The following is a 72,089-nucleotide window of genomic DNA, read 5'->3' on the forward strand; positions in this document are numbered from 1 at the left end:
TATTAACTCATTAAATCCAAGATTACATCTGAAGAAAATATATATGTATATATATTCATAAAGATTGTAATTAAAAATTCTTTTGTACAAACTGTTAATGGTGAAAATATTTTAACGGGTAGGTAATACCCGAGGAATATTTAGTTTTCACATTAGTAAGTTACACTGTACATTCTTCGAATCTGATTCAACAGTCATTTACTATCCTACTTACATCCACAAGATATACGTATCCGTTCACCACAGAATAACCATTTTCATTCAATTTCATATTGGGATTTTGACTTACCAGAATCTAACAAGTGGCATAATGAAGAAAACATTTGACAAAATAAAAATTGTTAGAAACAGACAAATTAACTATGAGAAATTTTATTAAGAATCCACGCTAACAAGATCCTAGCTAACTGTTCCTAGCTAACTGTTAATTCCTTATTACATTTTATTTATCGCAGTTTATTTATCGCAATTTAATTATCGCAATTTTATTTATCGTCATTAAATTTCTGTTATTAATTTTACGCATTTTAAATATCGGGACACGTATACAAGGTTTTGACATATCATATCGATGCATATATATATATATATATATATATATATATATATATATATATATATATATATATATATATATATATATATATATTATTTGGAATAACCATAGACACTCTATATGCAGTAATGATCGAGTTTTCTATACAGGGTTGAGGTTGATTCTATAATAATATATATACTTTGAGTTGTGATCGAGTCTGAGACATGTACACGGGTCACGATACGTATTAATTAATTCGAATATTATATATTAAACTATATATGAATTATTGGACTTTCAATTGTGGACTATCGACTGTGGATTAATAACATTGGACAATTAAAATGAATTAAAATATTGATTATAACATATGAAACTAAAAAATTCTTCAAGTTTGCCACTTGATTTCATCTTAAACCTCATTTGTATCTTGACGATTATAATCTGCGTTCAAACCTTTCGTAATTCTTGAAAACACCTCAATCGAGAGGATGAACCAACCGCATTTCATTTACGTAAGAAGAGATTGATGCATATAGCTATGCACTTGAAAACTCTTGGAACCTGAGTAAACGATAAACACGTATCTGTGTTAACTCTTTTGGAATTGTTATTACCGAAAATAACTTTGCTATTCCTATCCAAAATTAGTCAATTTTGTCACAGCCCCAGCAAATCAACTTCGACTTTTCGTTCGAAACAACCTTATTATAATTTTGATATATATGCGTGCTCTTTTGTTGTTACCGGGGAATCTTTTATATTCCATCATATTACCAGCAGACGTACCAGCAACCTCGTTGCTCCTTGGTTTAAATCCCTCGACAAATCACTATATTTATCTATTAAAGTCTCATCATGTACTCATCCGCATCTTATAACAAGAATTGCCATACCAATTACCGGGAATCAGCAAATCTGTATTGTAAGTCTCGCAACGTTTCCACATCAACAGTTATATGTATCCATATAACCTTTAACTCTTAGAACTATGATCTTTCATTCTGAAATTTTGAAAAGCACCAAGTCTGCAAATCAATACTCTGAATGTTGTAAAAAACTGAATGAAGCAGCAGAAACCGTAGACAACTGTAATGACCTTAATCATCAAAAGTTGGATGATAAAAAAAATAGTATGTTGGAAAAGCTCAGAAAAGTTGGAACTGGATAACGGATTGAGCTAACCACGAAGGAGACCAAGGACTAATACAAGGATCATACCCTATATTCAAAGGATTCAGGAAATTCTGGATCCGTTGAAATCTTTAGAGAATATCTTGCTCCGAAGTCATGTTAAAATTTTGCGGAAAATATTTCTCCATCCACCATCGAACTTAGAAATTCCAAAATATCATCATCAATATCTTCGATATTTCTGAGGATATTTTCATAAATATTTTCGTTCGAAATTATATACCTCTTCGCGCTTCCTGTGTATCATTATATTGGAAACATTCAATAGAAAATTTAGTACCGAAAAGCAGATTATGCGAAACTATGAAGAAAGCCGTGGACAAATCACAAAGAATAAGTTTGACTTCAAAGAATCCAAATGATTCAATGTCTACTAAAGTCTTCAGTGAATATCTTGCTCCTTACTCTAAACCCTTACAGATAATAGTTTATATCATCCTCTGATCTTAGATATTCCGAGATATTATTGTATCTTTCATTATAAATACCCTCCATATTTCTGGAGATATTTTTATAACTATTCTTATCTGAAATCATTAATCTCTTCGTGCTATCAATATTACATCATATAGAAACTGTTAGTTTCTATATTCTGTAAACTTTCGAGCTTAAAATATGAATGTTATTGAAGTAATGTTGAGAACTGATGCATGAGTTAGTATAATATAATGACACTTGATCAACGTGATTATTTTACAGTAAGTCATGCCGAGTTTCTAATGAAACGTGATGATTCACAGACCATAACGTCATCATGTGCCAGGTTACACGACACTTACATTCTATCTAATCTCCAAATATATCGAGAACATATCTTCTTGATAAATCTATTTTTCCAGGATATTCTGGAAATTTGACAAATCAAGATTATGCCCTTACAATCTCCTTCTTAGAATATTAACTATGCTCATTCCGAAATTAATATTTACGAATTCTGCTGGAAAATTATTCGCTTGATTTAAAGTCGGGAAGATAAAACAAAAGCATGAAGCCTCAAAATATCAATGGGGGTATAACTCACAGTAAATTGGAGAGTGTATTAACTGTGGATGTCAATGATTATGGAAAAACAGAAGCAGAGACTTCGAAGTATAAGGGAAAATATAAAACCCAATAACAACGCAGAAATTTCAAACCGTGGATATTAATACGAATACCAATATAAAGACACGATAGAATTAAGAATAGTATCACCCTAAGGTAATAGTAGAAGTAAACAGATTTTCCTGATGGAGGATTGTAAAGAAGGATGACAGAAATGATAATTAAAAAAATATCAGGGATTAGAACGGGATTAAGCATTTTCACGATCTTTTGGATGTATGAACTAAGAAAGAAAGTATAGGAATGGTGAGAATAATGGAATGGAAAAAGTTTAATTTATAATGAAAATATCAGACAGGGTAATCGAGGCAAATCACCGTATTTAATTATAGAGATCTTAATTTCCTTATTCGTCGAATAATCAAAACTTTTAGATTTCGAAGATTTTCTTTATATCCATTGAATTCCGGAATTCAACCAAGACGACATCAAAAGTTAAAGACGAACCTTATTTTCTAAATTCAACCATGACTAGTGTAAAGTTATGATGAAACTTGTCTATCTCATTTTACTATTTAGTGATAACTTCATTCATCCAGTTCGAGTGATTAAATCGTTTTATCTATATTATTCAATAATGATAAAACTCTATTTATCAATTAATATTCGTCATGAAAACATTCTTATTGTTAGTTATGATGACCCCACTCAAATTTCGGGACGAAATTTCTTTAACGGGTAGGTACTGTGATGACCCGAGAATTTCCGACCAAATTTAAACTTAATCTTTAAATAGTTTTGACACGATAAGCAAAGTCTGTAATGTTGATGTTTTCAAAAACTTTGAATTGTGTTCATGTAATCAATTACCCTTCGACTATTCCCGACGATTCACGAACAACTATATAAATAGATGCATATAGATATTATTGAAATAATATATGATTAAGCTGTTAGAATTAAATATGTAAAATAGTATGCGATGTAATGGAAACTATATTTATACATATATAGATATATATAATTATGTATATAAATATCACTTGTAAATATATAAAGTTATATTAAATCCATTTGTTTAAAAATATATAATATATTTGTTTTAGTAATTAAACTTGCTATTTTTAAAACTGTTTATATATAGAATTTGAATATATTAAAAATAAATGATTTCGAGTTTAATTAGAAAGCGTTAGTAACACTCGGTTAACATTTTATTAGTTTTAATATAGATATAGTACTTGTTCATGAAGGATTGAAATAAAAGTTGAACTGTAAATTTATTGCGAAGATCTTAGATTTGTTAAATATATTTTTACCTTTTTAAATTTGAATATTAGTACTCCGTACATATAAATTGGAACAGAAAATAAATATTTTTTGAACCTTTTTGATCAGGTTTCAAACAGTTAATGAGTGAAATAATTAAATACATTTAACCTAAAAATTTGGGATTTTTAGAAACACTTTTATATTTTAAATGTTTAGCATTGGACACGAAATAATATCCGAAGTCATTAATAACTCCGATGGCTTTCCTGTTCTTTCACATGTGTTTGATTTTTTTATTATATTATTATTATTATTATTATAATTATTATTTGATTATTATTCAATCTGTGTTTTCAATTGATAATTGTTACGAGTTGTTATCCGTCCCATCGATCCTTTTCTATCTTTAATCTTATATATTACTATCTATCTATCTTCTCTAATATATATTTACATATACATAGGAGATATACACAGATAAAATCCATCACCATAACCATAACAACAAACACACATCCTATCACCACCCTACAACCGTCACTATCATCTTTCATCATCCCTCTCGTTCCCTCTCTTATTTGTAACCAAGAACCACCATGGTTCTACACCATCTTCAAGACTCGACACCACCATAATCGTTTCCTTGTTTCATTGTGAACCACCACCACTATCACCCTAAATCATCACGATCGCCATCTTCTTTTTCTCTTTTATTTCTTCTAACCATAAATCACCATAGCATTTATTCACCATCGACATCTCACCACTGCAATTATTATTGGGCTACTGCTGTACCGTAACTGCTACATCCAAAAACCAATTAAAAACCATCACCCAACGCCACGACCACTCTATCTTCACCGTTTATGTTTCACTTGCACGACCACACACCACCACCGTGAGCCACCATTAATCTCCACCGGTAACCACCACCCTCATCACTACACACCACCGTCACTCTCCTCTCTCTCACTATCTCTCTCTCCTCTTCATAGACATAAAACACTCAAACCAAAATCACCACTATATACTTGTTGTTTCTGTTTTGATGTTTAAAACGAAACTACTTCACCACAAACAGTCACCTACGACTACCATTTTCCTCCATCACTGCCACCCTACAATCACTTATAAACAAACATCATCACCTCAATCCACCATCGTTCATCCCTCTATCTCTTTCCCCCTCTCTCTCTCTCTATATTTTTGTGAAACATCAAACCAATGTGACTGCTTTTATTAATACTTCTATCAAGAACAACATATAATCTCCACCATCGTAAACCAACCCAACACCAAAGGCCTCCTATCGTCTTTTTCTTTGTCTCTTTCTTTCTGTCACGTTTACTGCTGCAACTGTTTGCTGTTACCATATTTATTCAGCGAAAACAAGGAAAATGATGAAGAAGATGATACAAGAAGAAAACGACAATGAACGGTGTACGTTGCTGTTACGATTTTAATAATGACGATTGTTGTTATAATTCGAAGATGAAGACTCTCTGTCACGATGATGGAGACGATAGTATACAATGGAAGATTAACACACGAATAAGAATAATGATGATGATTGTAGAAGATGATGAACAGTAGTGGGTGTTGTCGATAATACACTTTTGATGATGACAGCGTGACCATTCTTCTTGTTTTGTGTTCCTGATCGAAGGATAGATAAAGATGATGATCGATATGATGTCTGAGACGATGATGATGACAGTGTCATTTCCGTGTGTTGAAATTGTTACCCAATTATGTTTTAAAACCTAATATCGGCCCACTGGATCACTGTAATGGACTGCTATTATTTGATTTTTACTTGGACTTGTGGAGTGTATACAATTGGGCCAGAAGGTGGAGATGGTGGCAAGGTAGATTGATGATGAAAACGGGTTAACAAGAGTTAGTACGCAAAATAGGACAGAATGTAAGAGATAGAGGAACGGTTTGGGTGAGTGGCGAGTTAGCGGGAGGTCATGGGTTCGAGCCCGGTCCATGGCAAATCTTTTTAGAAAAAGCTTATAAGGGTATATACAATTATTTTTATTTCTATTATTATTATTATGATCCTTAATACTATTGTTATGATTATTATTATTAATTGTTAATGTTATTATTACAATTATTATTATTATTATTATTATTATTATTATTATTATTATTATTATTATTATTATTATTATTATTATTATTATTATTATTATTATTATTGTTAGAACGATTAAAAAGATTATTGTTATTATTATTATTAACATTTTATTACTAGTAACATTATCATTATTAATACTACTATTATTATTATTATAATTAACATTATTATCAGTATTATTATTATTGATATTATCATTATAATTAAATACAACTTTTTATATACCATTATTAACATTATTTTACTAAATAAATATTATGTATATAAAATTATATTTATAAGTAATATTACATAAGTATGTACTAATCAAATTAATGAATTTTATACGAATATTTATATATAGCAAATTAAGTATTTTTAATATAGTATTAACTAAATATATATTAATATAACTATATAAATAGTAAATTACTTTAAATATATATACACAAATCAAATATATATAGTATGTAAAATAAGCTTTAATATATGAATTTGTTCAATTACAATTATGTGTGTTAATATAAATATAAATGATATAGGTTCGTGAATTCGAGGTCAACCCTACATTTGTTAAATGACGTCATATGTATTTTTACTACAAAATATAGTATGGTGAGTTCATTTGCTCCCTTTTACTCATTACATTTTTGGGCTGAGAATACATGCAAAATGCTTTATTAACTGTTTTACAATATTTATATGCGTGAGTTCATTTGATTCTCTTTTACTCTTTAAATTTTTGGGACTGAGAATACATGCGCTGTTTTTATAAGTGCTTTATTAAATGCTTTTGAAATATATTTTGAACTGCGAATACATGAAATGCTTTTATAAATGTTTGACGAGATAGACACAAGCAAAACATTCCTCGAATGAATTATTATGTAGACAGAAGTTCTGCGGATTATTATTGAATTATGTGGACATGATAATTGCCACCATTGAATTATGTGGACATGATAATTGCCACAATTGAATTATGTGGACATGATAATTGCCACCATTAAATTATGTGGACATGATGATTGCCACCAGTTGATGTAAATGTTATGTATCGAGAGAATGATTTTATACACAGGTTATGTGTATGTTATTTTTGTGCACAAGGTATGTGTACGGTTACTATGATTTATGAAAATGGTTCATACATGAGAAAGATGTACTGTATTTAAAAGATATAGCATGTACATTATAGGTGGGTATAGGATTCGGGCCCATTTGTACCATGCCTCAATTAAATCTTGTGGACTATCAAAAGTACTGAATTTTATTGTCTACGATAAACCTATGAACTCACCAACCTTTTGGTTGACACTTTTCAAACATGTTTATTCTCAGGTCTGAAAGAAATCTTCCGCTGTGCATTTGCTCATATTATATGGAGTCGTTCATAGCATATAGAAGTCAGAACCTCGCAATGGGACCAACTGTTGAAGACTTCGTCCAGATGGATTAGGTTGGGTCCTTTCAACAATCATAGTCTTTTACCACATCCATCCACCTACGTTGACGATAATTTAAATCTCGTTGATTAAAGAGATGTTTCAAACTCTTATGATCTGAATAAATCGTACTTTTGACGCCATACAAGTAATGGCGCCAAATTTTCAACGCATGTACAACCGCCGCCAACTCAAGATCATGAGTCGGATATCTCGTCTCGTGTTCCTTTAATTGTCGAGAGGCATAAGCGATGACTTTACCCCTTTGCATAAGAACACACCCGAGCCCGTTTAGAGAAGCATCACAATAAACCGTCATATCTTCCACACCTTCCGGCAATACTAACACCGGAGGTTGGCACAACTTCTATTTTAACAATTGAAAAGCAATTTCTTGCTCGTTTTCCCAATTAAATTTAGAATTCTTCCTCGTCAATTTCGTCAATGGAGAAGCAATCTTAGAAAAGTCTTGGATAAACCGACGATAATAACCGGCCAATCCAAGAAAACTTCGGATTTCCGTAGGCGTAGTCTGTCGTCCCCAACTCTTCACCGTCTCGATCTTCCCCGGATCTACTTGAATGCCGTCTTTGTTCACGATATGACCAAGGAATTGGACTTCCCTTAGCCAAAATTCACATTTGGAGAACTTTGCATACAACTTCTCCTTTCGTAACGTCTTCAATACTTCACACAAATGACGTTCATGTTCGTTCATACTTTTCGAGTAGACTAGTATGTCGTCAATGAACACTATTACCGACTTGTCCAACATAGATTGGCGCACTCGGTTCATAAGATCCATGAATGCCGCCGGTGCATTCGTAAGACCAAAAGGCATAACTACGAATTCAAAATGCCCATAACGCGTTCGAAAAGCCGTTTTCTCGATATCTTCCTCACGGACCCGCATTTGGTGATAGCCGGTCCGTATGTCAATCTTTGAGAAATAAGTCGCACCTTGGAGTTGGTCAAACAAATCGTCAATCCGAGACAATGGATAACGATTCTTGATCGTCACCTTATTCAACTCCCGATAATCGATGCACATCCGCATACTTCCATCTTTCTTTTTCACGAATAATACCGGAGCGCCCCATGGCGAAGCACTCGGTCGAATAAAACCCTTCTCAAGTAACTCTTGGGTTTGATTTAACAACTCTTGCATTTCCGTTGGCGCTAAACGATAAGGAGTTTTAGCAATGGGGGTAGCCCCCGGAACCAACTCAATGAGAAATTCAACTTGTCTTTCCGCCGGAACACCCGGTAACTCGTTCGAAAAAACGTCTTCGAATTAACTAACAACCAGAATTTCACAAATGGGTGGTGGCTCATCACGAGTATCAATAACATGGGCAAGGAAAGCCATGCCACCAGTAACAACGAAACGACGTGCCCGTGCAAAAGTGCATATCGGCACCGGTCTCATTCGCTTATCGCCATGAATAATTAACTCTCCCCCACTTGGGGTCTTTACACGAATAAACTTATCATGGCATGCAATATTGGCTCTATAATGATCGAGCCAATCCATACCAACGACAACATCAAAATCGCCCAAGGTCATCGGGATGAGATCAATTTCAAAACTTTCGGCACCAAACACAACATTACAATTTCTACACACATCAACCACTAGCGCCGTCTTGCCATCCACTATTTCAACTCCTACCGGACGGCTTAACTTTACTAGCGGTTTATTTAACTTAGGCACAAATCTTGGAGACACGAAAGACAAATTAGCACCACTATCAAAATGTATCCGCGCCGGATTAGAATTAACCATGAATGTACCTGAAACGACTTCATTGGATTGTTTGGCTTCTTCGTTCATCATCAAGTAATTACGACCCCTAGCCGTACCCTCCGCCTTCTCTAGCCGCTTGACATTATCATTGCGCAACTCAGGACACTCGGGCCTCTTGTGCCCTTCTTTACCACAATTGAAACAAGTAAATTTGGTTGTAGAAGGTGGGTTGGTGCAATCACGGGCCATGTGCCCCCTTCGCCCACAATTATGACAAGAATAACGAAACTCCCCCTGAGCACTCTTCTTCACACTACCGACGCTCTCAGTTGCACCTTTACTCTTCTTGTTCAAATGACTAGTAGCTTCGAACTTCCTCTTACCAAAAGTAAAACTACTCTTTCTCAACACAAGTGCTTCAAAACCTTTAGCCATATTAAACAACTCATCGAAGCTTTTCACCACGTTCACACTAATCTTTTCTTGATAACTATCGTTCAAGGTTCGATAGAAATCTTCTTTCAACATCTTGTCATTCCCAACATACTCCGGGCAAAATTGGGTTTTGGACAAAAACACGGATTTGAGAGTGTTCAAATCCATCGACCCTTGCCTCAAGGAACGTAACTCGTCCTTAAGCCTTGTAAGATCGGCCGGAGTTAGGTATTCGTCGAAAAACTCCGTCTTGAATTCATCCCAAGTGAAGTCCATGCATTGCACTTCACCATAGAGATGGATTTTGGCGTCCCACCATAACTTATCATCGCCCCTTAACATGCTAGACCCGTACCTTGTCTTCTTATCGAGAGGACATTCGCAAGTATGGAAAGCCCCCTCCATATCGGAGATCCAACGGGCACTTTTAAGAGGATCTCTTTCGCCCTCAAAAGTGGGAGGTTGAGAATCCTTGAAGTTCTTGTAGAAAAAGTCACGTCTTCCCACATTATTATCATGAAGAACGGCCTTGACTTGCTCTTTGACTATATTAACTAATTGCTCGTCAATCGAGTCTAGAAACAGCTTCTTAATCTCCTCGAGATATTCCGCCTTTTGACGTTTAAAGATGGCCTCAACCTTGACCGTGAACTCGGGGTCCTCACTCGTGCCCCCATTATCGGTGTCGTGTCCGTTTCTCATCTTCATTCTATAAAATGAAATAGGTTAAATGGCGAAACAAAAGGATATAACACGTATGTATATACGTATACACCACACTACTCCATCTTGCTCAACAATCGTCGTACATTGCTTGTTCGACACGATTTGCGCCCGTAACAATGGTAGCTAATCATTATTAAGCGAGCACGTCGCATTAACTTGCTAGTACAACGTCTATCTCGTTTGATGATTATAAAACATACCACAAAACAATTAGCACGAGGTTAGTTAACATAAACCAGAGTACTAACAATTCCCTATCCGGCCCAAAGTCCTACAAGTCCCGCATAAAGCGTACACACAATAAAGTCTAAGTCTAGGCACCTATCTCAAGTCGCCTAAATCCCTTAGACCATGCTCTGATACCACTTGTAACAACCCAAACCAAACCACGAACAACCCGCATTAAAATACGAAATAATGTTTTTTTTGCTGGAACAGCATATGGCGCGGCGCGCCAGAAGGCTGCGCGGTGCGCCATTCTGGTCTGTCCAAAAAGTCTTGAAACGCTAAAAAGATTGGCCACTTCCCAACATAATTAGGCAAAACGCTTTTAACAACATATTCAAATATGTAAAACTAACACATTCCATTAATAAAAATGAGTTTTACGAAGCGGGGCCCACATCAGCTGTTTTACGAGTTTAATTCAAAATATGAGTTTCGACCGCCAAAAAGTTTAAGTACCAAACTACACTACGAGCATGGCGTTTGGGATTAAACTACCCAAGTCTCGGTCAAACTCCAAGAAATAACACTTCCAAAAAGCGTCCCCTAATCAACAAAGCGGTATCTCTATTCCATGATAATGCCCTTACCCTTGTCCACAACCGAACCTATAAAAATAGTAAATAACGAGAGGGTAAGCAAAGCTTAGTGAATGCAATAATTATACACATACATATATAATCTACTTACTTGCATCACTTACAACTTATCGTACACGAGCTAGCAATTCGACAACCATGCAAAACATTAAGCATATACCAATAACCGCAATTTCATAAGGAGCTAGCAATACCAATAGCATATAGTTCATAATTAAATATGCTAACACAACATTCTTACAACCATGGTTAACCAATTCGAACAAGGGAACGGTACCTAAAAGGCCGTTGGAGTTCATAACATCCGTTAGTGTTACTTAAACAATGCATAATCACTAATCCCCCAGGTGATGTCCTAAACAACGCGACTCACTCACCCCCCCCCCCCATGACAATGTTTCATCTTGAACAACGCGACGAATACACATGCCAATCAAAACGATGAGTGGTGTCTTATACAACGCGACATCCACTCCCAGGACAATGTGGTGCCTTAGACAACGCGACAATACCACATGTCAATCAAACAATGTGTAGTGTCTTAAACAACGCGACAATACTACTCGTTACATAGAATGTGGTGTCATAACAATGCGACAATGCCACATCCATTCTACACAAATAAATACTTATATACATACACGTATAATTATTCCACTCACCTTACGCCTTCGGTGAATCGATAAAATTCAAGCTTGGAACTTCAAGGTAACGCACCTATTACAAAGTACATATAGTTAATCAACTATTCAAGTTGGTAAAACTCACAACTCTCACCACTACTAGGTCATTTTGACCCATTTGGACACTTAACCCCATAATTGGGTCATCTTTTGCCAAAACCCTAACATTAGCCAAGTTAGGTCTTAAAACACCTTTTAACACTAAGTTTATGCATTAATCACAAACATTTACCCACTTAGGTCCATTTTGACCCATTTGACCCATTTAAGGCCAACACGCCCATTTCGGGTCATCCACTAACCCACGCAACACCCATTTACATAAATATTGGTGTTCTAGCAATTTACTAACTAATTAAGGTTTATTAACAACAATTAATACTTGAAAAACCCTAGTTAGTCATCTTTGAGTCAACATAACCCTAATTCACCCAAAACACCCAATTTACTAACAAATGGGTCTTAGTGTTCATCACATACACAAACCCTAACTCTTAAATAATTAAAACTAGGAAGTTAGGTTTAGGGCTTACCAAAACTATCAAAACATAGTAATTGAGGAGATGAATAACTTTAGTGCTTGCACTTTGACCCGATTCGAGCTTCTTCTTCCTTAATTTGAGCTCTCTCACTCTATAATCTAACTCTCTCTCTAGAATTGATTGGAAGATGATAAGGTGGGTGATATGGAGTAAATGACACTCCAAACAACTGATCCAAGCCTTAAAGTCAGACCTTAAGTGGTTTTACCAAAATGCCCTCAAAATATCTTGATTAAAAACAAAATGAGCTGTCAGCCCGAAATGGCGCGGCGCGCCATAAGGCCGTGCGGCGCGCCAAATGCCCAGTTCAGCTTCTTTTGCCTTTTAATTAAATACCACCTAAACCCCACAACTTGAATAACTTATACACACATATGTACAATGAAATATTTGGGTCTTACAATATTAACACAAATCAAGATAATAATCATAGACAAACTATTAACCCTAAACAGGTTAAGACAAGTGTCGCATATCATTCAATAGGCAGAACTCAAAGCATATGCTAGATATGTGATGTACATAACTAACATCTCAATGTTTCATATTCAATTCAATTACATGATACATATTAACCTTATGATACGGATCAACATGCAAATAGACTGACAAATTATATAAGCTATTAAACACCAAGTAGATCAATTCAAGTTACTAGCTAAAAGTCAATTACTACTAAGTTTTCATACAATCATTAATTAAACATATCCAAACAAAGGATCTTCAATTAAGTCTAACAATATCAAACTCTATTATATAAGCGTAATTCAAATTAAACAGATTTATCACTATTATGTTGTTTAACCTAGTTGCATGCAATTCAATTTAACAAGTTTGATGGACTAGATCTAAACAAGTAGCATGAATCGAATAATAGATCATCGGATTAAGTATTAATCAATCCTAAAATTCTGTCATCTAATCATTAAGCATAGTAAACAAGTATATTAAAGTATAACAGATTCAAAACAGTTCAAATATCATTACAGAAACTCGACCATACAGACCTGAAAAAGAACCAGATCCTGTACGGAATGAAGCACGAAGCCGGCAGCTTTGGCTAAGTCAAGTCGGCGGCTTGGACTGGCGAAGCCGGCGGCTTCATTTGATTCTTAGACAAAGTTTTAGTTTTCGTCCACGTAACCACCACGAACGTTTAGTTCATAGACGAACATAAGCAGTTAAAGTAAATAAAACAGAATAAACGGTAATATAAAGATAGAATCATACCTCAAAAAGGTAGATGAAAAGAAACTTGAATTAATAAGTTTGATAAGCTTGATTACACTTGAAAATAAACCCTAATCTAAAGGTTTTAGAGAAAACCCTAAAAGAAAATGAAATCAGAACGAAACTATATTTTTCTATATTGAAAACTGATACAGAATGTCTCTATTTATACTTTTCAGAATCAGTGGCCGAGCCGGCGGCTTCATTGGGAAGTCGGCGGCTTAAGTTTGTTGGCGAACCCTTTTGCAAGTTTAACTTAGGCCGCAAGTACACAAACGAGTAACCGTCAATGTTAAGTCGGCGACTTTATTGCCAGGCCGGCGACTTCAGAGATCATTAGAATTGAATATGAATTACCTGTTTTTAATCCTGTTTGATACATAACTTCAATAAAATCATTAGAATTACCCTTTTCCCCTTTTTACCCATTTTAGTGTGTTTTAGAATTAAAATGACTTTAAAATAATGAGATAACTCCTTAAAATGTTCGTATAATTTAGGAGTTATCAGTAAGAAGTGTGGAGAGTAACGCTATAGACCTCCATTGGGATGCGTATTCCCAACGTGGTTGAGTGATGTTCTATTGACATAGGACTCAAGGTTGGTCATTACAACCGCCGAGTCATGATTTGAAAAGATTGTGCGTGTGATCTTTTGTGATGATTATTAAGTGGGGCTTAAGTCCTCATGAGAAGGGGGATCAGGAATCACCAAATGGTGGTACGAGGCCCAAAGTGATCCCTTAGAAACCTGAAGTAGAGGTGTAGTTTTACCCTAATGGGTGTCTCCGTAGCATTAAATCCTGGAGGTTGTGAATCTCGGATGGTGCTGGTGAGCGATTCCAAGTTTTGTGCCGATGAGATTGCTTCATTTTCTTGGTTGGGAAATACGTTCGTGAGAATCGATAGTGGATTATTTCACTTTTCGAGCGATTGTGGGGTGTGGAGACAATTAGAAGCGCACAGTTACGGCTTAATTTTCGATGGTGTGTTACCTTATTTTGTGGGAACCTGATGTGTTGTAATGCCAAGGCCTTCCTTAATGGACGGTCAAGACGAGAGGCTCATTTGGTGTTGGTGAGTGTATTGTGAGTTGTGTGACAATGTGCGATGGTTGAAGGGGTGAGAACTTATCGTTGACAAAATTTTGGTACACGAATAGTATCCATACTAGTGCTAGAAAGCCGTTTGGGCGCTGAAAGTTGATGGGGATCTAGAAGAAACCCTGCATAATGGGGTGGTGAGCTGTCGAGAGTGTTGCGTAGTGACGTTTTACTCATGTTATTCAAGGACGAGTAATTTGTTGTGAGTAGAATTAAGGGACTGTTAGTGCCCTGAAAATGATTTTATATGTGCTTTTTACCACGGAACTGGATAGTTCGAATGTTGTCGAGATAGACAAACTTGTGCGCAAGGCGCATGTGAGATCAGTTGAAATTGTAGCCGTGAATCATTGTATGATTGAGGCCTAAGTCCTTCCCTATTTGGGAATGGCGTGAGGCTTGATACTCAATTTAGTGGACTTGATAGATCACATTTGAAGAGGTGTTGTTAAAGGTAGCTTACCACGAGAATTTGTCGGAGAGAAGACGTAGGAATACATGGTGCCTTCCGTGTTACCAAGCAGATGTTTGATTGTTGAAAGTACAATGTTACTGTATTTTGGGGTTGGTAGGATCAACGAGTGTGAGCGAATGGCGGGGTTGCTAAACCGCTCTGCGCGTGAAGTTTCGACTTCGATGTTTTGATTGTGTTCGATGGTTTTGTAGAATGCCGTTACGTGTTGTTAATGAGTAGCTATAGTGGTGCTGGTGTAGGTGCCCTTTTGGTTGTAGTACGGATCACGAGGACGTAATCCACTCTAAGTGGGGGAGAGTTGAACACCTAGATTTCTGATTTGGACACAAGTAGCGTCGCGACTTGTGATGGTCGCGCCGCGACCCAGGGCTGCCAGAACTGGGTCTTTTTGTGATTTGTTTTATTTCGAGGACGAAATGGCATTTTTGCATGTGACTGGTTTTAAACACCCAAAACTAATTTTAGGGCATATTTCATTCCCATTTTCACTCACCCAACTCACATAGAGACAGAGAGAAGAAGAGTTAGAGTGATAAAGCTCAAAATTGAGAAGAAGATGGTGGTGCATGCTCAAATTGTAGTTCATCTTAGTGTGCTTAGCCTCTAGGCTTCTCTTTGGTGCTTGAGGTGGGCACTTGCTCGGATGCAATGACGAAGGTTGTACATACATTGCTTGTGCGGGCGTTCCAAGGTAAGTGGAATAATTATGCATGTATGTATATGATTTACTTACTTGCGGTGGATGTTGTTTAGTGTTACCACATGTGTCAGGTTCATTAGAGTGATTACCACGTGTGTCGGGTTCCCTCAAGTTCGTGTGTTGACACCACATCAGCAACAAGGTGAAAATTGTGGGTTCATATCACCATGGGTTGTAAGGTGGATATCGTGTGTTCGTACCACCTATGGGGTTAGTGAAAATCGCGTGTCGTATCACTAATGGTTATTGTGAATAACCAATGGTTCATTCGCGAGAACCATTCCCGTGTGTGATATCGGCTAAAAAGTCACGTTTTCACCCCTGTATTAAGGCCCAAAAACAAGAAAGATTCGAACTTTATCGGAAAAATACCCACTTCGTCGGTTAGAATTGAAGAATAAGTAATTACGAAGATGGTGCAAAAGGAATCAAGAGAATTGGAGCTAAAACGAAGATTCTAAAGCGAAAACGGTGAAAGACAAGAAATCAAGTTGGGATCCAGGAAAACTATCTGACCAGGCAAGCCAAACGACCTGCCAAACGGCTTGCCTGGCTCAAAAATAGCCTGCCAAATGGCCCAAGTAAACGTCCTGGTCTGGCAAACGATCCTGCAAACGGCCTGCCAAACGGCCTGCCAGCCGTTTACAGGGAAATTTTAAGCTTATTTAAAGGGTCTTTGTCATTCATTCCAACACACACTTCAATTCACTTCTTTCTCTCTCTTTTACAATATTAGTCATACTTTCAAGGTCTTCGACTCCGTGTGGGAAACCTAGTACCGGAGAAGAATAGCAAAGATTGTATTAGGAGTGGTCTGGAGTCTTGAAGTTGTCACTTTCGTATTCAGAACTCGTTTAATCTACTGGTACTCATATCCTTTGTCTTTATATAATGTCTTTCATTATTATGCTTTGTGATATTGTTGCCATGATTAGCGAGTAGTTATCTTTAGTGTATGTTATGACGTAATCAGTTATAATGTTGAAACTATATTATGGTTTGTGTATGTTATCAAAATGCTTTCTGATTATGCTTTGAACTCAATCGCTTTTCTAACTAATAGAACGTAGTTATTGGCTCTGTTATTGGGAAGTCGCGAACCCCGATTCAGAGTACACTATATGTGTCACCCCTTGGGAAGAGAAGTCTATCGGATACAACGTGAGTTTGACTAAGGCACACCGGTTGTAGTAAGTCCATTGAGCCTTGGATTCCGACTGAGGACTCTTTCATAGTGAAACATCTGACTAGACCCCTAGTACATTGTCGGTCCCAGACCATGCTAGTGTAGTCACCAAGCATATAAACTTCGTACGTGCAAGCTGAAGCACAACGGTTGTTGTAAGCTGCACCTCTGCTAAGTAAGGCCATGGAACACGGTTAGTGTTGACTAGTACACTTCACCATAACGCGGTCTCAAGCATTGCACCCCGCTTGATGGATTCTTAGTTAATTAAGGAACTGTTTGTTCGAACACATAAAGGATTAGACCGTTAGGATAACCGAACGTATTCATGGAAGTCAGCTTGACTTGGACATGGTGTTCTTTATAGGTTGAACTCTTTTTAAGAGCCTAACTATATTTTAAACCAATCACTAACGAAAGCATTAAGATACATCGCGTCTCTCGGATAAGGAAAACCATGTATTCTATTATACTTAAGAAAGTTTAGACCATTTCGGAATGTTAATACGTCACCCAATCGAGTCGCTCAATTGGATGAGCCGTCTGAACGTGTATGCCTGTAGTCATACTTCACGGGCGTCAGGGGTAAGTGACGTTGCTGTCTATTCAAAATCTTCAAGCCTATCGCATTACCCAGTGACATGTCTTATGACAGGGGCGTTTAGGACTAGTATAGTAAATACAAGTTCACTGCCTATCCATGAGCCAGCATTCCATAATATCGGCAAAGTAGCCGATGAAATCGTAACATGCACTTATTTTAGCTTTATCTGAATTACAAATTTTATCGTACTTTACTTTATTTACTTAATCTAGAAAACCCAATATTAGGTAATCACCCACTACTCCTGCACCTTATAATTATCTTAAGTTTAGATATAGGTTCGATTCTACTGATATCTCAAAAATACGACTCTAGGTCATACTTCCCTTACTCATAATAAGGAGTAGTAAGATTTAGGCCCTGCTAAATATAAATTTAAAACTAATATCCCCTTTGATTATCAAAGCTGAAGGGTTGTGACCTGACGACATCTCACAAATAAAACTGTCCGTTTTTGGCCATATCATTGTGGAAGTAAAGTTTTTAGCACCGCTGTCGGGGAACTGGTATCAGACATGTAAGACCCTAAACAGTTTGTACAGAAGTGTAAATATGTTACATAGAGTGTGGGTAAAGTTGTGCAGTTAAACTGAAGTCTGTGAGCGATCTGAGCCTAGTGCGCACCGCGCACAAAGGGAGCGCGCCGCGCACTCCCTACTGTAGCCGGATTCTGCCTTTTTATATCAGATATTTTGATGGGAAATTCGGTAATTTCACTTGTTGACGGATTTAAGGCAGGTTGGTCAGTTTGTGGAGCACCATTACTCCATTTCCAACAACCTTATCATCTTCACTTTAATTTTAGAGAGAGAGTTTGAATTTTTGAGTGAGAAAGCTTAAATCCAAGAGGAAGGAGCTTGTTTCGGGTTAAAGTTCAAGTATTAAAGTTGTTCATATCCTCTCTAGCTACGTTTTGGTTCTAGTGGTATGTTCTAACTTTGATTTCTTTAATTTGATTTTGTGTAAGGGTTAGGGTTTGAGTAAATGATGAACACAAAACCCATATTTGGTGATTTTGGGTGTTCTTGGGTAAAATTGAGTCATAAAGACTAAATGGTAACTAACCTAGGGTTTCAAAGTATTAATTGATGTTAATAAGTCCTAATTGGGTAGTTAATTTCTAGCACACCTAGTTATTTAGCAAATGGGTGTTGTTTGGATTTGAGGATGACTCAAAATGGGTGCGTTGGTTTAAAAATGGTCAAAGTGTTAATAATTGACCTAGTTGGGAAATGTAGGTATGAATTACCCTAATTATGTTTTAGTAATCATTGTTGGACCTTAATCACTAGCTTTTAGTGGTTTATGATGGTCTTGACCTTAAAGAGGCGGTGTTAGTGAAAATGGGGCATTTAATGCATTTAAGTCACTAAATGCACATAAGTGAAGAGTTGGTATTTAGTCCAACTAGTTTGTGTGATTGATTGAGTACTTATTATATTAGGTACTTTGCATTGAAGCTTGTGGAAGTGTAAGACCGTCATCAAATCGTTAAGGTGAGTGGAATAATTATACGTTCATGTATATGGCGTGTTTATTTGTGAATGTTATGGTATGAACCATGTGCCGGTAGTGCCATAACATGTATGTGACGGATATAGGATGTGAACCACGTGTCGGTAGCATCGAGTGTGAACCGCGTGCCGGTAGCACTATAAAATGAGGCGTGAACCACGTGCCGGTAGCGTCAAAGTGTGAACCATGTGCCGGTAGCACTATAAAAGAGTGAGACTCAAATGCGTATGGTGTGAACCACGTGCCGGTAGCACCATAGCGTTATGGTTAACCATATTGTGTTGTGATCGTTTAGCATTATATATATATATATATATATATATATATATATATATATATATATATATATATATATATATATATATATATATATATATATATATATTGTGTTGAGTATATGCTAATGAGATTATGTGTCAATGTATGACTTGTTAGTATTTCGGGTATGATTGACTTGCTATGTGAGTTACATGTTCGTACGAGGTATTTGGTAATTGTGATTGCAAATAGATGGGTTATATATATGTATGTATAATTATTGCATTCACTAAGCATTGCTTACCCTCTCGTTGTTTACCATTTTATAGGTTACGGCGTGGACAAGGGTAAGGGCATTAATTTGGATTAGAGATCCCGCCTTATTGTTAGGGGACGCTTTTGGACTTGGTAGCTTTTGGAGTTTGACCGAGATTTTGGGTAGTTTAAAACACCATGCTCGTAGTGTCATTTGGTATTTAAACTTTTTGTGGTCGAAACTCATGATATGTACGAAACACGTATTTTGGGCATCGTGGGCCCCGCTTTGTAAAACTCGTTTTTATGTTTGATTCGTGTTAGTTTTACATATATGAACATGTTGTGAAAAGCGTTTGGTCTAATTATGTCGGGAAGTGCGAGATCTTTTTACGTGTCAAAAACAGCCCGGACAGAACCTGAACTGAGTTGTGCGCGCTGCGCACTACAAGGGGAGCGCGCCGCGCACTCCCCTGTACTGCAGTTTTAAAATTTTTTTTTGGGGACTGTTTTTGGTTGGACGTTTAGGTTGGGTTGTTACAAGACAATACTGCTATCTATCAAACTCATTCACAAACATTTAAGTGGTGTCTAAGAAAGACAATTATACACGGACTTTGTTGTTGGATTTTCCGAAAAGTCTCCAATTATATTGGAACTAAAAGGATCCTGCCTCTCCGTAGTCGGCCTGGCCACTTGGTTTGTTGAATAGTTCGTGCGAATCTCTGTTATCGAAATACCAGGGAATCAGTAGCAAGAACCAAAAATATATCTATAATTAGGATAATTAGAATACCTTAGAATAGAATACCTTAGACTACCTTAGCTTAGAATACCTTAGACTATCTTAGATTACCTTAGAGTACTCATTAGATTGCCTTAGACTAAATTTGGAGCCTAGTTTATCTGTTGAAAATTTAAAACAACAAAAAGAGGCATACCCAGTGTATGACCCAAACCCGATCTAGACCAGGGCCATTGTTATTCGTACCTGATCTAGACGCCATAATCTCTAAAGCACGCAAGGAATCAAGAATCAGAAAACAAATGTCGTTACGCGTTACTTTAGCAGAAAACACTAAACCCTCGATTGAAGGTCGAGGAGGACCAATCAGATTTCCAGAGATTCAAGGACACTCGTTCGAGTTAAAAATCACATCATAAAAATCATCCAAAATGGCTGTCAATTCCATGGATTACCGAATGACGTGTAACATCCCGCATTTTTCCGTTAAATTATTTTAACGCCCGACTTTTTATTTTGATAATATATTTCGCTATCTAAATTCGTATCCTCCGTTAGCTAACGTTCTTAATATTTTCGTTATTTATTTATAACATCTCTCATTTACTCTAGCGTATTTAAAATATTCATTCGTTAATTCACGCACCAGCTTCTAAATTTGAGAGACTAACTTTGCCATGTGGTCAAAGATGTAACTAGTGGAACTAGTTATCACCCACCACCACCAATCATTCATTCTTCCACCTCCCCATTTCTCTACTACTTCCATTTTCTTTTCTCTCAAATACCCAATTCATTCAATCATCATCTAATTCGGATCTAGGAAGCAAACATCAAAACAAATTGTACTTTTGGAATCCTTGCATCTTCCTCTACAACTTGATACTAATTTCATCTAGTTTGGGTAACTTTCTAAAAACTCTAGATTTCATATTCTTGACGTTCTTGACTTAAAAGTGTGTTAATTAGTGTCTATGGCTCAAGTCTAACATGAATATGTGTTTGGTTTGTTCGATTTTGTTATTTTGAGTAACTAGCTTGAATATGAAAAATGGGTTAGTTAACTCTTTGATTTTGAATGATGAAATGTGTTTAGATGTTAATGTTTGTGTGTTCAAAGTGTTAGTTGCTTCATTAGCTTCGTTTTGGTATGTTGGATGACATGAAAACCTTACATAAATATGATTATTGATTTTGTGATTCTTGGTTAGGGTTTGATAGATTTTAAAATGAACATTTGATGCATGGAATGCTATGAGATGTTATTTGTAAGTGCTTAGTTGTATTGTATGTTTAATTACATTCGAAACAGCATATCGTATGTGTAGATTGGATTCCCGAATCATGAAATGCATTTTTTGAACTTGAAACTTTGATAATGAACTTTTAATGATCATTCGGCGAAAATTCAGTTATTATAAATGATGAATTTGATTGATGATATGTGTTTAGTTGTATTCCTAGTCAAAATACATTTCTAACGATATAAGATACGTGTTTTGAATATTTACGGTTCATTAGTTATGGTTGTTTGAAGTTGGATTCGTGCATAAATCAAAACTGCCCAGATTTGATGAACAGATATCTGAGCGGCGCTCCAATGCCTTGAACGGCGCTCCGGGCCCCGGCTGTCCAAAAGTGCATATTTTCATTTAATTTTAACTATGCTACGCACCTCCGATTAACATGAAACTTGGCCAACATACTTATATATGCTTATCTTTCATAGAAAAATCGTCGGATACCCGACCCGACCCCGTTGACTTTGACTTTGACCAAGTTTGAATTTTAGTCAAACTTAACCAAACACTTATGCAATCGTTCTAACGTGCTTTTATACTTATATCCTGCTTGAAACTTGACAACTTGATTCTCATGCTATAGGACTAATTGAACAGCTTTGACCAACCGTGTTTACTGTTATTGATACAACCTACTTGTTTAGGTCAAGACTAGCATTCGTTCTTGCACACGTTTGCTTGTGAAGTACTTTTATACTCTTGCACTCAAGGTGAGATCATAGTCCCACTTTACTCTTTTATAATTATATTTGGGATGAGAAAACATAAACGTTTCGTTTTATAAAGTGAACACAAGTACGAAAATAAGCATTCTACATATGAGTTAGAACAAAAATGCCTCCATTCAATTATCATTAGTTAGACTTGCAGGGTGTAAGCGAGAACTTGTGTTGTGTGGCCATACGGGTTTGACATACCCTCATTCGGATGGTTCGCTACCGTTAAGCGAATGAAATATATTTTTGGGTATAAGTGTAGGTTCTAACACTTTATTTATGGGGTTCGTGGAAAAGCCTTGATAATTGAGTGCTCATGATAACAACTTTTAGAATGGTTTACTATTATTTCAACGTTATAAATCTTGTGGTTCAGCTTACTTACTTACGTACTCACTTACTAAACCTATGATTTCACCAACGTTTTCGTTGACAGATTTTCTATGTTTTTCTTAGGTCCTTGAACGATATGTGTTACATGCTTTCGCACTCTATTTTGATACTTGCTTAGATGTCGAGTATACTTGCATACATGAAGCGTCTTTTGACTTTACATTAAATCGTGTCGCATAGGTTTCATTTGTACTTAAAAACGTTGTATCGTATTTGTCGTTGAACTACTTTGTAAACTTTGAAACATCTTTACATATGAAATGAATGCGACATATTTTGGTTAAACGTTGTTTTAAAGACTTATGACCACGTAATGGGACCTAAGTAGACGGTGCCGTCAATGACGATTTTGTCGGATCGCTACAGATGGTATCAGAGCGTTGGTTGTAGGGATTTAGAGTTCATTGGTGTCAAACTCGAGTCATAGGATACATTAGTGAGTTTAGACTACAACCGGCATATAGACTTTAAGTAGGAATTACTTGACTACTTGTGCATTTATACTCGCACTCTTTCATTCATATCTAACTCTTATTCCATCCTAATCTCACGTTGTTGATTTGATTGACACGCCATCTTGACTTTATGAGGTAATGTTAAATGCACATGTGAATTAGGTTAATATAATTGCTGGGATTATATTATGGTGATTCATGTGGACATTCCGACATTTCGACATAAAGAATCGTGGGTGGGTCAAGAAAAATTTTCTCTCTATCTTTATTCCATATCACCATTAGTATTATTGAGAATACTAATCAACGATATTCTTGTGTCTTGAAGGAACAATGCCTCCTCGCCGCGGCCCACGTAATGAGACTTCCGAACAAGCTCTTCAACACATGATAGCCACCACCGTAGATGCGGCTATGGCCGGTCACTCCTCCAACAACAATAACAACAACCACAACAACAACAACAATCATGGAGCCGGTAATTCAAACGAGGGATGCTCCTACAAAGTTCATGGGGTGAAAACCTCACACTTTCAATGGGACCGGAGGACCGGTTGCTCTCACTCGATGGTTTGAGCAAACGGAAGCAGTTTTTAGCATTAGCAGTGCCGGGACCAAGACAAGGTCAAATATTCCACTCACACTTTCACCGGTATCGCTCTCACATGGTGAAATACATATGTGCAATCGGTGGGTACCGATGAAGCCTACGCTCTCTCTTGGGCCGACTTAAAAGAAAAGATGATCACTGAATATTTTCCGCGCGAAGAGACCTGAAGGCTCAAAAATGAGCTAAGAAGTTTAAAGGCGGTCGGAAATGACCTCAAGGCCTATAATCAATGATTTTCTGAGCTAGCCTTGATGTGCCCAAACCTTGTGAATCTCGAGTCTCTAAGGGTTGAACTTTACATGGATGGTCTCCCTAAGAGCATCAAACACAGGGTAATGTCATCCAAACCCGTTAACCTACAAGAGGCTTTAAAGATGGCCCATCAATTGATTGAAATGGTGGACGAGTTTGAAGTGCCGGCGCCAAAGGTCGAGGATAAATCGGATGGCAACAAAAGAAAACAGGAAGCCACTCAATCAAGCAACTACAACAACAACTTCACCAACAAGCCTTTCACCTCAGACGGCAAGAAATGTTATGCCGGAACCCAACCTTTTTGCAAAAAATGCCACAAACATCATTTCGGTGAATGTGGCAAGCCATTTTGCCACAGGTGTCAAAGAAGTGGTCATGTGGCCAACTATTGTAGAAGTGTCACCCCCGTCACCCAAAAGGTGCCAAATGCACACAGAACGAGTGTTTGTTTCGAATGTGGCCAACCGGGTCATTTTAAGAATGCGTGCCCAAAGAAGAAAGCCAACCCCACTGCACGCGGCCGAGCTTTCAACATTAACACTGAGGAAGCCTGAGATGACAATGAACTAGTTACGGGTACGTTTCTTCTCAACAAATCTTATGTTTCTTGTTTATTCGATTCGGGTGCCGATAAATGTTTTATAACCAAGGCTTTGACTCGTACACTTTGCACTCCACCACTCCCCATAAATACTACTTATGCCATTCGAGTGACTAACGGAAAACTATTGCGTGCCGACAAATTTTATCGGAAAGTGTACGTTAAACTTTTTGGTTAAAGAGTTTGAACTTGACCTGATACCTATAGAACTAGGGAGCTCAATCCTATTCATTAAGAAGAAAAATGTTTCCCTACAAATGTGTATAGATTAGCGTGAACTACAGAATTTCCGGTTAAGAACCAATATCCTCTTCCTCGTATCAATGACCTGTTGATTAATTACAAGGATCTCGTGTGTATTCCAATCGACCTCCATTCCGGTTATCATAAATTGAGGGTTAAGGGAGAAGATGTCTCCAAAACCGCTTTCCGAACTCGCTATGATTGTTATGAATTTCTTTTAGTGTCGTTCAGTTTAACTAAGGCTCCGTCCGTGTTCATGGATCTTATGAACCGTTTATGCAAGCTTATCTAGACAAATCCGTTATCGTATTCATAGATGATGTCTTAACCTATTCAAAAAGCGAAAGAGAAAACGAACAACATCTCCGTCCTACGCTCGAATTCTTGAGAAAAGAGCAACTCTATGCCAAATTTTCCAAGTGTGAATTTTGGTTAAATGAAGTCCAATTCCTAAACAATGTTGTTAGTGGTCAAGGTATTAAAGTAAACCTCGCAAACATTGAAGCCACACGTAATCGGGAAAACCTCATGACTCTGACTCGTATTCGTAAAATCTTGGATCTCGCCAGTTATTACCGAAGATTCATTCCCAACCTTTTCCCGTATTGCTCGTCCTCTAACCTCGTTAACTCACGAAAGGAAGAATTAAACCTCTTCGTGTCCAAACCTTGAAAGTGATTATTCACACCAACCTTATTAGCCAAATTCATGTAGCACAAAATGAAGCATCAGATATGAAGATACTTCTAAGTGAACGCCTGAAAGGCATCCTCTCTCGACTCGAAATCAAGGAAACTGAAATTCGTTATTTTGCATGAAGAATTGGAATACTCAATTATGGACCCGATCAATCTTCTCATCACCACGTACCACGTTACATCACTCTGTTAATTCACTGTTACCATCTGATATTACTGGAACCTAAGATAACACACAATCCAAGGATACCTCTTTCTTCTTTGACTTATCGTCCTTATGCTTCTGTAAATGGCCAGCTACTACTCAACTCCAAAACATATATAACTACGTGTACTACCTCATTTTCCACCAAGTCTCAACATTTGACCACAAGACGCTCGATGCGACTATATCCAAAAATGAAAACTCCTCCTATCATTACACTCATACTTCCGTATAAGGAAATCTTATCATCCGATCTCTCAATGGAGAGAGACTCCCACACTATACCAGCTTTCACCACAAAGGGGAGTAACCTTATTAAACATATTCAGAAACTGACGAGATAGGAAAAACTTGCACAACTATTCATTGAAGAGATTCTATTCCAACACGGTGTACCATTATCAATTATCTCGGATCGAAATGCTCGTTTCACTTCTAGATTTACAAGAAGCCTTGGGACACGTTTAGACATGAGTACCGTGTATCACCCGCAACCCGACGGACCAAGCAAACGTACGATTCAAATCTTGGAAAGACATGTTACAAACTTGTATTGTTGCCTTTAGTTGTTTCCTCTTACAACGATAGCTATTATCTGAGTATTAACGCCGCACCTCTTCGAAACTTTATATGGTCGCAATTGTCGTTCTTCTATTCACTGGGCCGAAGTAGGTGACAAGTAAATCACCGGATCCGAACTCATTCAAGAAATAACCGTTGGGATCGTTCAATTTAAGAAAGGCTCAAGACGGCCCGTAGTCGCCAAAAGAGCTATGCCGATGTTTGACGTAAACCTCTCGAATTCCAAGTGAGTGACCGCGTAATATTGAGAAATCGCACCTTGGAAAGGTGTAATCCATTTTGGGAATGTGGAAAGTTAACTCCGCGATATATTGATCCTTTTGAAAACTTAGGGCGTATTGGACCCGCTACATACCGTTTAGATCATCCAACTCAATTAAGTTCCTGTTTATCCTACATTCCAGGTATCGAACTTAGAGAAGTGCCCTACAGAATAGGAACTTTTTATTCTTTTAGATGAGCTTACTATTGATGACAAACTCCACTTCATAGGAGAACCGGTTGAAATTATGGATCGTAAAACCAAACTCTGAGACGACGTGAAATCCCGACTGTCAAAGTTCGTTGAAATGCCCAAGGAATTACCTTCACCTATTTGTAGAATTTGCAACGCAAGGTTTCGAAGGAGAAACAACAACTACTACTTCCAACTAAATTTTGGGACGAAATTTCTTTTAAGGTGTGGGTAATGTAACATCCCGCATTTTTCCGTTAAATTATTTTAACGCCCGTCTTTTTATTTTGATAATATATTTCTCTATCTAAATTCGTATCCTCCATTAGCTAACGTTCTTAATATTTTCGTTATTTAATTATAACACCTCTCATTTACTCTAGCGTATTTAAAATATTCGTTCGGTTAATTCACGCACCCGCTTCCAAATTTGAGGGACTAACTTTGCCATGTGGTCAAAGATGTAACTAGTGGAACTAGTTATCACCCACCACCACCACTCATTCATTCTTCCACCTCCCCATTTCTCTACTACTTCCATTTTCTTTTCTCTCAAACACCCAATTCATTCAATCATCATCTAATTCGGATCTAGGAAGCAAACATCAAAACAAATTATACTTTTGGAATCCTTGCATCTTCCTCTACAACTTGATACTAATTTCATCTAGTTTGGGTAACTTTCTAAAAACTCTAGATTTCATGTTCTTGATGTTCTTGACTTAAAAGTGTGTTAATTATTGTCTATGGCTCAAGTCTAACATGAATATGTGTTTGGTTTGTTCGATTTTGTTGTTTTGAGTAACTAGCTTGAATATGAAAAATGGGTTAGTTAACTCTTTGATTTTGAATGATGAAATGTGTTTAGATGTTAATTTTTGTGTGTTCAAAGTGTTAGTTACTTCATTAGGTTCATTTTGGTATGTTGGATGACATGAAAACCTTACATAAACATGATTATTGATTTTGTGATTCTTGGTTAGGGTTTGACAGATTTTAAAACGAACATTTGATGCATGGAATGCTATGAGATGTTATATGTAAGTGTTTAGTTGTATTGTATGTTTAATTACATTTGAAATGGCATATTGTATGTGTAGATTGGATTCCTGAATCATGAAATGCATTTTTTGAACTTGAAACTTTGATAATGAACTTTTAATGATCATTCAGCGAGAATTCGTTTATTGTAAATGATGAATTTGATTAATGATATGTGTTTAGTTGTATTCCTCATCAAAATACCTTTCCAACGATATAAGATACGTGTTTTGAATGTTTACGGTTCATTAATTATGGTTGTTTGAAGTTGGATTCGTGCATAAATCAAAACTGCCCAGATTTGCTGAACATATATCTGAGCGGCGCTCCGGGCCCCGGCTGTCTAAAAGTGTACATTTTCGTTTAATTCTAACTATGCTACGCACCTCCGATTAATATGAAACTTGGCTAACATACTTATATATGCTTATCTTTCATAGAAAAATCGTCGGATACCCGACCCGACCCGACCCGACCCCGTTGACTTTGACCAAGTTTGACTTTTAGTCAAACTTAACCAAACACTTATGCAATCATTCTAACGTGCTTTTATACTTATATCTTGCATGAAACTTGACAACTTGATTCACATGCTATATAATCGAGTCGTAATGAGCCATAGGACTAATTGAACAACTTTGACCTACCGTGTTTACCGTTATTGATACAACCTACTTGTTTAGGTCAAGACTAGCATTAGTTCTTGTACACGTTTACTTGTGAAGTACGTTTCTACTCTTGCACTCAAGGTGAGATCATAGTCCCACTTTACTCTTTTATACTTATATTTGGGATGAGAAAACATAATCGTTTCGTTTTACAAAGTGAACATAAGTACGAAAACAAGCATTCTACGTACGAGTTAGGATAAAAATGCCTCCATTCAATTATCATTAGTTACACTTGTAGGGTGTAAGCGAGAACTTGTGTTGTGTGGCCATACGGGTTTGACAAACCCTCATTCGGACGGTTCGCTACCATTAAGCGAATGAAATATATTTTTGGGTATAAGTGTAGGTTCTAACACTTTATTTATGGGGTTCGTGGAAAGTTAAGCCTTGATAATTGGATGCTCGTGATAACAAATTTTAGAATGGTTTACTATTATTTCAACGTTATAAATCTTGTGGTTCGGCTTACTTACTTACTTACGTTCTCACTTACTGAACCTATGATTTCACCAACGTTTTCGTTGACAGATTTTCTATGTTTTTCTCAGGTCCTTGAACGATATGTGTTACATGCTTCCGCACTCTATTTTGATACTTGCTTGGATGTCGAGTATACTTGCATACATGGAGCATCTTTTGACTTTACATTAAATCGTGTCGCATACGTTTCATTTGTACTTAAAAATGTTGTATCGTATTAGTCATTGAACTACTTTGTAAACTTTGAAACATCTTTACATATGAAATGAATGCGACATATTTTGGTCAAAAGTTGTTTTAAAGACTTATGATCACGTAATGGGACCTAAGTAGACGGCGCCGTCAATGACGATTTTGTCGGGTCGCTACATGACGATCCTAATTCTCACCTTGATAAATTCATATCTCTTTCGAATTCCTACAAGCAGCAAGGGATAGGACAAGATATAGTCTGGCTATACTTGTTCCCCTATTCTCTCACTCATCATGAACAAACATGGTTTGAAGGACTGGAAAAAGATTCCATCACGTCTTGGACGAAGATGGCTACTAAATTCTTAACCAAATATTTCACTCCTTCTAAACAAACCAAGCTTAAGAATGACATCATTAACTTCAAACAAAGTTATGATGAATCTCTTTACACTGCATGGGAGCGATTCAAAAACCTGCTGAAGAAATGCCCTAACCACCAGTTAGAACGGTCAGCCCAAATCTGCACCTTCTACAATGCTCTTACGGTAAATCATAGGACGACGATCGATGCCGCCGCTTAAGGAAATCTGATGAACCAAACCGTAAATGAAGCATGGGAGTTGCTCGAAAACATGACAATGCATCATCATGACTGGAACAGTGGTGAAACAACTTCATCATCTGCACCACTCTCCGCACTCAATAATCAAACATAGGCCATCAAATCTCTCACAGACAAGATGGAATCTCTTGCCAAACAACTCGGAGAATTGAAGGCGCAGCCGCATCAAGTTAACCAGGTCCAGGCCTGTGTTAATTGTACCAACGCTCAACCCACTGAAGAATATCAAGTTGAGTACAAAAACCCTGACGGTTCAGTCTGTTACGTTCAATACCCAGCTCACCAATCAAATCCCGGCTTCAATCAACAACCTAGGGTTAACCAATTCCAAAGAAACAACTAAACTTTTCGCTATTGTTACCCACCTTATCCACCCCAACAATATCAATTGACCTACGATCAGCCACTTCTACTCACTGGTCCACCAGCTGAGGAAAACTCCCCAACCACCCAAATTACAAAAGTAGCCAACCCCACTATCAGAACTGATGATCAGTTGACACAGTTCATTCAAGGACAACAATAGCTAAATCAGAGAAATGCATCTAGACAAGACCAGATAGAGATACTAATGAGAAATTAACTGGCTCTTCTCAAAAGTCTAGAAACGCAGCTCGGACAGTTATCACAACGCCTTGAAACTCGACCCCATGGAAGGTTACCTAGTAATACTATCCAAAATCCACACATAGAGGAAGCTAAGAAAATGGACTTAGTAATCCCAGGAGAAGAACCACGGAGAAGGTCAGCTAGAATCAAGAACAAATCGACGTATACTCAGCAGTTGTCCACCGCAACTCCGGCAGAGATGTTTGCTATTTCCACCAGACGGATCACTTCCGATGATGAGTCTCCACCACCAGCTGAAGATATCATTATGGGTGTCGAGTCACAGCTTGTTGACGACCTAGAAATGGAAGAAGAGGATCCCAGCGAAGAAATAGAGGAAGAGGAAGAACCTGGGGAGGAAGAGGAAATGGAAGACGTAAAAGAAACTGTGATGATACCATCTCCAAGCCCGGAGCATCATTAAGAATTAATGAGGCTTGAGACTAAAGATCACAGTTTAATCATTCGCTTCAAGAAGAAGACTGATAAGGTTAACGTTAAGGACATAGAAATTGATCCCGAAAGTGTCAAGGTGAAGAACCAGAATACTGAAGAAACCCGTTCATCAGACAAATCTACAGATGATTATTCTACCGATGATAACGAGGAAGAGCAACATGAAGACATTCTGGATAACTCATATTCTCCATCCGAATCAGATCAGGAGGAGCCGGACTTTTCCTCAGATCGAATGCTGATCATATGTACTCACGCCGACATGATAACCTTCATCAATGACACCGATGAATTTGAAGAGATTCTCGAAAGCCATCCATAAATCAACAATTGACTATACACTATGCTTAACTGAGATAATCACGGTTATCAAGAACGAATACGATCGTTATCTCCAGAGAGAAGTCAATAATGCTGAAATCCTAGAAGAACGCATTCAAGACTTTATCAATACCCTTCACGATCATATCTACCGCGAAGAAAGACAACGAGAGCACGACTCAGTAGTTCGCACTACTCTAGAGATGAGATTTTGTTGAGATCAGAAGATCATTAACTCTAAGGTCTACAACGCCTTAGCCGAATCTGCACTTCCGTTCTCAGCAAACCAACGAGCACTACTGACTCTCATCCGGAAGCATATAGATCTTTTCACCGGACGCCTGACTTACCACTCTGATTTGCAAATGATCTAGGATATTCACAGCTTTTTCGCCCTCTTGGAGAGGCATAATTTTGAAAGCACACCAGAGAGGCTAGTAATTTACGTAACAATTGATCACCACGGCGATATAATTATCAAAGTGTTACAAGATGCAGTCACAGAAGAAGTAAAATGCAACAATCCGTTTTCTCATCTAGAACCAGACCGAGTCAACATTGCCACCTACGTTACGAAGCAGATAGCAGGTATCTTCCAAGAATCCATGGATCCTAGTTTCACATTCAAAGCCGGATGTATGGAGATATACTCAAAGACGGTGACGCTAATTCTTGGGTCAGGGCTGCTCTTCACTTCTTTTCAGCTTCGCCTTTTTACTACGCTGTGCAAAGCTACAGACTCCTACTGTGGAGAACACCGATCAGAAGATTTTTAAATACTGAAGATACAATTTCTGACACAATTTGAAGATCTCCGAAATGAGCATCCTAACAGGGAGATTATCACCACTAGCACTGCCTCAATGATCGACATTCATGGATCAATCAGCAGATCAGTGGATCATATTCTTATCGGACTTCAAGATTTGTCACGAGCCGAAACCGCACATTATCTTTCTTTCAGAAGATCTTCAAGAGAAGTACCAGACCTGTTACCACTTTTGGTCCGACACTTTCTCAGGATTTATCCACTAAGACTCCCATTCCCTCTAGAAGACCAAGATCGCAACTACCAGAGGGAAATGACTATTTTTTAAGTATCACTAAGGTCGAGCCAACGACCTTAAATAAAAGCGCTTCTCGGGAGGCAACCCGTGCAATAAAGTAGAGTAGAAGAATAAAGGATGACAAGTGAGCCAATGAATAAAGGACAGAACTTCCAAACTAGCCAGCTCTTCATAAGCAACCACATCTGCTGGGGGTACCCTTTCTTTCCGCTACTAGCTCAAATTTTTATGCCACATCCTAAGCTTACCGCTAAGTGTGGGATCCAACACAAATAAACACTAAACGAATAATCCTAAATCTTTAACTAAAACCCCTAAGTGTGGGATACACTAGGAACATTGAGGACAATGTTCGTTTAAGTGTGGGATTGTCACACCCCCCAAAATAGACCAGGGGTAATTGTGACCAATCATATCATAACACAGTTGTATAAATGAGAACGACTCTATATGAGACTTTTTAAATAAAACCTTTGTTAATAAAATAGCGGAAGCAGTAATACATGTTTACATTATTATTAAAATGTAAAATAAATGTTTATGAACTAAAATATAATATGCGATGTGGACTCCATGCAAGTATCAAATCTATCATCACAAAGTTGCAAACAGCTAGCTCAATCATCACCTGAGACAAAACATGCTTAAAGTGTCAACCAAAAAGGTTGAGTGAAATTCACAGGTTTATAAATAATATCCAAAGTTTTAGACCATAAGATTTAGTTTAAAGTTGATTGATATAGAAATATCAATCTAAAAGTGTTGCTGCATTTTGTAATATCTGTAACAACCCGTCCTAATCCTCCCGGACGAAGTCATCAACATTTGGTTCCATTGCGATGATCGACTCCAAGTAATGTCCTTAAGATGAGCAAATGCACAGCGGAAGACTAAATTCGTACCTGAGAATAACATGCTTTAAAAAGTCAACATAAAGTTGGTGAGATATATAGGTTTGATGCTAGCAGCGTTATAACTATGGACCACAAGATTTCATATGTAAACATTTTAATAAAAATATTCTAAGTGATCGAGCACTTGGTAACCATACTTAACAATTAATCACGTCGCATATTCCCTTTAATATGAAATCTTACTACACTGTACCAAGTGTAGTCACGAAACGAAGTACTGTGCAACCGTTGAATACTGGTCGTCCAGTCCGGTTGGGGTTGTCAGGCCCGATAGATCTATCAACAGGATTCGCGTTTACAATACCGCTGTAAATAGTAGTTACCAAGCTACAGGGAAGTATGCCAGTGGTACAACTCAACGTAGAATATATTTTTCAGTTACTTGTGTCCATATCGTAAAACATAAAATACATGTATTCTCATCCCGAAATATTTAGAGTTTAAAAGTGGGACTATATACTCACCTAATGTATTTTGTAGTAAAAATACATATAACACCATTGGTAAATTATAAGGTTGGCCTTCGATTCACGAACCTATTTCATTAATATATATATTAAAACACATAATGAGCACGTAATGATATTCAATTCAGTTTATGCATATTTATTATAAATTATATTACTTGTTAGAAATATTAATGTATTTAATATTTCCGATACCATATATATCTATATATGTTATTTTTATATTAAAAGAGTAAATTAAGTATATTTATGATATATGTAATAATATAGTTTTATATAATTATATTTTGTTAGTCAAAATAATAATTATGATAATACCAAAATAATGACACTAAATCAATTAATTAAAGTTAATAATGAGGTTAAAAATAATAATTTTGGTAATAATAATAATAATAATAATAATAATAATAATAATAATAATAATAATAATAATAATAATAATAATGATATTAATAGTAATAATAATAATAATAATAATAATAATAATAATAATAATAATAATAATAATAATAATAATAATAATAATAATAATAATAATAATAATAATAAAAGTAAATGACAACCTACCTAAAAAGAATTGGGAAACTGTCGCATGTAAGGCTCGAACCCGAATCCCTCACTAACCCGAATCAACACCCCACCATTGAGCTGTAATCGTTTTTCTAGTATAAGTTATCTCCTAATTATATTAAACTGTACCACTTTATCTTCCTATTCCTCTTCTTCTTCGTACATCAAATCAACCAGAGATTCAAATCTCACTCTAACACTAATAACCAATTTAATTTAGACTTTGTAAAATAACAGATAACGACTCTGATTGTGGTTGATTGATTTACGTGTTAAAAAAAATATATAAAAAGTAATATCAGTCCTCGTCGAAGGAAATAAGAACAAAAATCTGATTTTGAGATTGGGATATTTGGGACTTTGAGACCTTCATGAAAAACGTTACTTATCAACAAGAGAACTCTCGACATTCATCTTTTTGACCTGAAATAAACTACAGCCCTCGAATTTGAATGTTTTACCATCGTTTGACTTTTGTATTTCAGAGTTTTGCCCTTAAAATTAGAACTTAATACGTTGAATTTGCTTTTGATAATTTACAGGAAGTTCGTTTAAATGATTTTTGACAACACTACGTTTATACATTTTGAAGTTTAATTTGAATTCGTGGTTATTGTAACTTGAGTTCGAAACAGAGGTGGAAGAATGGGTTTTTGTTCTTTACTGTAAAAGACTTTGCAGATAAAATTGTTAATTGATTATAAAGAGAAGAAGTCGACTGGTTTCTGTTAATACACGTTTATATATAGAATTTATCTTGAATGACAGATTATTCGAGCCAAGCAATAACGAACAAATTATAAAAAGTGGATAGAAAATAAATGAATAAAAAAAAACTCTGATAATGACCCTTAACAGATTGCTGTACGTGATTACAGCTTCGATGGCTTCTTTTGTGGATAGGAATCAGATATATTTATAAAACGGGTTTCAATTTTTATATATCTGATATTATAATTTTATAATTAGTATTAATAAATATATAAATATATTATTATTAATAATCCTAATAATATTAATTATTTTAAGGATAATAATTAATAATAGTAATAATAATAACAACAATGATATTATTAATGATAATAATATTATTAGTAATAATAATAATAATATACATATCATAACAACATAAAAATAAATATTTTTTTTTTTAAAAATCTATAAGTTACAATATACCTATAATAGCTATGTATAGAATTTATAGTATAGTATAATATAATATAAGATCCATCATTGTTTATATACAATTATTCACTTGATAATTTCATATTTAACTTGTTTAATACCAAACAAGATGACAAACGAGTATTAAAGTTAATTATACTATTATGTTTCATATATACTTTATATATATATACATAGACTCATAACAGATTTTTTTATATTTTATTTTACATATTTATTAAATCATATACTATTATAGCACATATATATATATACATATATATATATATATTCTTTTGAGAATAGTTGTTCGTGAATCATCGGGCGTGGTCAAAGGGTAACTAATTATCCAAATAAAGATTTCAGACTTTCTAGACTTAACATTAAGGTTTTTGTTTATCATGTCGGAAACATATAGAGATTAAGGTTTAAATTTGGTCGGAAATTTCCGGGTCGTTACAGTACCCACCCGTTAAAGGAATTTCGTCCCCGAAATTTGATAGAGGTTGTCATGGATAACAATAGGAATGTTTTCATGACGAATATGAGGTAACAACGGAGTTTTATCATTATTAATAGATATAGATAAAACATTTCGATCATGTGAAGTGTACGAGCGAAGCTATTACAAAAGAATGAAATGACTGTATATGGAATTGTTTTAGCCGATGACGTGATTAGGATTGATTTCTAGAATCTAAGGGATTTAAAGAAAATCTTATGTAACAAGATCTGGCTCTTTAAGGATCAGAATCTTCTTTGATTTAATGTGGCAATCTGTTTTGATTTCTCTGTCGGATATTTCACTATAAATCTACCTCCCCCGTTTTCTTATTTTCCACACCTTCTATTCTTTCTTCCTTTACTCATTCCTTAATATGCTTCATCCAATCCTGATTCTTATTATACTTCTAACTTTCATATCTTTCATTCTTCTCTTTTATCTGCCACCAGAAGAATCGATTTACTTTTATGATTTCCTTGGGATTATAATGTTTCTAATTCTCCCGTGTCTTTACGTTGCAATACGTATTGATATACACGGTTTGTAATTTCTGGGTGGTTGTTGGGTTTTATATCTTCCCTTATATTTCGATGTTCCTACTTCTGTCTTCTATAATCATCGTCATCCACAGTTAATGATTTCTCCTATTTGCTGCGATCTATACCCCAAATTTTTATTTCTAAGCTTCATTCTTTCATTTCCTCTTCTTACGGTTAAGCGTCTCTTCTAATGGTCCGGAATTCGTAGGTATGAGATTTGGAATGAACATAACCAATGTTCTCAGAAAGGAATGGTAATGGCACGATTTTGATTTGTTAAATTACCAGTATATCCGGGAAAATAGAACTATCAAGATGATATGTTCCTAATATGTTTGGGAATTGGACAGAATGTAAGGGCCGTGTAACATGGCACATGATAACGGTACTGTGAATCATCACATTCCATTAGAAACTTAATCATGACTTACTGTAATATAATGAAGTTGATCAAGTTTCATTATATTATACTAATTCATGCATCAGTTCCCAACACTGCTTCAGAACATTCCTATTTTATACTTGGAGGTTTCAGAATTTAGAATCTAACACGGTTTCTTTTATATTGTAACGCAGATATTACGGAGGAATAAATGATTACAGATAAGGATAGCTGTGAAAATATCTTCAGAAATATTGAGGATATTTATAATGAAAGATCTGATAATATCTTGGAATTTCTAATGTCGAAGGATGATGATAAAGATTGACCCGTAAGGGTTTAGATTCAGAAGCAAGGTGTTTGCTACAGAATTGTCGTGATTCTTTATGTACAAATTTAGTCCTTGTAGTTTGTTCAAAGTCTCCTTCACGATTTGCTCAATCCGGTTTTTTTTTTTAGTACCAAATTTTCTATCGAGCGTTCCTAACACTCCCTTCTTTTATCATCAACTTTTGGTCATTAAGACCGTCTACAACATGCTGCTTCGTCAGCATTTCAAGAACTACTTCATAGTTCAAGACGTTTTTCAGAAACTTCACATTCGTGGTATGAAATTCTTAGAGATAGACATCTTAAGTATAGCTGGAGAAGTTCTGCCAGATTTTCAAAATACGACTGGCGGATTCTGCCAAAGGGATGCCGAGCTGCTGGTACATGATGTCGTGAAAGGTTCTTCAGTAACGACGGCGAAAGGACAACGTATTTATATCGAGATGATAATAAGACTAGTTTTACTGAGAAGTCAAAGTGGAGCTGTGATAAAAATGGCTAGTTTGGAAAGAAATTGCAAAGTTCTTTTAGGTATTAGTAACACTAAAGGAATTTACACTGCTACGTGTTGACTCAGTTTCCGAAAGTTTTCAGGTGCATAACCATATGCAGGAATCTTTCTTCCGTAGACGAGGTGCGACTGATTCAACTTCTCGATCGAAGTGTTTTCAAGAATCATGAAAAGTTGTGAATGCGAATTGTAATCGTCAAGATACGAATGAGGTTTAAAATAGAATCAAGTGGCAAACTTGAAGAATTGTTTAGTTTCATATATATATAATCAGCATTTTAACTCATTTTAATTGTCCAAAATTTAACAGTCCAACAGCTCAATAGTTCAACATATTCATATATAATTTATTATATAATATTAATACGTATCGTGACCCGTGTACCGGTCTCGGTGTCGATCACAACTCAAAGTATATATATATTTTGGAATCAACTCCGACCCTGTATAGCCAACTCCCACCTTCACATATAGAGTGTCTGCGGTTGTTCCGAAATATATATATAGATGGGTCGATATGATAAGTCGAAACCTTGCATACGTGTCCCGACAGTATGTACAGTGCAGAAATTAAAATTGCGAGAATGTAAATTGCGATAAATTAAATGTTAGCCGGGAACAGTTAGCTAGGAACAGTTAGCGTGGATTCCTAACAATATTTCAATTTAGTTAATTCGTCTGTTTCTAACAAATTTTATTTTGTCCAATGTTATCTTCTTTATGCCACTTGTTGGATTCTGATAGGTCAAAATCCAAATATGAAATCTGAACAGAAATGGTCATTTTATGGTGAACAGATATGTATACGGTGGTTGTAAGCAGTATAGCAAACGTCCGTTGAATCAGATTCGAAGAATGTACAATGTAACTTATTAATGTGAATTCTAAATATTCCTCGGGTACTACCCACCCGTTAAAATATTTTCATCATTAACAGTTTGTACGGAAGAGTTTTTAATTACAATCTTTATGAAAATATACTTGCATATATAGTTTCTTCAGATGCAATTATGGATTTAATGAGTCAATAAGATATTAAACTCATTTGATTTATCGTTAATACCAAATTACAAAATTTCTAACTTTAGAAATTAAATAATCGTCATATCGAACGGAGATAATTGATGTAGAATGTTATGTAAAGTGATGGTAACCAATGTAGAACGTTATGTAGAACGAAAATTATGTAGATAGAACAATACATAGAACGGTGATTATGCTTGAGGTATAGTTTGTGACGTGGAGATTTACGACGCGGTTGTGATTTGGGGATAATAAGGATACCGTTGACGTTGATGATGGTGGTGCTGATTATGCTGCTGGTGCTGCTGCTGGTGTTTGCAGCATTCGCACCATATTCTCCAAAGCCGTCACACGAGCGCGTAGTTCGTTAACTTCTGCTTGTACACCGGGATGATTGGCGGTTGGAGCGAGCGAATGAACAAGATTCGAAATATGGGATAATATATAATCGTGACGAGATACTCTAGAGATAAGGGAGAAAATGGTTTCTCGAACAGGTTCGCCGGTAAGTGCTTCAGGTTCGTTGTCAATAGGGCAATTCGGTGGGTGAAAGGGATCACCTTCTTCTTGTCTCCAATAATTTAGTATACTACGAACCCATCCCCAATTCATCCAGAATAGATGATGGGAAATTGGTTGATCCATTCCAGTGACGCTGCCTTCGGAGCCCGAATGAAAATCCATATCAGCGTAGCTGTCGGAGTCGGAGGAATTCGAATTGGACGCGGAGTTCATCTTGTATAGTCAGGGAATGAATTTTTTTTTTTTTTTTTTTTTTTTTTGGTTTGGGATAAATTATAGGAGTTGGGTTTGATATTCTTCAATACATAACTTACATATGTATTTATAATAGTCAAAATCCCGTGATTTGCGGAGAATCTTTGAAATTCGTCAGGCAATGTCTATAGCAACAGATACGCTAGGATACGAATTTTGTCTATACACTATCGATGCACTAAATGCAATAAGACGTGTCTAGACTTAAGAATACTAAGCAATCAATCCCTAAGGATGATAAACAGATGATTTCCGACTAAAAATGATAAGCAAAACTTTTGACAGGCAGACACGGTCAAAGTCCAGACTCACTAATGTATCCTAACAACTATCAGTTAGACACATTAATGGAAGACCTGGTTCGCTAAGACCAACGCTCTGATACCAACTGTAACAACCCGACCTAATCCTCCCGGACGAAGTCATCAACATTTGGTTCCATTGCGATGATCGACTCCAAGTAATGTCCTTAAGATGAGCAAATGCACAGCGGAAGACTAAATTCGTACCTGAGAATAACATGCTTTAAAAAGTCAACATAAAGTTGGTGAGATATATAGGTTTGATGCTAGCAGCGTTATAACTATGGACCACAAGATTTCATATGTAAACATTTTAATAAAAATATTCTAAGTGATTGAGCACTTGGTAACCATACTTAACAATTAATCACGTCGCATATTCCCTTTAATATGAAATCTTACTACACTGTACCAAGTGTAGTCACGAAACGAAGTACTGTGCAACCGTTGAATACTGGTCGTCCAGTCCGGTTGGGGTTGTCAGGCCCGATAGATCTATCAACAGGATTCGCGTTTACAATACCGCTGTAAATAGTAGTTACCAAGCTACAGGGAAGTATGCCAGTGGTACAACTCAACGTAGAATATATTTTTCAGTTACTTGTGTCCATATCGTAAAACATAAAATACATGTATTCTCATCCCGAAATATTTAGAGTTTAAAAGTGGGACTATATACTCACCTAATGTATTTTGTAGTAAAAATACATATAACACCATTGGTAAATTATAAGGTTGGCCTTCGATTCACGAACCTATTTCATTAATATATATATTAAAACACATAATGAGCACGTAATGATATTCAATCCAGTTTATGCATATTTATTATAAATTATATTACTTGTTAGAAATATTAATGTATTTAATATTTCCGATACCATATATATCTATATATGTTATTTTTATATTAAAAGAGTAAATTAAGTATATTTATGATATATGTAATAATATAGTTTTATATAATTATATTTTGTTAGTCAAAATAATAATTATGATAATACCAAAATAATGACACTAAATCAATTAATTAAAGTTAATAATGAGGTTAAAAATAATAATTTTGGTAATAATAATAATAATAATAATAATAATAATAATAATAATAATAATAATGATATTAATAGTAATAATAATAATAATAATAATAATAATAATAATAATAATAATAATAATAATAATAATAATAATAATAATAATAATAATAATAATAATAATAATAAAAGTAAATGTCAACCTACCTAAAAAGAATTGGGAAACTGTCGCATGTAAGGCTCGAACCCGAATCCCTCACTAACCCGAATCAACACCCCACCATTGAGTTGTAATCGTTTTTCTAGTATAAGTTATCTCCTAATTATATTAAACTGTACCACCTTATCTTCCTATTCCTCTTCTTCTTCGTACATCAAATCAACCAGAGATTCAAATCCCACTCTAACACTAATAACCAATTTAATTTAGACTTTGTAAAATAACAGATAACGACTCTGATTGTGGTTGATTGATTTACGTGTTAAAAAAAATATATAAAAAGTAATATCAGTCCTCGTCGAAGGAAATAAGAATAAAAATCTGATTTTGAGATTGGGATATTTGGGACTTTGAGACCTTCATGAAAAACGTTACTTATCAACAAGAGAACTCTCGACATTCATCTTTTTGACCTGAAATAAACTACAGCCCTCGAATTTGAATGTTTTACCATCGTTTGACTTTTGTATTTCAGAGTTTTGCCCTTAAAATTAGAACTTAATACGTTGAATTTGCTTTTGATAATTTACAGGAAGTTCGTTTAAATGATTTTTGACAACACTACGTTTATACATTTTGAAGTTTAATTTGAATTCGTGGTTATTGTAACTTGAGTTCGAAACAGAGGTGGAAGAATGGGTTTTTGTTCTTTACTGTAAAAGACTTTGCAGATAAAATTGTTAATTGATTATAAAGAGAAGAAGTCGACTGGTTTCTGTTAATACACGTTTATATATAGAATTTATCTTGAATGACAGATTATTCGAGCCAAGCAATAACGAACAAATTATAAAAAGTGGATAGAAAATAAATGAATAAAAAAAAAACTCTGATAATGACCCTTAACAGATTGCTGTACGTGATTACAGCTTCGATGGCTTCTTTTGTGGATAGGAATCAGATATATTTATAAAACGGGTTTCAATTTTTATATATCTGATATTATAATTTTATAATTAGTATTAATAAATATATAAATATATTATTATTAATAATCCTAATAATATTAATTATTTTAAGGATAATAATTAATAATAGTAATAATAATAACAACAATGATATTATTAATGATAATAATATTATTAGTAATAATAATAATAATATACATATCATAACAACATAAAAATAAATATTTTTTTTTTAAAATCTATAAGTTACAATATACCTATAATAGCTATGTATAGAATTTATAGTATAGTATAATATAATATAAGATCCATCATTGTTTATATACAATTATTCACTTGATAATTTCATATTTAACTTGTTTAATACCAAACAAGATGACAAACGAGTATTAAAGTTAATTATACTATTATGTTTCATATATACTTTATATATATATACATAGACTCATAACAGATTTTTTTATATTTTATTTTACATATTTATTAAATCATATACTATTATAGCACATATATATATATATACATATATATATATATATATATATTCTTTTGAGAATAGTTGTTCGTGAATCATCGGGCGTGGTCAAAGGGTAACTAATTATCCAAATAAAGATTTCAGACTTTCTAGACTTAACATTAAGGTTTTTGTTTATCATGTCGGAAACATATAGAGATTAAGGTTTAAATTTGGTCGGAAATTTCCGGGTCGTTACAATATCGCTACTAAACAAGTTTACCCTATGACACCTTGTACTGTCAGTGTTGTGGAATCATTATTATGTAACCAAAGACCAATGGGTGAATGGTTAGAGACGTTACTCTCAATAGGCCTACTCACAATAATTAAGTTTGCATTTAAATGTAGCAATTGATAATATTACGGTAGGGATTTAGCATGAATCAAAGCATGACAGCATAGTTAACAATTTAGTACTTGTGTCTAAGTGTAAAACATTTATAAAGCAAGCATGTGTCTCACCCTAAAAGTTATAAATAGTTAAGTAAACAGTAAAAGTGGGGCTATGAAAATCACCTTAGTAGCACAAAAGAGTATTCCACGAAAGAATTGAACGGAAGGACGTGACCGAGATCTCAACCTAGAGATAGAACGTATGATCAGACATTGTCTAACAGACAATAGTATATAGTACTATATTGATAGTAATGGTTTAGTAACGAATTTCCATTTTTGGAAGGTTACTATTTATGGAAAGTTTCCACTTATAGTAATTTTCCAATTTTAAAAAGTTCGGGTTAATCTTTAGCAAGACGTTGTATAACTTTACTCAAACTTCGTCGCTATCAAATAAGTCAGGAATGACCAGATGTAACCGGGGGCCCAGGACTCTTGACCAGAATCTAAGTCATGGCATTCGAGATCCACAAGCTTACCTATAAATGGCAACCTAGACATCATTCACTTACGACCGTGAGTAGCGATGAAGTTCACATGAATTGTACATTATCTTTGATTAACCTTCACTTTAGGTTTATATGTTATTATATATGTTATATTATATTTATTAATGTATTAACAATTTGATTATCTTATATTATATACTATAAGTTATTATTATTAAATTAGTATAGTTATAAAATAAGTGTTTATTAATAATGTATTGTTATTAACTTACATTATCAGCATTATACTTTATTATATAGTATACTTAGTTATTAACCGTAAGTTATAATAATAATATTAATTTAGTATATGTAATATACTTATGTTAATCGAAAATCATACTAATATATGTTAATTCGAATATTAATTCATTAACTATTATATTTATAATTTTTATAAACTTATTTAATTATACAATTCAGTAGGATATTTTATAAAAATAATTTTATCAAGTTTTTGTATTTATTTCCCACTTTTCTTTATATATATACTCGTTTTATATTAATCAAATTTAATTAGGTAATAAATATTAAATTGACCTAAATAAATAATTTTATATTTTTTACAGGTTCTATATTATGTAAAAACGTTATAAAAATTATTAAATAAAATTTTATATCAAAATATTATTTATTTAATGTTTTCTAATTATTTAACCATTGTAATCGGCCTATAATTAAATAAATAGGAAAAATAATTTAAAAATAATTTTTATATTTTTTTAAAGTATCTAGTAATGCTACTAATCATATAAAAATTTTATAAAAATATTTAATACATATTTGTATTTATTTTGTATTTTCTTTATTATTTCTCTCGGTTTAGAATAATGCAAAAGTAAATTCTTTTTAAATACTAATCATCCCATTTATTTAAGTTTTATAATTTTCGCTTGTTTATAAAAGCATAATAATCTCAAAAAAAAATTATAATTATTTTTATTTCTGATTAATATTTTATTACGAATTTTATATTGTTTTTATGTTTAAATACTACATAATTCGTATTTAATTATAAATAATATTCCATAAATTATCAAAATTATTTTTATACATCATAATACTTATAATACTAATTATAACATGTTCAAATAATTTATATATATTAAATTCTAATTTTTAAAGAATATACAAAAAAATAAAAATAATTCGATAAAAAATATAGAAAATACCTCAAGTACTTTCCCAAGTTTATGAGAGAGTTTTTCCAAATATTTGATACAAGTTTTTATGAAATGAAAGTGGGTATTTATAGAAAAAAATGGTTGGTGAAAATAAAAAATATAAATAAAATAAAGGTGCCAATTTTGACAAAAAATAAAAACATGTTAAAAATATTTTTAATAAGTTTTTGTTTTTGAAAATATTTAGTCAAAATTCATGGGATCATTATTTAATTTATAAAAAAAATCTCTTTTTTATAAGCTAAAAATATATATATAATGATTAAAATAACTTATCATTTAATTAATAATGATGTTTCATATAGTTTTAAATATAATACGCATTAATATTAATATTAACTAAAGTTATTTTATATAATTAGTGTAAAATTTAGTTAACAAAAAGTGTCGACTAAAAATAAATATTTGATCAATGTCAAATTTAATTATATATTACGTATGGATAACAACCCTATAGTCAAATTAGTCAATTCAGGTATGGAAATATGAGGGTTGTTATAGTACCTACCCGTTAAAAGAAATTTCGTCCCAAAATTTAGTTGTTGCCATTAATCGGTGTTGTTCGTACATAGACGAGGATATTTACGTTTTATTTGGTTTTCACGTTCCCAGGTATGCTCGGGGCCTTGCGTGAATTCCAACGAATAGAATATTGTTCTGTTTCAAGAATTAAAATCATACAAACCATAATTTCTACAAGTTCTTCTACGAAGTGCATTTTATTATTAATGCGGAGATCATTCAAAATGATGATTTTTTACAAGTCATTTCAGTAAATTAGATACATGAAATATGTTATGAATAATATTGTGCTCATTTAAAACCTTGAGCGTTTATGCCACAATATTGGGGCAAATAAGACAGAGAGGAGTTCGTGAAATCATATTCATGAAATTTGATAGAGATCATCATTTTTTACAACAAGAATATCTTAATGATGAATATGAGTTGAAAAGTAAATTTTTATCACTATTTAATAATATGGATAAAACGATTCGATTATAGGAAGCGTATAAACGAAGCTATCGTAAAAGAGTGAATGAGAAAATTAAATGTTCGCCTCAACTTTTGACGTAGTCACGATTGATTTTCGGAATTCAATGGATTAAAGGAAATCTTCGTAATCTATAAGATTTGATTCTCTGGTATTCACGGAATTTTGAGATTTCTTTGATTAAATGCGGTGAATTGCCTTGATTGACGTGTTTGGAAATTTTGCTATAAATTAGCTTCTTCCGTTTCATTATCTTCACCACTTCTATACTTTCTTCCTAAATTCATACTTCCAAAAGATTTGTTAATATGCTCAATCCTGTATTGATACTTGTTATTATATTGACCATATATGCAGTCATTCTTCTTTTTCTTTTACCACCAGAGGAATCCGTTTACTTCTACTATGCTCTTGGGGTTATAGTGTTTTTAATTCTCCCGTGTCTTTATATTGCTATACGCATTGATATACACGGTTTGTAGTTTCGGAGTCGTTATCGGGCTGTATATTTTCCCTTATATGTCGGAGCTTTATGCTTTTGTTTCTTCTTCCCGACTTCAAGTTAAACGAATAATGGTCCAGAACTCGTAGGTATGAAGTTTCGAATGATCATAATTTATAAAGTAGAAAGGAAAGATAATAGCACGGTTTGATTTGTCAAATTACCAGAATATTCGAAAAAGACCGAATCATCAAGAAAAATATTTTCTTGATATGTTTAGAGGTTAAATAGAATGTAAGAGTCATGTAACATGGCGAATGGTGATTTATACAGTCTATGAATCATCATCTTCCATTAAAAATTTAGCATGACTTACTGTAATATAATCACGTTGGCCTGACGTCATTATATTATACTAACTCATGCTTCAATTCCCAACACTTCTTCAAATCATTCATAATTTAAACTTGAATTTTACATAATATAGAAACTAATACAGTTTCCTTTATGATGTGATAAAGATGTCGCAAAGAGATAATTAATAGCGGACAAGAATCGTTATGATGATATCATTAGAAATATAGAGGATATTTATGATATTTTGAAATTTCTAAGTTCGAAAGTTGATGAAGAAAAATTTTCCGCAAGCTTTTAACATGACTTCGGAGCAAGATATTCTCTAAAGAATTCATCGGATCCAGAATTACCTGGATTCTTTGAATATAGGGTTTGGTCCTTGTATTTGTCCTTGGTCTCCTCCATGGTTAGCTCAATCTGTTTTTCAGTTCTAAATTTTCTTTTGAGCTTTTCCAACGTACCATTCTTTATTATAAAACTCTTGGCCATTGAGACCATCTACAATTTTGCTGTTTCCTCTGCATTTAATGCAGCCATATTTGAATCATTGGTTATCAATCCGAGATGGTTTCAAGAAATTTCGTTTTTAGATGATTAAACGCTGATTGTAATCGTCAACGGATCTAATGGTTGATGAATAGGCGTTGTTGATTTCAAAAGAAATGAACGATAATTTTGGTGGTTTGATGTGATAATTCATCATAGAATACGAATGAATATATATATGAATTTAGTAATCTTTAGGAAGATAACACCTGCTAAAGCTTTACTTGGATTCTGATATGTCAAAATTAGAATATGTAATTGAATTTGTACGAAAATGGTTGTTCTTTAGTGAACGGATACATATATCTTGTGAACGTAAGTAGTATAGTTACTGATTATTGAATCAGAATTGAAGAATGTACAATGCAACATATTAATGTGAGATATAAATATTTCTCAGGTATTACCTACCCGTTAAAATATTTTCACAATTAACAGTTTGTACAAAAGAACTTTAATTACAATCTTTATGGAGATATACGTTCATATATGTATTCTTCAAATATAATATAGATTTAATGAGTTGATATAATATTAAAATCATTTGATTTGCGGTTGGAACAAGAATAAATAATTTTCAAAACTTGAGAGATTACATAATCGTCGCGGAATATTTCTTTAATGGATTTATGAATCAATACTTCATCGTTCCTTGTTATTGATATACCTCGGTATATGATGTTGGTGCTCATGGAATTCTTGTGAAATTCACAAGACACGAATAATGTTTTCTAAAAAGTTTCGAGTACATCGAAAATGGAAGTGTAAAATCAGACATGTATTTGAATAATACACTTGATTTATTATGAAATGGAGTTTATTGTGTTGAAGCAGTGATTAACGATCATTAAGTCATTAAGGAAGGATATACATTATAGCATATTAGTGATATGAATTAACCAAGTAGTACATACTAGTTAAGATTTACACGTAATAGCTTAGTACGAAAAGATTTATTATTGTTTCAAACCATATATATATATAAAGTATACATATATAATTCTTCAGGAAGAATGAGTCAATACATCTTAACTCATTATTACTAATATTCCTTGGTATCTATGGGGCGTATGATGTTGATATCCTAGGTACTGAGTGTGATGTTGAGGCGTGAAATGCAGATGTTGTTGTTGGTGATGCTGATGCTGTTGGTGGTGATGCTGATGGTACTGGTTATGCTGCTGGTGCTGCCGCTGGTGTTCGTAGGTTTCGCACCATATTCTCCAGGGCCACCACTCGAGCACGAAGCTCGTTGACTTCTTCTATTATTCTGGGATGATTGGCGGTTCGGACAAGTGGATGAATAAGATCTAGAATTTTTATATATTCGTGACTGGATATCCTGGAAATGAGGGTGAAAATAGTGTTCCGAACGGGTTCGCCGGTAAGTGCTTCAGGTTCTTCACCAAGAGGTGAATTCGGTTGGTGGAAGGGATTACCTTCTTCTTGTCTCCATTGATTAAGTTTACTACGAACCCATCCCCAATTCATCCAAAATAGATGATGGCTGATTGGTTCGTTTGTTCCGGTTACGCTGCCATTGGAGCTCGAGGAATCGGTTGAGAAATCCATATTATGTGATTTGATTTAGGGTTTGATATGAGATTAGTGTTGAATACTGGATGATATATTCATCTCCTTGAATATGTATATGTAGCAAAAAGATTTCCGTAATTTACAGAGGAAATTTAGGAAAAGTGTTAGACAAAGATTATTGGGATAGATACGATAAGATATAATAAGATATGATGTGTCTATACTCTAATAATGGTAGTATGACGTGTCTAGATGATAAGTATGTAATCTGATAATCTTTTGATTAAAGATTTTCAATTCGTAATGTCCTATTCAGGTCCAGGGGCTTGAGCTATAGGATCCTTTAAATCAGTAATCCAAACGCTTTCTATTCTATAGTTTCGTAGACGTCATTTGTCAGGAAAATTCAATGATCAAAACAACAAGAAAACAAAGAAAGTAGTGAATATGAATAGTGATGACATTATAATGTCTTTGAGATTCTCGATAACTCAATAACATTTTCTGGTTCGTAAATCGATTCATAAAGGCATAAGGCATATAGGTACATGATATAACAGGGAGTTATATACGTTTGAGTATAAGTAGTAACAAATATAGGAGTTTCAAAATTCATGGATAATATTTCATGTAATACATATGTAATACACAAACCATGATAGATGACTTAGGAATGTCAAGAATTTTAGAAATCGTAGTGTCGCATTTAAACGCGGTGGCGTAATTGGATAGTACTTAGAAAAGTGAACAGAGTTCTTAGATTGACTTGGCATTCTAAGATAAGTAAAGTTTCTAAAGTATAGTGTAGCATTTAACAATTAAAGGCAACAATTAAAGGCACTATAGTCAAGGAAAGTTGTCGTCCTACATTGCTAAGGTACCTAATTGTATAAGGCACACTTAAAATGCAATCCTGGTTCTCTACAACAGCACTGCTCTGATACCAATCTGTCACACCCCCCAAAATGGACCAGGGGTAATTGTGACCAATCATATCATAACACAGTTGTATAAATGAGAACGACTCTATATGAGACTTTTTAAATAAAACCTTTGTTAATAAAATAGCGGAAGCAGTAATACATGTTTACATTATTATTAAAATGTAAAATAAATGTTTATGAACTAAAATATAATATGTGATGTGGACTCCATGCAAGTATCAAATCTATCATCACAAAGTTGCAAACAGCTAGCTCAATCATCACCTGAGACAAAACATGCTTAAAGTGTCAACCAAAAAGTTTGAGTGAAATTCACAGGTTTATAAATAATATCCAAAGTTTTAGACCACAAGATTTAGTTTAAAGTTGATTGATATAGAAATATCAATCTAAATGTGTTGCTGCATTTTGTAATATCGCTACTAAACAAGTTTACCCTATGACACCTTGTACTGTCAGTGTCGTGGAATCATTATTATGTAACCAAAGACCAACGGGCGAATGGTTAGAGACGTTACTCTCAATAGGCCTACTCACAATAATTAAGTTTGCATTTAAACGTAGCAATTGACAATATTACGGTAGGGATTTAGCATGAATCAAAGCATGACAGCATAGTTAACAATTTAGTACTTGTGTCTAAGTGTAAAACAGTTATAAAGCAAGCATGTGTCTCACCCTAAAAGTTATAAATAGTTAAGTAAACAGTAAAAGTGGGGCTATGAAAATACCTTAGTAGCACAAAAGAGTATTCCACGAAAGAATTGAACGGAAGGACGTGACCGAGATCTCAACCTAGAGATAGAACGTATGATCAGACATTGTCTAACAGACAATAGTATATAGTACTATATTGATAGTAATGGTTTACTAAAGAATTTCCATTTTCGGAAGGTTACTATTTATGGAAAGTTTCCACTTATAGTAATTTTCCAATTTTAGAAAGTTCGGGTTAATCTTTAGCAAGACGTTGTATAACTTTACTCAAACTTCGTTGCTATCAAATAAGTCAGGAATGACCAGATGTAACTGGGGGCCCAGGACTCTTGACCAGAATCTAAGACATGGCATTCGAGATCCACAAGCTTACCTATAAATGGCAACCTAGACATCATTCACTTACGACCGTGAGTAGCGATGAAGTTCACATGAATTGTACATTATCTTTGATTAACCTTCACTTTAGGTTTATATGTTATTATATATGTTATATTATATTTATTAATGTATTAACAATTTGATTATCTTATATTATATACTATAAGTTATTATTATTAAATTAGTATAGTTATAAAATAAGTGTTTATTAATAATGTATTGTTATTAACTTACATTATCAGCATTATACTTTATTATATAGTATACTTAGTTATTAACCGTAAGTTATAATAATAATAATATTAATTTAGTATATGTAATATACTTATGTTAATCAAAAATCGTACTAATATATGATAATTCGAATATTAATTCATTAACTATTATATTTATAATTTTTATAAACTTAGTTAATTATACAATTCAGTAGGATATTTTATAAAAATAATTTTATCAAGTTTTTGTATTTATTTCCCACTTTTCTTTATATATATATATATATATATATATATATATATATATATATATATATATATATATATATATATATATATATATATATATATATATATATATATATATACTCGTTTTATATTAATCAAATTTAATTAGGTAATAAATATTGAATTGACCTAAATAAATAATTTTATATTTTTTACAAGTTCTATATTATGTAAAAATGTTATAAAAATTATTAAATAAAAATTTATATCAAAATATTATTTATTTAATGTTTTCTAATTATTTAACCATTGTAATCGGCCTATAATTAAATAAATAGGAAAAACAATTTAAAAATAATTTTTATATTTTTTTAAAGTATCTAGTGATGCTACTAATCATATAAAAATTTTATAAAAATATTTAATACACATTTGTATTTATTTTGTATTTTCTTTTTTATTTCTCTCGGTTTAGAATAATGCAAAAGTAAATTCTTTTTAAATACTAATCATCCCATTTATTTAAGTTTTATAATTTTCACTTGTTTATAAAAGCATAATAATCTCAAAAAAAATTATAATTATTTTTATTACTGTTTAATATTTTATTACAAATTTTATATTTTTTTATGTTTAAATACTACATAATTCGTATTTAATTATAAATAATATTCCATAAATTATCAAAATTATTTTTATACATCATAATACATATAATACTAATTATAACATGTACAAATAATTTATATATATTAAATTTGAATTTTTAAAGAATATACAAAAAAATAAAAACAATTCGATAAAAAATATAGAAAATACCTCAAGTACTTTCCCAAGTTTGTGAGAGAGTTTTTCCAAAGATTTGATACAAGTTTTTATGAAATGAAAGTGGGTATTTATAAGAAAAAAATGGTTGGTGAAAAGAAAAAATATAAATAAAATAAAGGTGCTAATTTTGACAAAAAATAAAAACATGTTAAAAATGTTTCTAATAAGTTTTTGTTTTTGAAAATATTTAGTCAAAATTCATGGGCTCATTATTTAATTTATAAAAAAAAATCTCTTTTTTTTATAAGCTAAAAATATATATATAATGATTAAAATAACTTATCATTTAATTAATAATTATGTTTCATATAGTTTTAAATATAATACGCATTAATATTAATATTAACTAAAGTTATTTTATATAATTAGTGTAAACTTTAGTTAACAAAAAGTGTCGACTAAAAATAAATATTTGATCAATGTCAAATTTAATTATATATTATGTATGGATAACAACCCTATAGTCAAATTAGTCAATTCAGGTGTGGAAATATGAGGGTTGTTATAGGGATGTTGGTAAAATCCTTTTTATGCTGTATTAAAATAACCCATTACAAAGATTCCAAGTTTTTAAGCCAAATTTCAAATTTTTTACAAAAGAAAGCCTTTTCGAAAAAGTATTTTTGAAAACCTAAAATGTTTGTAAATAAAAATAAGGCTTAAATAAGGTGGAAATCTTGTTAGGACGAACCGAATCTCTAAAAGAGCATTGCATGACTAGGCATTATCGACCTAAATTGATTATGGTGAGGCACCCCAAATAAGACCAGCATTCATCTTTAATGCTTCACTATTTTCAGTTGAGAGTGTCGATTTCTGTGCTCGGAATCAGAACTTGATTTAGATCTGCATTTCCAAGTAATGAAATGTGATTCGGTTATAATTAGAAGAGCTAGCCATTTGTCAAAATCCTCTCACACTTCCGCTACGTCTACCACACCACCTCATCCACATCATCTTTACTATCACTCGAAAAACCAGAAAATGAGATTCCTCCCGTAAACCCAATGTTATGAACCTCTCAAGTATCACGGCAAAGGTCTTGAAAAAGTTTACCGGCAAAAAAGTTTCTCGAGATGAAATCTACAATATATATATATATATATATATATATATATATATATATATATATATATATATATATATATATATATATATATATATATATATATATATTCAAAGTTCTAAGAAAAGGATCAGAACTTATAAAGAGAAACATCGAAGAAGAACTTGACCACAAATGCCTATCACTTCAAAAAGAAGAATAGTTCAAAAAGTGTTTCTAAAAAATACCAGCACTCTTATATATCTTAAGTTTTCCATAATAAAAGTATTTTGAGACTATGTTACCCTTTTTCACCCCTTATAACAACTTCACCACCACTCCAAAATTCCTTTCCATTATTGACAAATGACCTAGAAGCTATGGTTACTACCTTTTTCACATTAGTAGCAAGGATTTGAGTCTTTATCAATCCTATGACAATGAGTACAACATGACTGGCTATGAGTGAAATTCATTTCTTAGATCTATAGGGAACCTTAAACATTTAAGTGATTTGAGTGACCCGTGAAAGCTAGCCTAAGTCATGTAACCTTCTCGCATGCTTGCAGAGATAGTTTCAACCCTAACATAGATGACTCACCTTATCTTTCGCTCTTATAATAAAAAGCAAACTTCTTAGGCTATTAGAAAAGAAACTCCGAAAAGATTTCTTGAAGTAAAAACGAGAAGTTTGCTTGAGGACAAGGAAAGTCTAAGTGTGGGATATTTGATATCGGCTAAAAAGTCACGTTTTCACTCCGGTATTAAGGCCCAAAAACAAGAAAGATTCGAAATTTATCGACAAAATACCCACTTCGTCGCTTAGAATTGAAGAACAAGTAATTACGAAGATGGTGGAAAAAGAATCAAGAGAATCGGAGCTAAAACGAAGATTCTAAAGCGAAAACAGTGAAAGATAAGAAATCAAGTTGTGATCCAGGAGAACCAGCTGACCAGGCGAGCCAAACAGCCTACCAAACGGCTTGCCTGGCTCAGAAACAGGCTGCCAAATGGCCCAAGCAAACGGCCCAAGCTAACGGCATGGTCTGGCAAACGGCCCCTACAAACGGCCTGCCAAACGTCCTGTCAGCCGTTTGTAGGGAAATTTTAGGTTTATTTAAAGGGTCTTTGTCATTCATTTCAACACACACTTCAATTCACTTCTTTCTCTCTCTTGTACAATATTAGTCATACTTTCAAGGTCTTTAACTCCGTGCGGGAAACCTAGTACCCGGAGAAGAATGCCAAAGATTGTATTAGGAGCGGTCTGGAGTTTTGAAGTTATCACTTTTGTATTCAGAACTCGTTAAATCTACTGGTACTCCTATCCCTTGTCTTTATATAATGTCTTTCATTATTATGCTTTGTGATACTGTTGTCATGATTAGCGAGTAGTTATCTTTAGTGTATGTTATGACGTAATCAGTTATAATGTCGAAACTATATTATGGTTTTTGTATGTTATCAAAATGCTTTCCGATTATGCTTTGAACTCAATCGCTTTTTCAACTAATAGAACGTAGTTATTGGCTCTGTTATTGAGAAGTCGCGAACCCCAATTCAGAGTACACTATCTGTGTCACCCCTTGGTAAGAGAAGTCTATCGGATACAACGTGAGTTTGACTGAGGCACACCGGTTGCAGTAAGTCCACCGAGCCTTGGATTCCGACTGAGGACTCTTTCATAGTGAAATATCTGACTAGACCCCCAGTACATTGTCGGTCCCAGACCATGCTAGTGTAGTCACCAAGCATATAAACTTCGTACGTGCAAGCTGAAGCACAACGGTTGTTGTAAGCTATACCTCTGCTAAGTAAGGCCATGGAACACGGTTAGTGTTGACTAGTACACTTCACCAGAACGCGGTCTCAAGCATTACACCCCGCTTGAGGGATTCTTAGTTAATTAAGGAATTTTTTGTTCAAACACATAAAGGATTGAACCGTTAGGATAACCGAATGTATTTATGGAAGTCAGCTTGACTTAGACATGGTGTTCTTTATAGGTTGAACTCTTTTTAAGGGCCTAACTATCTTTTAAACCAATCACTAACGAAAGCATTAAGATTCATCGCGTCTCTCGGATAAGGAAAACCATGTATTCTATTATACTTAAGAAAGTTTAGACCATTTTGGAATGTTAATACGTCACCCAACCGAGTCGCTCAATTGGATGAGCCTTCTGAAAGTGTATGCCTGTAGTCAGACTTCACGGGCGTCGGGGGTAAGGGACGTTGCTGTCTATTCAGAACTTCAAGCCTATCATATTACCCAGTGACATGTCTTATGACAGGGTCGTTTAGGACTAGTATAGTAAATACAAGGTCACTGCCTATCCATGAGCCAACATTCCATAATATCGGCAAAGTAACTGATGAAATCGTAACATGCACTTGTTTTAGCTTTATCTGAATTACAAATTTTATCGTACTTTAATCTAGAAAACTCAATATTAGGTAATCACCCACTACTCCTGCACCTTATAATTATCTTAAGTTTAGATATAGGTTCGATTCTACTGATATCTCAAAAATACGACTCTAGGTCATACTTCCCTTACTCATAATAAGGAGTAGTAAGATTTAGGCCCCTCTAAATATAAATTTAAAAATAATATCCCCTTTGATAGTCAAAGCTGACGCGTTCCGACCTGACGACATCGTACAAATAAAACCGTCCATTTTTGGCCATATCAGTGTGCTCTTGGTTAACCATAAGGTTTGTGTGTGATGTTGTTATGTAGTATACTATTGTTATATTTTTGTTGTTTAGCATGTTAGTACATTTATGCCATGCTAGTTGAGATACTTGTTGCCGTGCTTCGTATGCTATATTTGTGTTGTGGTTCCGGGTCGGTAAGTTGTATGTATATGTGTATAGTTGTTCCTCTCACTAAGGATTGCTTACCATCTCATTGTTTACCTTTTTATAGGAACCGTTGATTTAGCTTTAAGCTATCTAGTTGCTAGACTAGACGCTTAGGAGTGCTTGAGTTTGCGGATAGGCTTGTGGCCTTTGGACTTGGGTGGGGAATTGGTAAAATCCCCGCGATCATGCTCGCGATATTGGGTTAGGTCATTGAGTCAAATCCCAACATTTTGTGTGAAATTTGGGTCATGATATACACTTTGTTAAATTATGGGTCTTGAGTACTCGGGTGCGTATACTCGTAACTTGGTGTATTTTGGCTTGTTATAACTTTTGTACAGATTGTGGTTAAGTTGGTTCCATGCTTTGTGACTTAGAAAATTGTTTGGACTTGTGTTTAAAAATTGTTATAAACAACATAATCTGACACGGCATGAGGTCACGCCGCTATAACGACCCTCATTTTTTCCATTCTATACTTTTCCTTATTAAATGTCCAACAATATAATAAAACTTAACAATTAAACTTTAATTAACGGTTGTTAAGTATTAAGAATTATAAATTATATTAATTAACTTTATACATTAATTTGCAAGTTAATAAAAGACGGTATTAATAAGTTAATTAATTTTCGTGAACAAAAGGTAATAAATTAAAGTTTAAAGTATATAAATTAATTAATCTTAAAAACAAGTTTAGGGATTATTTAAGCTAATTTAAAGTGCAAGGACTAAAACAAAAAATCCCAAAACTCCTCCCTTGATAATACCTAGCCGAAAAAAAAATGAAATGTCTAAAATACCCCTCTCAATTTTCGGCTCCCATGACCCCCATTACTTCCTCTCCAAGTCCAACTTGTTCCCTAAATAAACCTAACCCTAACCTAATTCTAGAATTTTCCTAGCACCCCTATAAACAAAGGCCTAAGCTAAACCTTTTCTTTGTACCAAATCTCATTCATAAATCTCTCTCCCCTCTCTCTTGTTTTCGGCCAAACAAACCAAAACCATCACCACCACCATCGAAATCTACCACCACCACCTTCAAGTTCTTCAAGTGATCTTCAAGTCATTCTTCGCGTTCTTCAAAGTTCTTCATAGATCTTCAAAGGTGTTCATCAATCTTCATGGTTTTGATCTTCATCTTCAAAGTGTTTCATCTTTTCTTTATTAATCATCTTCGAATCTTTGAGGTATAACATAAACCCTAAAACTTATGTACATAATCTTTGATCTTTGTTTTAAATTCATGTTCATGATACAATCTTGATTAATTCATAAACATATACATTATATACATGTACACACATAGATTTATATATACATGAAAAAGAAGAATTTTTTTTTTTATGTATGTATGTATCGATCGGAAAAAAAGGGAAGGAGTGTTTGACCTTTAAACCCTGGATAAATGTTAGAAGATTAGTTTGTGTTTAATTAAGGAAACAAAATAAATACATATATACATATACATATTCGATATATATATATATATATATATATATATATATATATATATATATATATATATATATATATATATATATATATATATATATATATATATATATACATATATATATATATATATATACATGTAAAAAATATATTTATATATATATATATATATATATACGATTTATATATATGAAAAAATTACTATATATATATATATATATATACATATACACGATTTATATACATATACATATTAAAATATTAAAACCCTAACTAATTAAACTTAACCCTAATTTATTAAACCCTAATTTAATAAAACCCTAATACATTAATTAAACCCTAATCATTTATTACTAAACCCTAATATTAAATATTACTATAATTAACTAAAACCCTAATACTATTATATAATACTAACACCTATACACTTATATTATTACTAACACATATAATATACTACTACTTATATTATATTATACGATTACGTTAGTCATTCACGATAACATGTGATTAATCGAACGTCAACGCTACTTAAGGCCTAGGGTGATCCTTGGTACCACTATGGGACGCTTGTGGATTACGAATGCCAAACTTAGATTTTGGTCAAGAAATCCTAGGCCAACCGGTAATAATTGGTCATTCTGGTGACTCGGCGGTGGAATAGATGTTTGAGTATGGTGCACAATGTCAAACCCAACTATAGTAATCATACACTTAGTTACCTTCACCCTTAATAAGTGGTAGACTTATTAAGGACAACTCACTAGTGTTCGACACTAACTTTCTAAAAGTGGAAACTTACTAGGAATGGAAACTTAGTAAAATGAACTATAACACTTGCATACTTAAACTTAAACTTGGGCAAAACACTTAATTACTCTTAAATGTCATTAGGTTAACTTTCTACTCGTCCATCCAAACATTCTATTCCGAGGAATAACTCTCTCTCTTACTTACTAAGGTGAACTCATAGCCCCTCTTACTATTGCGCAATTTATTTAACTTACTTGGGGTGAGACACATGCTACTTTTACTATTTACAATTTAGACACAAGAACCAACTGTTAAACTATGCTATACCCAGCTATGTCTGAATAAGTCCCTATAGTGATATTTTTAATTGCTCGTTGAATGCATTCTTAATTATTAGGGGTAGGCCTATCGGGAGTAACGTCCCCAATACATTTGACCAAGTCATTGTATTACTTAATAATGAAATTAAACCGACAAGGACAGACACAACTTGTCATTGGGGCAAACTTTGAACGTTTAGTCTAAATATCACGAATTGGCATAACTTTTTGATCCCTGCGAGATCAACTTTATAAACTAAATCTTGTGGTCTAAAAAAAGGTCAAACATTTTTGTTAAACCTATGAACTTCACTCAACCTTTTTGGTTGACACTTTAGCATGTTTGTCTCAGGTGCCGATTGATCAAGCTTATATACTTACTGCTTATGTGATGCTACTTGGACTTAGGATCAAGAGATATTGCATTTACTATTCTTGCATTTAAAACAATTACTTTATTGTACTTTCCATTATTGTAACGACATTCATTTTCCACTGCGTACTCAACAAAGTTTGTTCTTATCATTTAGTATTGTTCTCGTATATTATAATAAGTTGGTTTGTTTGATATTAATGTCACATTCACCCAGGCCCTATTTGGGGGTGTGATAGATTAGTATCAGAGCATAACCAGGCTGTTATAGAGAACCAGGATTGCATCTTTATGTGTGCCTTTTTTCCTAGCTTGGGTGCCTTAGCAATCTAGGAAACTATAACCTTTCCTGCCTTAGACTATAAAGCACTTAGGATTGCCTTGAAATCTTAACACTTATGCTTTACTAAACTTGACTCAAAGATTCTAATCAAAGTCTCTTTCCTAATGTTAGGATGTCAAGCTCAAGCGTTAATCAACCAAATAAAATGAATCTCTTCAAATCTTCTTAAGAAATGGCTCGCTTTAAACCTACCGACGAAGTAGGTGTTGGACACTCTTCAACTTCGAGACGAGTCTAAAGCCCACCTTATGGTCTTGGTGGTCCTCCCTCACCAAACTATAGTCTGAATACTTTACCTAAGTCTCCGTACTACTATCCAACCCTGAGAATAGAAGACAAGGGAAAATGCCATGCTGATTTTAAAGAAGATGGCCTGTCTAAGAAAAGAACCCGATCTCCTTCTTACAATAACCATGATGCAATGTGTGAAATAATGAATCTGCGAACGACTACCGATAAGAACTTCGATGGTTTTCTTTACTATATTTCAAGGATCGAGGCTCGAATGGATGAAAAGGACCTAGTAATCAAGAAACTTTTGGAGGAGAATGTGGAGTTAAATAAACAGATAAAGTTGGTGAAGTATGAGGAAGAACGTAACACCCGTTGGGGAAAGCAATCGCTTTCTCATCTCAAGGAGAATGTTGATTTCTGGTTGTATATGGAAAAAAATCGAGTCAACAAGCAGCTTGCTCTAAAGGGGTACGATAACAAAACAGTCAACAGTCGTGTTACTAACCTCTACGATAACCTCGAGTATCTCTATGAGAAGCAAAAGGCGAGGAACGAGAAAGTTGATGAGTTTATGAAAAAGGTGGAGGATGAGAAGAAGAAATATGAATATTACTTCAATCTTAATATTCCCTAGATTATTTTTCCAAATTCTTATCTATGTAAAGGCTATACCTTCAACTATTTCCATTTCCGAATCGTGTATTAAAAAGGCTTATTTAATGCCTTGTTCTAATAATATAAAGTGTTCTATTAATATCATGTGATATCAATGCTTTATTTTATTTATAATTGCCCAAACTTATAACTTGTCACCTTACCAAACTTATGTTCACTTCTATGTAGTGACATCATGGTTCGTCCAGCTGCACCTACAGTTAACAACATCGTATTGACCACTGAACAATTCCAACAGTTGCTTGCTACCGCCCAAGGCAACGCTCAAGCTAATAATGTTAATCCTCAACCGAAACCTTATTCTTACAAGGATTTACAAATTGCCACCCTCCCGCTTTCAAGGGAAATGACGAGACTGTCGAACTAGTTCGATGGTTCGAGAAGCTAGAGTCTATATTCCGTGTTTGCAACTGCGGGGATGACGATCGGGTCAAATATGCCACTAGCTCATTAGCTGGTAATGCTTTGACTTGGTGGACTGCTCATGCTAAGTCCGTGGGGATTGATAATGCTAATGTAATCCCATGGGATGAACTCAAAAGCATGATGGTTAATAAATTCTATCCTAGGAGTCAAGTTCAAAAACTTGAAGCCGAGTTCTGGGAACTCAAGGTGAAGGGTACTAACATAGAAAGCTACACCAATCATTTTCTCGAGCTTTCTACTTTATGTCCCGAGATGTTTCCTACCGAAGCTAGAAGAATTGAAAGGTATATTGAAGGTCTCCCCGAGGATGTTCAGGGGAATGTTATTGCTGCCGAGAAGGTTACTCTTGATGCTGTGATTCTCATGGCACAAAATTTGATGTTGGCCAAGAGAAGAAGAGCGTCGGCTAATAAGAAGGTTGACACTAAGGGTAACGAAGGAAAAAAGGAAGTTTGAGCCATCTCAAGGTTCGAATCAAAATGTTAGTAAGAAGCTTGCGGATGGTACGAGGACGAATTATAAAGGCACTTATCCTTTTTGTATTCGTTGTGAAAGGCATCACCCGGAGCGGTGTACTGCTACTTGTACGTTGTGTAAGAAAGTGGGACACGTTGCTAAGACGTGTAAGACTCCTCCAAAGGATAAAGCTATTGTTCCTGCCAAAGCTCCTCCTACTTGTTACACTTGTGGAGAAAAGGGACACATTAGTCCAAATTGTCCTAAAAAGAAAGATACTCCCGCTACTGGAGCTAACACGACTGCTGCAAAGGGTCGTGCATTTGTTCTTACTGTTGCTGAAGCCCGAGATGAAGATGAGGTTATCACGGGTACGTATCTTGTCAATAATTTTTATGCAACTATTTTGTTCGATACGGGTGCCGAAAAAAGTTACGTGTCTAGTGAGTTTTGTACCCTATTTACTGAAAAGCCTCAACTCTTAGAAACTAAACGATTAGTAGAAGTAGCCAATGGAAAAATCATGAAGGTCGATAAAATCTATAAAAACTGTAACCTAATCCTAGCCAATAACGAATTTAAGATAGACCTTTTGCCGGTCGAGCTTGGAAGTTTTGATGTCGTAGTTGGAATGGATTGGTTACGCCCATTACATGCTGCAATCTTGTGTTTTGATAAAAGCATAAACATTCCGTTGGGAAATGGAGAGACTCTAGTCATTCAATGCGACAAGAGTGGTTCTAATCTCAACATTATCTCCTGTATTAAAACCCGCAAATACATTATGAAAGGTTATCCAGCTATTCTAGCCCACGTTAAGATGATTGAATCGAAAGAGAGGTGTATTGAAGATGTACCAGTAGTTAAAGACTTTTCTGATGTGTTTCCCGAAGATCTTCCTGGTCTTCCACCTCCTCGACAGGTTGAATTTCAAATTGATTTAGCTCCCGCTGCTGCTCCTATTGCTAAAGCACCATACCATTTAGCACCTTCTGAAATGAAGGAACTTTCTAACCAACTCCAAGAACTATTGGATAAAGGTTTCCTTCGTCCAAGATCGTCCCCATGGGGAGCTCCTATTCTATTCGTTAAGAAAAAAGATGGTACGTTGAGGATGTACATTGATTACCGCGAACTCAACAAGCTTACTATCGAGAACCGTTATTCATTGCCACGTATTGATGATCTATTCGACCAACTTCAAGGGTCAAGTGTTTATTCAAAGATTGATTTGAGGTCCGGTTATCACCAACTCAAAGTCAAGGAATCTGATATTCCTAAGACTGCTTTTCGCACTCGTTATGGGTACTATGAATTTTGTGTTATGCCTTTTGGCTTAACTAACGCTCTTGCCATATTCATGGATCTTATGAATCGCGTCTGCAAGTCGTATCTTGACAAATTTGTCATTGTGTTCATTGACGACATCTTAATTTACTCCAAGAGTGAGAAAGAACATGAGCAGCATTTGCGCATGATTCTTGAACTCTAACGGAAAGAACAACTTTATGCTAAATTTTCTAAGTGCGAGTTTTGGCTCAAAACCGTACAATTCCTTGGACATGTTGTTGATAGTGAAGGAATACATGTCGATCCAGCTAAGATTTCCGCTATTCAAAACTGGGAGATACCAAAGACTGCGAAGCATATTCATCAATTTTTGGGACTTGCCGGTTACTATAGAAGGTTCATAAAAGATTTTTCCCTCCTTGCTAAACCCCTTACATAGCTAACTCAAAAAGGGGAAAAGTTTGAGTGGTCCGAAGAACAGGAATCTACTTTTAAGATTCTGAAAAAGAAATTGACCACAGCCCCGATTCTATCTTTACTTGAAGGTACTAACGACTTTGTTGTTTACTGTGATGCCTCAAAGCAAGGATTTGGTTGTGTTTTAATGCAACGTGAAAAGGTTATTGCCTATGCATCTAGACAGTTGAAGAAACATGAGGAGAACTATACCACACACGATCATGAGTTAGGTGTCGTGGTATTTTCACTAAAGATATGGAGACATTATCTATATGGTACCAAGTTTACGGTGTACACTGACCATAAAAGTCTTCGACATATCTTCGATCAAAAACTGCTGAATATGAGGCAAAGCCGATGGCTCGAGTTATTGAACGATTATGACTGTAAGATGGAATATCATCCTGGCAAGGCGAATGTGGTTGCCGATGCCCTTAATCGAAAAGACGATGTTAAGCGATTTCGTGCTTTAAACCTGAAAATCAAGTCGAATCTCATATCATGAATCTGTGAAGCTCAACTTAAAGCTATCAAACCAACACTTATCAAAGGTGAAGGACCTATCGGTTTCGAGAACCAACTCCAATTGAAAGCTAATGGTACACGGTAATTTGGAAACAAAATTTGTGTCCCTTGTTTCGAGAATCTCCGTGAACTAGTCTTGGATGAAGCTCATAAGACTAGGTATTCTATTCATCCCGGTTCCAGTAAGATGTATCACGATGTGAAGGAATTCTACTGGTGGCCTAACATAAAAGCCGACATTGCTACTTATGTTAGTAAGTGTCTCACTTGTCTGAAAGTCAAGGCTGAACATCAAAAGCCTTCTTGTAAGACCCTGTTTTCCATTTCAGTTGATCGGGACACCTTCCAGGATTTGGGACGTCGTCCAGCAAATAAGAGCTGGACGCCGTCCAGCAAAGAAGAGCTGGACGCCGTCCAATATTTGGGACGCCGTCCAGTTGGTCTGTCGGGCCAGCTGTGATATTTTAGTTTTTAATAAGGGGTATGTTGGTCTTTTCACTTGGTGGCTGATTTTAAGCCACAAATGGGCAAAGGTGGAGCTCATTCAATCTTATCTTCACCAACACAAACACTCTCATCCATATCTAGTGAGAGAGGAGAGTTTTAGAGATAGAACTTGATTTGGAGAAGAAGGAGTCGGATTCTCGCTAAAGCTCGAGTACTAAAGTGTTCATCTCGCTCCTAGCTACGTTGTGGTAGTATTGGTAAGTTCAAACTCCGAATTTCATTTGTTAGATTTGATATACAAGTTAGTCTTTGAGCTAGATTTGTTGTGAAACCCTTTTAGGTGATGAAATGGGTTCATGGGGATTAGTTATTCTTGTCACTTGGCGGATTTTGGGTTGGTTGACGATTTGGCCTTGATTAGGCTATGATCTTGAGTTTAATCACTAGGTTTAGTGATTATGCAAGTGTTGGAACACTTTTGGGTGTGTTTGGTTACCTAATTTTGAAATGGGTCAAATTAGGATTTTGGTGTCAAAATGGGTAAGACACGTGTTTAACACTTGTGTTCGGGTTTAATCGGTGTGTTAGGACCATTTTCACTCGTGTTAGTGATTATTGGTTAGCTTGAGCGCGTTTTGTGCTTGGAAGTGCATTTGGGTCGAATTTGCACTAAGTGTCAAATGGGTTGGTTTGTAAGTCAACCCTAATTGTGTTGTGTGTTTTGTGATAATGGAATAGGTACTTTCCATTAACGAGTTGTGGATTATTCGGTGGCATTCATCAAGGAGATAAGGTGAGTGTTAATATCCTATGCACATGTGTATGTGTAGGATGGGTGTGGGTCGGGTGAAGTGGTTCTCGGTTATAGAGCTCACTTCACATATAGTTGGATTTGATGGACTTACGTTTAGGTCAAATTGGTACGGTTGTGCGTTTTGGTTGACCACCTTTGGCGAAGTACATGTTTTGTGTGTACGTTATCACACATGTTTGTGATGTGGAGTAAATAACCCCAATGGCGAAGGGTTGATATTGGTGTGATGTGGATAACCCCGATGTGGTGGATTTTATAAACCCGTGACCGTGGGTTTTGAGTTGGAGAAGTGGATCACGTGTGGATGCGGATTCACAATGACGCGTGTAGTTTCGGTCATCTTATTGAATTGTGAAAGTGAATCTCGTGTAGTTCGGATTCACGATGACTCGTGTAGTTCGGTCATCTTATTGAGGTAGTGGTCTCGTGTAGTTCAAATTCACTAAGGCTCGTGTAGTTCGGCCTGAAGGTATTTCGTATGCCTGAGAGACATATTAAATTAATGTGGCTAACATGTTATGATCCAAGTCGGGTCATACCCAATAACAAGCTTACCGACACCTTATACGTATTTAATCTTAACGATTGGTTCGTTAAATAAATACGCGACACTTGGATTTTAGAAAATCGGGTTTCTAAAATATTATCACTTGGGATAAATTATTTGAATAATTTATATTTAATTATTTATAGGTTTAAATAATTATGTTGTGTTATATTTTATAAAATGGTTTATAAAATAAAAGTAACTTAACAAATGCATTATATTTATAACAAGTTTTATATAACTTTTAACAAGTTTTATAAATCTTATTATATACTTAAGTAATGGGCAGTTTTTTTGGTCTCCAAGGACTTCACCCATGCTTATTCTTTGATGCTTTCAATAACACAATCCCATAGGTGCATGCTAGACCATTTAACCAAGCAATATTGACTCAAAAGAGACTTGAAAAATTGAAAAACACTCCCTTTTCTTGCTGCTGTATGCCAAACTGTTTAAGGCAGAAAAAGGAGAGGCTCTTGCTTGGTTAACTAGTGTTTCAAGTGTCTAATTAAATCCTAACTAAAGTACTACGTGTTGGAGGTTGGCTTGGGGTATTATCTCTTGAGGTTTCATAGTTTTGGAGCTTACATTCATCATCATCTCTTGAGTTGCTGCTGTCTAAATTTTTCCAACATATAGAAGAGGTTTCTAGCTTGGTTTTACAAGTGTTTAAGTGTCTTAATCCTAACCAATTTAAGGGTGGTGTTGGTGCATCAAAAGCTAGGGTTTTACACACTTATTCCATCATCTTCTTCATCACTTATTAACCTCCTAAGTTGGAGAAGGTATATCATCTAAACACCCTTTTAAATTGTAAGCATATAATCAAGACTTGATATCTACTTGGAATTCAAATAAATGGTTAAATATATACACTTGTTTTCTTAATAAATCTTGCTTTCGCTTGCTATAGATCTTACTAAATTGGTTTAGTAATTATGTTAACATTAAGAACATGTTGTTATATTGAATTCCAATAATGGTATCTAGAGCCGAAGTTGTTGAAATATGCTTCAATATTGTCTTTAAACCCACTATGTTTGCATTCCAAGTACATGCATGAATATGGAATGCAAAAATTTTCGGGTTTTGGAGGGTTGGTATAGTTGGCCAATTTTAGGAAGAGTTCCAAATGGGTTTGGAACTTGCAAATTGGTCAAATTTGTTGTATGTTGTTGTTCACAATCAAGCCTTGACCTTATGTTTGAATGCATGTTTGTTTGGTTGATTTGTTGATCATTCAGTTGGTAGTAATATTCATTCATTTGGTTTGTAATATTTATTCATTTGGTTATGTAATTTATTTTATATTTGGTATGTAAATTAGATTAGGTTGTAATTTCATTTTTTTAGACAAAATGTATTAGGATATATTTTGTAAAATGATGAAGATAATGAAGACTTGAAGAACACAAGAAGAAGTATTTGGATGCAAGATTAAGTGGGAGATCTAAAATCTCCTACTTTGTGTTATAACCCTTAACCGGTGGCATTTGTTTTCGGTTAAACAAATGTCTACCAAATTGGCTTGATTGTGAACATATTTGTTTTGCATGCATGGTTGTATATTGTGTTTGTATGTTTGGTTACTACAAGTTTATCACAAGTTAACAACAAGCATAATGACAATTTAATTGGTTAAATTAGACATTATTTATGACATGCAAAATGAGGATTTAATTGGTTAAATTAAAAATGGCAAAAGGACATTTTATTAAGAACACTAAAAGGATTATAATAAATGGTTATTGAATCACACATATAAAATGGTTTATATCAAGTAATTGGCTAAATTACAAGACATGAAAATGGTTTTTCATAAGTACCATACACTAAATGCATGTTGGTGTATGGCATAAAAGTTTTCTTAAACTAGAAATAATAGAAACTTAAAATCCCTTCAATTTACAAGGTAAACAAGTTGAACGCCATCCTTTTGTGCAACACTTAAAAATATTAGGGAACTCATAATGGGATAAAGGTCACCTAACCGTTATGAACAAACTAACATGATTGAGGTAAATTTCGCACACTTGTGGGATAAAGGTCACCTAACCACTTGTATGTTAAATTTACACGTTTACGCAAGTAGGACGACTTGATTTGGGAATCATGAACTTAGGGTCACCGAAGCATGAGGAAAAAATAGGCGTTGATGGGATAAATATGCCATGCAAAAGGATTGCATGAACCCATAACTTAGAAGTTGCAAAAGGATTGCAATTATCATATAATGACTGCCTAGCTAAATCAAATGATGGGATAAAGGTCACCTAACCGAAATTTGGTTTACTGTTGGATTCTAAAATTTAATAAATATCAATTGGATTTAAAGGGTATTGATTGTTAAATTAAAATTAATACTTAAACAACTTTGTTAAATTTTGTAGATGGTCGCCAATAACAACAACATTCCAAACGCACATATCAACTTTAACAACCTATCGTTGAGGTCAATCCTTGAAAAGGAAAAACTCAACCATACGAACTTCATGGATTGGTTTTGCAATATAAGAATTGTCCTCAAACTTGAGGATAGGGCGTATGTGTTGGAAGACCCCATTCCCGATCAACCGGACGAGGATGATATGGAAGGCATGGCATATTGGGAGAAATATTGTGCCGATTCATTGTAAGTTTCTTGCCTTATGATTGGGACTATTATACCCGAACTCCAAAAGGATTTTGAGAATCATAGTGCATATGACATGATCACACAGTTGAAGGAGATGTTCCTTCAACAAGCTTGTGTCGAGCGCTTCGAAATGGTTCGAGCGCTTCATGCATGTCGGATGGATGACTCCTAATCCGTTTCATCTTATGTCCTTAAGATGAAAAGCCTAATTGATCGAGCGAACCGTCTAAACTGCAATGTGTCTAATGAATTAGCCACGGACCTTATCCTTAATTCCTTGTCAAAGAGGTTTGACACATTTGTAATGAATTACAACATGAATGGATGGGATAAGAGCATTGGCGAATTACACGCCATGCTTAAGACGGCCGAAGCAAGCATGGGTAAAAGGGCTTCACCCATGTTTATGATCAATGAAGGCGGGTCCAAAACCAATAACACTTCTAAGTCAAAGGTGGCTAAGAGGAAAGGACCCGCCTACCAAGGCAAGGGCAAGGGAAAAGGGAAGATGGTTACCCCAACCAACAATAACAAGAAGCAAAAGGTTGCCGGTAAAGCTAACCCCAAGGAAGATCCGTGCTTTGGTTGCGATGAAATGGGTCACTGGAAAACTGCCCGGTCTACCTAAAGGAGTTGAAGGAAAAGAGGGATGCAGGGCAAACCTCATGTAATGTATATATGGTATACATTGAGCTTCGTATTACTTCTTCTAATACATGGGTATTAGACACAGGATGTGGAACTCACATTTGCAATTCTTTGCAGGGGTTCAAAAGAAGTGATCAGGATGCGGGAACAACAAGTCTCTTCATGGGAAATTGAGCAAGGGTGCAAGTGAAAGCTCAAGGAGACTTTGTTTTAAAGCTACCAAGTAGTTTGGAGCTTGTTTTGAAAAATGTTTTGTATGCACCCGATTTATCTCGAAACATTATTTCTGTATCCCGTTTGAAACAATATGGTTTTAATCTTAATTTCATTAATGATGATATCCATGTTTCTTTAGATAATGTGTTCTATTTTAAGGCTTCATCACATAATGGCTCAATGTTCCATGCAAACACCAAGAAACTCAAAAGGGATTTGAGTGATTCCTACTTATGGCATTGTCGCCTTGGTCACATAAACAAGAGCCGAATGCATACGCTTCAAAAGAATGGGATTTTTAAAACAAATGAACTAGACTCATTTGATGTATGTGAATCTTGTTTACAAGGCAAAATGACTAAAGCACCTTTCAAATGGACCTATGAAAGGGCCAAAGACTTATTGGGATTAATACATTCGGATGTATGTGGACCCTTTAAGCCCATATCTAGGAATGGTGAAACGTACTTCGTTACTTTCATTGATGACTTCAGTCGTTTCAGATATGTCTACTTGTTAAGACATAAGGACGAAACATTTGAAGCATTCAAAGAGTATCAAAACGAAGTATAAAATCAACTCAATAAGACAATCAAGGTACTTCGTACGGATAGAGGAGGTGAATACCTAAGCGATGCTTTCCAAGATCATCTTAGAAGTTGTGGAATTATCTCGCAACTCACTCATCCTGGAACACCCCAACTTAATAGAGTTTCCGAAAGGAGGAACCGAACCCTAATGGATATGGTTCGATCTATGATGGCTAGAAACTCGTTACCTCTATCATTTTGGGGTTATTGTCTATGCTCCGTGGCTCATATTTTAAATATGGCCCCAACCAAGAAAGTGGAACGAACACCTCATGAGATGTGGTTTGGAATACCTCCATCTCTAACATACTTAAAGGTATGGGGATGTGAAGCTTACCCTAAGCGTTACGTCCCTAATAAGTTAAATACTCGATCCACAAAGTGTATCTTCATAGGATATCCCAAGAATAATATGGGATATTATTTCTATGATCCTTCCGAGCAGAATGTATTTGTTGCTCAGAAGGCTGAATTCCTTGAAACTAAGTTCCTAATGGAAGGAAATAGTGAAAGGAAGATAGATCTTGAAGAGGTTGAAGATCAAGTAGATAATACACAATTGGTTGACACTAGCACTCAACATGAAAATGTTAAGAATGATCAAATGGATGATCAAAATATACAAAATGTTCGCAAATCTGGTAGGATTAGTAATCTTCCTAAGAGATATGGGTTTCTCATGGATGGTTGCTATGTGGTTGATTTGGATGAACCAATAAACTACCAAGATGCTTTATCAAGGATTGATAAGGATAAATGGCAGGAAGCCATGAACGCTGAGATGCAATCCATGTATGACAATCAAGTTTGGGAACTTGTTGCACAACCTGCTGGCTCAAGGCTAGTTGATTGTAAATGGATTTTCAAAATGAAAACCGACATACATGGAAACTTGGATACATATAAAGCTAGACTTGTTGCAAAAGGTTTCACTCAAACTCAAGGGGTTGACTATGATGAAACTTTTTTGCCTGTGGCAATGCTAAAGTCTATTAGGATATTACTCGCCATTGCTGCTCATTATGATTATGAAATATGGCAAATGGATGTCAAGACTGCTTTCCTAAATGGATATCTTGAGGAAGATGTCTATATGGTTCAGCCTGAAGATTTTGTTGATCCGAAATATCCTAAAAAGGTATGCAAGTTAAAGAAGTCAATCTACGGATTGAAACAAGCATCTAGAATATGGAATCATCGTTTTAATGAGGAAGCCGAGAGATTTGGCTTCATTAAAAATGGTGATGAAGCTTGTGTATATAAGAAAGCTAGTGGGAGCACTATCATGTTCCTTGTACTATATGTGGATGATATATTGTTATTTGGAAATGATATTCCGGCAATGCAAGGTGTTAAAACTTGGCTAAGTAAATGCTTCTCCATTAAGGATCTTGGAGAAGCACAATACGTTTTGGGGATTGGGATCTACAGGGATAGACCCAAGAACCTGATAGGTTGGAATCAAAGTGCATACATTGAAAAGGTTCAAGATGGAGAACTCTAAGAGTGGTTTGGTACCTATTCAAAGAGGAACACTTCTCAGTTCATCTCAGTGCCCTACCACGAATGATGAACAAGAGAAAATGAAGAGAGTCCCGTACGCATTAGCTATTGGGTCAATCATGTATGCAATGATATGTACTAGACCGGATGTGTCATGCGCTCTTAGCTTGACAAGTAGATACCAGAATAACCCAAGAAACAGTCATTGGATTGCGGTTAAAAGTATATTGAAATACCTTAGGAGGACTAAGGATATGTTTCTAATATATGGGTCTGGTGAGGAGGAACTCGCTGTAAAAGGTTACGTGGACGCGAGTTTCCAAACTAATCGAGATGATTCTCGATCACAATTCAGTTATGTCTTCACGTTAAATGGAGGTGCAGTCTCTTGGAAGAGTTCAAAACAGGATGTTGTTGCTTTATCCACTACAGGGTCGGAGTACATCGCCACATCATTGGCAGCTCAGGAAGCTGCATGGATGAAGAAATTCATCGACGACTTAGGAGTAGTCCCTTCCATTCAGGACCCTCTTGAGATCTTTTGTGACAACGAGGGTGCGATTGCTCAAATCAAGGAACCTCGTGCTCACCAAAAGACTCGTCACATTGAGCAGAGATTCAACTACATAAGGGATGAAGTTGAAAAGGGAAAGATATGTATTCGCAAAGTTCACACAGATCTTAACATAGCGGATCCACTCACGAAGCTCTTACATGGATCAAAGCATGCAGGACATGTTTGTGATTTAGGGCTTCGATATTCTAGTGATTGGGCATGATCTGTTTTAAGTATTGTATCGGAATGAAATTGTTCAAACTCATTAATATAATTATGGTATTAATTTATTTTAAGTCATGTTCCTATTTTTCATATTTTATCCATGAATAAGTAATTATTCTAAATTCCGTGGTCGATCACATTTGTGGGAACAAGTGTGAGGTTTAGACTATTATAAACTTGGATTGGTATACATTCACGGGATGAATGTGAGGCAAGGTTGCAACCAAGATTCATAGATATTAGTGGGATACAAATATTGGAAGACCCGCCCTCAAGATTTACTAAATAGAGCCTTTGTGGTTGATCACATGTAATCTTGAGTAAAGGCGAATATCATTGTATCCTCTGACCTGAGATACATATTGGTTTGGATATTTACCAAGTATTATGCCTTGATTCTTTCCTTCACTCTTCTGAAATATGGTAGTTCATAAGGAAGAGCTCAGGTATAATGCAAGGTATATATTTAGGACGTATGTAGTCAAGATGGAATTTGTCCCTCTTATTCGTTGAGAGTCAGATGTTTAAGGCCTGATAAAGTTAAATCTAGAAGAAAGTGATCACTCTGTGTCTCTTGGATTTAACATGACATCTAGGACGAAAGGATATAATGAAAAGACTCACCTATTCATATTCGAGAT

At 34.7% G+C, this 72,089-nt stretch overlaps 1 non-coding gene across 1 annotated transcript; it reads right to left on the reverse strand.

Annotated features, from left to right (window-relative positions):
- Window positions 1-29,941: 29,941 nt before the first annotated feature.
- On the reverse strand, window positions 29,942-30,047 carry LOC139845934 (small nucleolar RNA R71). The gene has a single exon (XR_011758686.1). It is a non-coding gene; the product is annotated as a small nucleolar RNA R71 (small nucleolar RNA).
- Between the last annotated feature and the right edge of the window lie 42,042 nt (window positions 30,048-72,089).

Source organism: Rutidosis leptorrhynchoides, chromosome 4, assembly GCF_046630445.1.
Source record: "Rutidosis leptorrhynchoides isolate AG116_Rl617_1_P2 chromosome 4, CSIRO_AGI_Rlap_v1, whole genome shotgun sequence".
Classification (NCBI taxonomy): domain Eukaryota; kingdom Viridiplantae; phylum Streptophyta; class Magnoliopsida; order Asterales; family Asteraceae; genus Rutidosis; species Rutidosis leptorrhynchoides.